The sequence below is a fragment of the Strongylocentrotus purpuratus genome, unplaced genomic scaffold (assembly GCF_000002235.5).
Source record: "Strongylocentrotus purpuratus isolate Spur 01 unplaced genomic scaffold, Spur_5.0 spur5_scaffold_19, whole genome shotgun sequence".
In the NCBI taxonomy this organism is placed as follows: domain Eukaryota; kingdom Metazoa; phylum Echinodermata; class Echinoidea; order Camarodonta; family Strongylocentrotidae; genus Strongylocentrotus; species Strongylocentrotus purpuratus.
The window spans coordinates 25788980-25851119 of record NW_022145604.1 but is presented as its reverse complement, the minus strand read 5'-3'; the positions used below and the strand labels follow the sequence as shown (position 1 = coordinate 25851119).

Below are 62140 nucleotides of genomic sequence, written 5' to 3'. Positions count from 1 at the left end.
ATTGAACTGGTGCTTCAAGAACTTGTGGAGAAGGAGAAGTGCGTTTTCTTCACGTGATTTTTACAGAAGCATACTTTTATGAATGTAGACCATTGTTGCTGTGATGATCGTTGCCCAAATATTGAGAAATTTCACCTTCCCGATCTAACACCCCCCCCCCCCCCCCCCTCCTCGTTTTATATACTTATATATACCGTATCATAGTGGTATAGATAAGTTATCTATACCACTATGAGCAAACCATGTGAAATACATTTACATGAAGAACTCATAAAATAAACCCATATACAAATCTTAACTAATTTAGATATAATGTCCAATTAAGTTAAAGAATGTTGATAATAAGTGACGAAGCTTTGCGCACAGCAGGTTAAATTCTTTCACCCTCTCCCCGCTACTCCCCAGGAATATGAAATAGTTTCTTACAATAATTATCTGCAAGCACGTTTTATCTAATCTCTATGATCTCATATAGGGCAATTTATTCCATTCTGATCGGCCATTAAAATACAGACCATCCCCAATCGCTTATGTAAAACCCATTTGTGTGATATCAACACGTTCAATACGTTTGTGCAATTAACGCGCCCGTATAAACTCACACGTGCACAAAGTACATTGAAAAACAAAATCTCGTGAGAAATTTTCGCCACCTAGCATATGTGTGTTCTGATATAGCTGTTACAATCTTTTCTAAAATAACACCATTGCTAATTTTTGTCGTCTTTCTTTCCCGGGCCATTTGTTTGAAATAGCTACCGTTATGAATAATCGAAGACCATTATATCATTAATTACATATTACTTGTTTGAACAAGAGAAAATTGCTAACTGGTGTATAGGCGAACTGGATGGAAAAAGGGGGATTAGTAATTGCATTATGCCCATTTCGCTGTGTTGGATCTATTTGGATACGTGCTAAATTGAATATGTCTATGTCCTTTTTCTTTTCCATCTTGAATTATGTCTGAATCTGAATTAAATTACCACAGATTGTTCTTTTTAATTTAATCACTATCACCCTATGCCTTCCTGTCTTTTTCGTCAAACTTTTCTTCATTATATTGTCTCTTATCGCTTCTCCTTTATATTTTCTCGTGTTTTGTCCTGCTCATCACTAGTAGTAGTAGTAGTAGTAGTAATAATCGCTCTATGCAGAGCGAATTTATTTCATTTTCCACATAATATAACCAATGACAAGATAATCACAATTTGAAACGTAATTATATAACAGAAAATTTGCATTGAAATATCTTTGACATTGTTTTGTTTAGTCCTGGGCCCCGTCTTACAAAAGGTTGCGATTGATCCAAATCAATCGCAAGTCCTCAAATCAATCGCAAGTTTGCAATCTCCTATCTCTTATGTACTTAGTTGCGACTGATATCAATCGCAAATAAGTTGCGATTGATATCAATTCTTTGTAATACGGGCCCAGAAATGCAAAATCATTCAGTTACAGGAAATGGAAAACGAACCTACTTGGAACTAATACTCGTACATGTAGGTGTGTAGGTTAGCACAAGAATAATTTAATTCACTCGCCCTTTATTCTTGATTATACAATTTTTTTTCTTCATAATCTTGTTTAATTCAATCACATAGCTTCTACTTTCTATTTTTCTATAAACTCGGTTCCATCTTCTTCTGTTTATGTGATTCCTTTTTTGAAGTAATTTATTTCTTCCTTCTTTCATTGGTTGCGCTAAATGAAAAACATTGTTTCAAATTACATTTTTTGTCTTCAATTGTTTATTTACCATAATGCGTTTTCTTTGTGGTTACAGGCAAATGAACGGAATACTTTGCTGCACAACGTTAGCTCCTAAAGTAAATGATAAGTGAGATACTCATGCACCACATTTCATGTTAAAAATACTTTTGAGAGAATTCCTTTTCGTTTCAAAACAACATTTGAGATAATTTGAACATTCTAAACTTACCCCCCCCCCCCCCCCCTTCTACCAACTTGAGAAAAGGTCGGGGGTATTATACTTTTATGAATTACATTTTCCGCTCTGTGCACTGTACACTGGACGAATCTCAACAAATGACGCGGCTTGTTGCATGGGCTGGTATTCCGCCCTCATCGACAGAGACTGTATAATGTTTGTCCTATCGGGTGATTGCTCGTCGGCTTGCGTGGATCCCGCTTGTCGTTGTCCATTTTCTGTGATCTGTTATACTCTTCTCCGGAAATTATCTTTTCTGAAATTATTTAAATCCAGTTCATGTATTCCCCCCCCCCCCTGTATCATGACAAGAAGATCCTACAAGGCTAGAAGGGGGGGGGGGGGGGCTGCAGCCCAGAGGAGCGTGAAATTACCAATATTCGAGCAGCGAAGATATCTATTCAGTTAGACCAAACGAAACCATTATTATTAATAAATTGTGATTCAAACCGAAATTTTCTTTCTCTTTCTCTCATTCTCAAAATTCTAAACATAACAATTGATAGTTGGGATAATGAATGATGAAGGATCATGATTAGTGGCGGTTACCGCATTTACTTTTGAAGGGATCGTTTAACAATGTTAAATCTGAGATACACGGCCCTACGTGTTATCAGTGTCTGTGACATGGTGTAATATTGAAGCCCTAAAAAAAATGCACTAAAAAATGATCAAGGAGTGCCTCAAAAAAGTAAAAATCTTTGAGTGACCGGTTTCACCATACTCGTTACCCCCCCCCCCCCCCCAATAGACTGTAGTTTTATGAAAACCGATAGGCAAACGCAAAATTTTGTTCCGATTTCCAATCATAAATATCTTGATAATCAGACAGGCGATCGGCTTGTAAAAGTCATGGGGTTCCTGACTGACTTAAAGGCTTAAAGAGTTATGAATATGTGATCTATATATGTCCTATCTGTGAAATTTAAACGTTAGCAGTGTCCTAATATTCAAACTATGCAAGGAAACCCGTTTACTTGCAAGACTTCACTGTCAGACACTGTTGAGTTACTGACTGTGTTTTTTCTTCTTTGGTAATGACATACTTATGAGCTGTAAAGGGTACATGAGCATTTGTCTACATCAATAACCCACTTCTTGTAATGGCCAAAATTAAACTGATTGAATCTTTGCGCAGCAAAAAACGTACGACCATTCGGTACAGTGGTCTGAAAATCAGACTATTACTTACTGGCTCTATAGCTCTTAAGTCAATTCGACAACTAAAAGTCGTTAATTTTCCACTTAAAGACATTTTCAAGCTCCCTTTATTTTAGGGAAGTTCTAAATTAGTAATTATTTTTTCAAATGCCGTTGGAATTTAACCTTTTCATTTTTATTGGCCTGCAAGTGGAACAAAGTACCTTTAAGACGATTGTAATTTGATGATGATAATGATGATGATGTTAAAAACAACACGTTTTATAAAGCGCATACACATTGCGATAACGTTCTTATTTTGCTTCCATAGTGATTGGGATATTCCCCCCCCCCCCCCCCCGTTATATATAGCTACTACCGTCGCTATCACTTTATCAGTGCAATGTATCATCGTGACCAAGCCAAGTATCTATCATGTATATTACTAAACCTGGGTTGAGAGTGGCAAATATAGCTTAAAGGCACACTGTACTACTTGTAGTTACTTGCTACCTCTATATAGAAAACTTCCCAAATCGGTGCCTGTTGGTCCCCCATGATCCTCTTTTTCTTATGTTAAATAAGAGCTGAGTTAATGAGATAGCCACCTGTCACAGTGACCTCGCTGGCTCACTGGTGGCCAATCTCTTCTGGCTGAAGTAGTAAAGCCTCCCTTTAAAAGGGAGATTGTAGTTAGTTTCAATGTGCAGTACACCACACTTGGTGGAAATACCATTAATGGGTGTTCAAGTCTCGCACACAGAAATCCGTAGTCCCATCATTAAATACCCCATAATCTCTCGGATGGTCTTCGGGTATTATGGGGCGATTGGTGGAGCATTACGTAAGGCCTATTGGTCATACAAAATGAAGGCTAATCCTGGTGATTGACTAAATTCCCCATGAGAGCCCACTTCTATGCGCCTTTAAACTTGACAAAGAGAAAACAAAACGATGTTTGACTAGTAACATGGTAATAAACATGTCTAACCTATAACAGGGATATAAAACACCTCCCTGCCTATAGTCATCGCATGAAGAGAAACATCTTTAAGATGGAGTACAGCATCCACCGCTACGAACCTCATCTCATCCCTCGATAATAATATTGAACCCGAGTGAGAGGCTAATAAATGACGCGGCCTGCCTCCTCTTACCAAATCCATAAATTCAATTTTCTCTCGACGGCTTGACTCATTCATTCATCTATCAGAATCCGACGACAGACAACAAAAAAGGGACAGAGTGAGAGACAGAATTGCTAAAAAGGTAATAAAAAGAGGTGGAACGCGCACACGTGTGGGCTATTCAATATTATGATACGCCAATCGAGCTTGGTCGAACATTTCTACAAGCCGGAGGAATTTTAATTGCGGGCTAACGGGAGAGCCTGTATAGCAACGGAAGGAATTTATAATTGATCACACATACACGGTATATTGTCAAGGTTAGGCTCGGTTTATTGACGAAAGACCAATAATTCGTATCCGATCGTAGTCATTCTACTTCGCGTTATCCGGGGAAAGCAAGGAGGGGATGCGCGGAGCTATAGATGATCATGGCGGAAGGGATGGAGAGCGATGGAGGGAAGAAAAGATGGAGATAGGGAGACGGAAAGCAAGGAGGGGATGCGTGGAGCTAGATGATCACAGCGGAAGGGATGGAGAGCGATGGAGGGAAGAAAAGATGGAGATAGGGAGACGGAAAGCAAGGAGGTGATGCGTGGAGCTATCATGGTGGAAGGGATGGAGAGCGATGGAGGAAAGAAAAGATGGAGATAGGGAGACGGAGAGCAAGGAGGGGATGCGTGGAGCTACATGATCATGGCGGAAGGGATGGAGAACGACGGAGGGAAGAATAGATGGAGATATAGGGAGACGGAAAGATAAAGAGAAAGAGAAATAGAGAGAAAGAGAGAGAGAAAGAGAGAGAGAGAGATGAAGAGAGAGGGGGTAAGAGGTGCAGTGGCAAATGAATAGGAAGAAGGAAAATGATATGCATATTAAGAATTACAATTTCTAAAAGATGAAAGAAAAGGTCCGTGTTTCAAAATGTCATCACCATAAGAATGAGAAAAAAATAAAAACATTGTACCGCAACAGAGTATAACAAGAGCAAAATGAGGAATTTATTTTTTTTAAAGTCACAATGATATGAATTATAGGAAAATAAGTTTGAAAATGGGCTTACAGGATGTGCGAAAAGAAAAGCATTCTGACAAAGTAAACTTACTGGAAAAGGTATGACGAATCCACAGTCTATAAGGGGCGGGATGTTCATTTAAAATGAACAGAATACATTATTTAAATGAAGGGTGCTGTACAGAATCGTCAAACCCATCCAAGATCAATAATTAAACGCGACCAGAGCAAATAAGGCCCTGAAGAAACAAATAAAGTAGCCCTTTTCGAGTATTTACGACGATTTATTTAAGAATATATTAAGTTAATAAAGCAGCACGCGTGTTCGCGTGCCAAAGAAAATTTATCGTACAGGGAAAATAAAGAATACGTTGGACTTTTGTTTTCATAAAAAAGGGACTTCGGAACCATAATACTTTTTGAGAAACCCCCTTTTTTATTTCAGTGCCATTATTACTATTTACGTTTAAGTCCCAGTTTACTGAACATTTAACAGGCAATCAATGTCCTGTAATTAAAGATTTTTAAAGGTTGAGGGAGAGAGAGAGACAGACAGTGGTGGGAAGAGAGGGAGAGACGATAAAGAGAAATAAAGAGAAAGCGAGAGAGGGGATGAGGGGAAAATGTTTGCATGATGAAGAGAAAAAGAGAGAAATAGAAAGTTGGAAAGCGGTGAGAGGGGAAACAAGCAAACAATGAGAGAAAGAAGGAGAAGGAAAGTAAAAAGAAATAAAGATGTAAAACACAATATAGAACGGGGATGCAGATAAATACAGATATTCAGACAACTGACAAACAGATACATAGGTAGACAGACAGGTTATGTAGACAGACATAAAGTGAATGAGAGAGAGAGAGAGAGAGAGAGAGAGAGAGAGAGAGAGAGAGAGATAGAGAGAGAGAGAGAGAGAGATGGAGAGTAAGAAAATATAGAAACAGTAAGCAGATAAAATCCTTATCAACACGTTCTGATATTGCATATACGATATCGTTATATTAATGACAATAATTCATCAACGGGCCAATAACTTCCAGGGAGATCGATCTAGGCCTATATAAACATGACCTCTGACACGTCTAATTATCTGCGTGTATTATCTCTATTCGCGTGCCGATAGATGATAAACATGATTATCATGATGATTATATATTCGACAACCAATCCTGCATAACGTTGTTGAAATATTCCCGTTTATTCTTTTCATTTCGATGTCTGTCATTGTACACACTCTATCGTTTTTTCTACATCATAAGCAAGCCTCTTTCTTTTAGGCAATTTCGCCTCCTTCTTACAATTCAAATGTATATTTCATGATATGTTTATTTTTATTGTAAGTAGGACATATAAATGTTTGAATTCAAGTTTTTTTTTTCTTCTCTGAATTATCTTATTTCTTTACTCTTTTTATTAAACGAATGTTATAGAATCCGACAAACAAATTACATGATGTTACTTTTAAACCTGTCTAATTTAAAGTCAAACTTACAGTTTATATTTCATTATGAATTAGACATCTTCATATTTTTTAAATCTTAACTAATTTCATAATACACGGGTTATAATTGAGTATTCCTTTATCAAAGGGTATACAAGAATAAACCAGTAATTATGACAGAATTTGATATTTTGCATGGAAACATAATTATTGTGTGTTTAATGACAGAGAGAAAGAGAGATATGGTGCCAATGGTAATGAATGAAAGAGAGGGGGGTTGAGCGAAGGAATGAGGGAGAGGGAGAGAAAGAAAGAGAGGACGCACACAAAATACAATTAATTTTTTTGTTTCAAATTTTCTCTACATAGAACAAAAATAAGCCCGTAATTGAAAACTGTACATCACCACGCCTAGGCATTAACAAATACCCCAAATTCTTAACCCATGCATTCCCGGTTGAAATGCCTAACAACGCTTACCAAGTACGGGAAAGTGGTAGCTCTTATACACCTGTTACTATTACTGATATGGGCTCGTGCGTCATTGAGTTGGCAGCCATATTGGGGTAAAAATTTGTTTGTCGAGGAGAAGGGAGCAGGGGGGGGGGGGGCTTGGAAAACAGGTAGAAATAGAATAGGGTTTTATATTATTGAATATGGATATAAATTGCGTGGTGGAGTGGTGATTATGAACACAGGTGCAAAAATATGACGAGAGGTGTTAGTTTTAGAAATGTAATGCAATGCGTCACGATGATGATGATGATGAAACGATTTACGATGATTGGTATGGTGGTGGTGATGATGATGAGATGATGGTGGTGATGGTGATGGTGGTGGTGGTGGTGGTGGTGGTGGTGGTGGTGGTGGTGGTGGGGTGGTAGTGGTGGTGGTGGTGGAGATGATGATGGTGGTGGTGGTGGTGGTGGTGGTGGTGGTGGTAGTGGTGGTGGTGGTGGTGGTGGTGATGATGATGAGATGATGGTGGAGATGGTGATGGTGGTGGTGGTGGTGGTGGTGGTGGTGGTGGTGGTGGTGGTGGTGGTGGTGGTGGTGGTGGTAGTGGTGGTGGTGGTGGTGGTGGTGGTGGTGGTGGTGGTGGTGGTAGTGGTGGTGGTGGTGGTGGTGGAGATGATGATGGTGATGATGGTTGTGGTGATGACGGCGATAATGATGATGACGATTATTTTGGTGATATAAATGGTAACAGATTCTAAAATTGGTGATGACGATGGTTTTGTTTTTGTTTAAGAAGAAGAAGATGATCGGGAGCGCCAGGAGGGTCAAATTTGACTGACATGAGCGCTATACAAGAACCCACTATTATTATTATTATTATTTAGAAACTTATGGAACTTATAGGTATGATCTAGTCATTGTTAATTAGTGAGTCTTGCTACGAAATGGTTTTAAAATCCTAATTTCTATAGATTAACGATAATTCCATTTCATGTCCTAATAATATGTCCAGATTCCTCAATAACAAGATGCGATAATTTAAGTGTTTATCTATTATGAATATGCAGATGCTGAACTATAGATAACCTGTTTTTTTTTTTTTTTTTTTATCTTTTTGATAATATTTTAAACAAATAAAACTTGCGTCATACTGCGGTAAAGGAAAACTGTTATGACTTATGACGATATAACCTGAATAAACAAATACTAGCTTATTTATAACCACATAAACAGAAATGATGTATTCAAGCATAAATAAGTTGAAAGTGAGATTTATTTTTCATTCATGATTCGAAAAAGTTGCTTTACAATAGAAAACGATATAATTTGGTCTTTCCACGTGAACGCGAATTGAGTTAATATATATATATATATATATATATATATATAAAAACAAATCAGGTGATGTTCATGAATAAAATCAAAGCAAAAATAACAGAAACCCGACATATATGAACAAGATATGGTCTATCTGGAATGTTTTACACGATATAATTTTAAATAAAAGTAATCGAAATAATCCTAAAGATGGTCCCTACATGGGAATTTCATCTTAGAAACACGAAATAATTGATTTCAATATCTCATTTGCAGCTTTGGAATGTATCCGAAAATAATGGAATGTCTCGAAAATCAGCAATAGAGTTATTCAGTAAAATAGAGAAATGTATGTTTACATTAAGACGTATATACATTCGTTTCGATTTCCCTTTTTTTTAGTATCTTATATCTTACAAAACAAAAAGTAATATTGCACACTTTTCCGACCAGAAACTTACGAACGAAAAGAAAAATCATTACATGCTTTACAAACGGTCAGCCTACTTTTAAATATTTGTCTTAATTTGTGAATTCTATAAGCTATTTTTGAAGCTGAATGTGTCGTGGAATTTTGATCAAGATGCTTAGATATACTTATTAGGCATTCTTAACAATTGCAATGATATTAAAACCCATATTTGTAATACCATTATAGTCCAATTAGATATCCATATTCCGTATTAAACTTTGCGTTATTCAAATTCCGCTAAGATTAATGCTTGAAAGTTAAAGAATGTAAGTTAAAAATATAATCACATAAAATGTATCCAGATTATAATTAATTTGAAAACATTGTGAGTTTGTTCTGGTATTTTCGGGCCTATACCGTATATTAGTACGCACAATTCACACATATATAGTTTCAAACAAGCAACAAAATGATATATGTATGAGTTAATCATAATTTGTTATATACAACAGTTTTCATATGTACAATACCACACTCACTCTCTAAACAAAGAAAAAATATCATGTTATACAAAGAAGGCACGACGTGAAAATAAAATAAGAATAAAAAGATTCTCATAACTTCAACGAATAAATATTGAGAAAATATTTTGAAGACATGCACATCACAATGATATGATGATGTAAGTCAATTAGTTGGTTTCGGCGAGTTGACAAGGTATCGAGTTTGTTAGTCATAAACTAACGTAACACAATAGAGTTTCTGTACGTTTCAAAATAGTTGAGTTATCAATATATTCAGAGTTGGGGTCTTAATTTGTAGAGGTCCGTTGAAATATTATTTTGCAGCGAAAGATATTGGAAACCTTCTTTCACTATGATTTTCTGATTGTAAGCATGCACATTTAGTAAAGATACCATTTCGCATTAAATAGGTTATACTCTCAAAATGTTCATGTACATGATTCAATATATCTCTAAGCAACCCACATGGTGCATAGATCAATACAAGTTTATTTTTAATGATTTTGAAGTTCAGATACAATTTATGTTTAATGAAAACAACGAGTTATTTGGTAAGATAGAGTTGTAGCCTTAAAAGTGTCATTGGGGAGATGAGTCCATGTAATTAAACTGTTATAATCTTAGAACCGATTCAGATAATGCTATTAACTATAATTTACTTTGCAATGGCGTATCCAAACACTGATCAAGGGGGGTGGACCCTCCTCGGAAGGAGGAGTAGTATTGTACTCATGCAGCTCCGCAAGGGTTATAGACCCACTAGAGATGCTGAAAGTGGTATATATTTATTGACGCACGATCAAACTTTTCCACCATTTAATGGGGGTTTGCCCCTTGATCTATTCTTTGTTGGGTACGCCTTCAAAGTGATTTCTAACCACAAATAAAAGGAACACTTCATTTGGGCTTGATATCCGTATAGATTTGGAAGACGTACGATTATCAATACCAAGCCGATGATTTAAAGTGCAATAAATTGGAGCATATTTCTACGGTGTTCTAGGAGCTTGCTTTACTGTTTGGGTCCCCTTGTAACAGCCACCCTTAATTATAATTTTGTTTTTGTCAAGGAATCCCACATTTGTACACTTCTTGTAAATGTGTTTATGATCGGAAGGAACCCCATCGAAAAGTTAAAAGAAACGAAACAAAACTGGAATATTTTATTTTGCAACCCTTATTTTAAATGGGACGAAAAATGTCACTGAGCAAATTTGTTAGGCTGTTTTGTCCATAGAGTTGCTACAAATATACTGCTTATTTTCTAATAAAAAATGCATTTCTCATGAAGTTAAAAATAGCAAAGTTGCTTGTTTAACTCAATAAATTTATTGTTTTCTTTAGAATTTTTAAAATCTGGGATCTAAAAAAGTGTATTTTCAGTGACATCTTTCTTCAAGATGGTGATGAATAGGGGTGAGTTGCTGAGCTATCGTGAGTCCCGCCAACGTCGTCACGCCTTCAAGTTCGTCATAATCGTACGAACCCGACGGCGAGAAGTGCTCGCTGCTGCTGCTTCCTGTCGACATCGGAGAGCTACTGGACGACGACTGTCGGGGATCCTCCGGCGTCCATACCTTGGCGACCATGGTACCGTTTGGGGCTGGCTGCGAGTGCTTTTCATTGCTCCATGAGAGGGAGTGGCCGGCGAGGGGCGTGACGCCGAACTCGTTATCAAGCGGTATCGGCGATCCTGAGAAGATGAAACGAAAGAAGGAGAGAAAGACTTGAAATTTAGAGATGATTGGAATCGATTCTACTTTTTGATACGACATATAAGCATAATGCATGTGCTGAAAAACAAACTGCACAGCGAAAAAGCGATGAGTTTTGCTAGGACTTGCAATTACACTTCAATTTAATGTCGCGGTTATTCTTCATTTTGTATCGAATGTTTGTTTTGTGATTTCATTATTTCATTCAGAAGAGGGTACCAGAAAAATAAACGTCGTCGTGCTTTATCAAACTTTTAACTATTCATTTAAAATGTAACTCACAAGCGCTTTTACCTTCCACTTATGTATTTAATTTTTGTCCACTTATTGAATCCTTGGGTGTTTGATGATAGTGATGCTTTAAACTTGTGACTCTCTTAACTCTCATCTACTAATTTTTATTGAAAATCAGATACAAGCATTAAAATATTACACATTTCAACTACAGCTGTATTTCATGGTATATTTTCTGTCAGTTCATGACCACCTTGATATCCTTATTCTTATTTTTTATCCTGTCGTATAGTTTGAAAGTAGAGTACATTGGCTCATTGTCAATCGGTCGGAGCTGCTGTATAGCCGTACTAGGCCATGCTTCAGCCATAGGCTTCCCAAATAAAATTCAATTCACAGCCATTTACTACATGTTTAGGTGACGGTTTATGTGCCGAATAATTATCGCCTTTCCCAGTTTGCCATTGCCCGATCGCAAGTTTAATTCCTGTCCAACACAATTCCTCTCTTTTTATGGCGGTGTAGGTTTCTATTGCCGGGGGTTCAAAGCCCCTATGTTCATTTTGGTATTAACCGCCTTTACGAGTCCCAATTTCCTTACACTTGTGTTAGAAAACCTACAGGTAATCTTCAATGGAAAGCGGATTTGCTAAGCCCTTAATCGGTGGGGGAGAGCCTTGTTATGTTACGGTACCGCTCAAGATTAGAGAGGGGGCAAATAGAACCCCCTTTGGATTGTATGGGGGTAACCGACAATACCAGTGGGGTAATCCGAAAATGACAAATGGGTTTAACGGGACCAGTGTGGAAACTTGTTATCGGTATTAGACGGTGCTTGTTGTCATGAGAAGAAAACATGGGTACCTTAATTATAATGCCACAATTCAAGCAGGGTTTCGAGGGCATTTTGTAAAGAGGATACCGAAAGTTTTGATGGACAAGAAGAGACTTATCAAAGGGTAGACTTGAGGGATGTGGACAAAAGGTGAGAATCCCTCAGAAACAGCGATAAAATTATGTTTCAAGAGGTCCGAAACACGAATGACAAACAACTTCTCATCTTCGACGTTAAGCGATGATGAAAGTAAAGTTGCGCGTCATTTAATCATTCACTTTCTTTTAATATGAGTTAACTTATCGAAAGAGGGGTAATAAATGTAAATGTTGGCTCGTCCTATCCCTACATTTGGGAGTTTCTTAATATACTGATACTAGAAGATGTAAAGTGAGAACGAGACACGCAGTCCAAGATAAGCTTGAAATAACTTTCACCTGATCATGGCTGCAACATGAGTAACCGTATACTGTCATGACAGTTATATTGTTGATTAAAAAAAATCTTTAAGCCACTCTCTCTCTCTCTCTCTCCTCTTAGCTTATTACCTTGGATAAATATAACATTAAGTTATGAATAAATAATGAATTGATAGAGTCAAGCATAGAAGAAGTTGGAAATGACGACCTCATGTCGACAAGAGTTGAATAAGTTTTGAAAAGAAAAATATACAAGAGAGGCGAAGACAATGTTTGAGTTATATAAAGTACACAAGCTACGATGTTCTCTGGTGTCTTATAATAGTTCTTTCATTTTCTTCAGTCGATTGCTCCGTCTTGTGTGTCGAACGGGTCCCTCGGCATTCCCTAGCCCATTCTTTCTATCCTCACCGTTATCGATCAGGTATTGATCTCGTCTCCATTTCAATAGCGCAAACGACAAGAGAAAACCTTGTTAATTCCACCAAGAACCATGGCTAATGCATTAATCCTTCACTTGCAGGTATACAGTTGTATTCTACACGTGAATGCTTTAGGTTGCTTAATCCACATTCCCATTATATTTTTTTTCACCGTATAGTTATAGTTCCGTTCCTTAAAATGGTGGCTTGCTTATTTTTGCCTTTTGATCTTTTCTTTTTTAATTCTGTAGCTCCAATCCTCGGCTTTTGGGGGAGGGATAACGGAGATGAAGAGAGTACGATGACGAAATAATCATACAGGGTAATATGGTGTTCTAACTCATACGCTGTTACGCATTTGTTGGTAATTTTGAAAAGCGTTTAGCCTTGTTGATGACTATTTAGAGCAATGTTTTGTAGGCAAAATACAAATTCTATGAAAACATTGCATGTTTTTCATTGTAAAATATCGGATTAATAATTGTGATATTGATTTGTCAGCAACAATATGCCATGCATGTAGATAGTTCTTGTATTTCAATGTGTCGTTATATTTCATGACCTCATGCTTGTATAAATCTTGACACGTAAATAATTTACTAATTTTACAAATATGTTACTCAATATTAGTTTGATGTTCAATTTGACGAGGGAAAAAAATGTTATTTCTGTGATAAGTTATTATAAAAATGTGTATGTTTTGATTACCTATTACATTGGTTAGATTTTATGCTACTTTAGGTATGAAATTATTAAAAGTCGAATGACACAATGATCAGTGAATGTGCCTCGAAAAAGGGGGCAAGGAAGAAGATTGGCGAAGAAAAGGATGGAGAAGAAGAAGATGAAGAAGGAGGAGAAGAAGACGAAGAAGGGGAAGAAGAAGGAGAAGAAGAAGAAGGAGGACGGGAGAAGAAGAAGGAGTAGGGAGAAGATGGTTAACGAAGAAGAGCAGGAGAAAAAGAAAAAGAAGAAGTTAAAGTGAAAGAGGAGGAAAATGAGAGAGGAGGAGAAGAAGAAAGATGACAACGATTATGAGATGTAAAAACTCACCTCGGTGGCAAATGATAACTTTCTTCTGGTTTTCTTCCGGACTTGTCGCTGGCGACTCCAGGTCAGCTCCCTCGTTCTCGATCATCTCTGCCAGAAAATTGATGTACCCTATAGCCAGCCTCAGGGTGTCCACCTTAGACAGTCTCTTCTCGTAAGGCAACGTGGGGATGTGTTCCCTAAGTCCTTCAAAGGCATCATTGATGGATGACATCCGCTTCCTCTCTCTCAGGTTAGCTGCTTGTCTCTGTCGGACCTGCTGCGTGGGGCACTTGGGTTTTCTCCTCCTCCGTGTCGCCTTACCCCCCTCATGTTGGAAGGGCCGACGCCCATAGCTCTGGTTGAGGGGTTCGAAGACATTCCTATCATAAGGGTGACTGTACTGGTGATATGCTGTCGGCTGGTGATAGAGAAGCGATTCGTGACCGTAAGGAATATTTTCCATAGTGATCTCTGAGTATATACCTGAAGTTGGTTTTGAGAAGTTATGAGTTGGTTGGGAGCGCAGGTGGATTATCAAATTGTTCTGGGTGGTTTATAAGCAGCAAGTGTGTCCGTTGAATTGGGTTGAGATGAGTTTGGTTGCCAGTGGAGCATGAAGAGATGTATCAATGTTATATTTGAAAGCGGTTGGTGTTGATCCCATTCCAACATCCAGGGCACCTTGCCTGGGATTCCTCTCCGAACCCTAGAAATTAAAATGCCGAAGAAGTTTCAAGAACGAAGTTTTATAGCGGAGTCGCCGAGATGTTCTGTCCCCATCCAAGCCCGCTATCCGAGACCGAGATCTTCGCTGGCGATATTCCGAAACCACACATGCGCAGACGACTCCGGTCGCATCCGACCAATCAGGGCGACGACACGCCCCCTCGCGCGCAGATCGCCGTCCGCTGTATTGCCAACATAAACCACGCGTGAGCGATGTCAGTGCGTGCGTATGCTTGTAGTGACGAACCAAATCGTGCTCGACGGAACAATAGGCCAATATTTGCTCAGAAATGTATCTAAATTTCACCCCAAAAGCATCGAGCTGGATCAAATTGCTATTAAAGGAGGGCAACGCCTTTCACTCGGTGCTCAGCCAGCAAGTAATTCTGACCGCACCCTTACTCAATTTTCATCAGGAAATTATTGATATGTCCTTACCAACTTTTCCCATCGCTTTGAACATTGGTCTGCGGTGTGATACAACTTCATGCACGATGTTTATTTAGTTCATTTATATGATTTTGATTTCACCAATTGAATCGTCATATGAATAATGACCTTTTCTTGAGCTGAACAATTTGCTTTTGTTAAGAGGGTGCGGAAATTTATAAAGCGGGCCAATTCTATGATCTCTTCAAATAAGAGTTTTCACGGGTAATATATCTTCGCCTTAAGTTCTTTTGCGACGCCGGCAGAGAATGGGCATTGCATTATAATTGGAACAGAATTTCAATAGGAAACGTTAACATATTTTAACGCCCTAGTTGTTGAACAAAAAGGTTGATATTTAATTGTCGTGTGTAAAATTAAACAATTCGTCCTAACTGTGTAATTATAATGTTCTTTGTTGTGCACAAGTGTTATCAAAATGGGAGATAACAAATCTATCAATAGGCATGATTTCTTCCTTTGTGAAAATATTGTAAATTGTTAATTTTTCTACACTGACAAAGAATAATCTGATTTGTGAAATCGTAATTAAATAAAAAGCATTTGAAATTAGGAGTTCAGACATTCAGGTGATCAACATCGATATAATTCATAGTCTACTCGTTTTTTTTTTGTTCAGATAAAGCAAAATGAACTAATTTTGCCAAATTTGGGCACAATTACCGTAAAATGTCAGGTCTGTAAATTGACAAACATGACACGATTTTTCTACATAAAAATTGTTGAAAAATTAATGAGCAGGATATATAACCAGTCACATTCGTTATAGGTTAGTTTTCTAAACAATATTTTTTCAAAGAGAATATAGATTGTGAAGCTGAACAAATATTGTTGTTATAAATATAATTTTTCTGCTTATATATATCATAGTTTGGTGCATATCAGTTGCTTTCATGAGGCCACCGTCACGTTCAAGCTCTAGCTTAAGATGGCGGTCTCCTGCATTTTTCAATTGTTGTAATGATTTGTCAACTATGCTTTTGTTTAAAGGCAGGGCCTATAATTATTCGATTGATTTACATTATGATATGATTAAATATATAATTCGACTTTTGTTAATAATATATATGTACGACGTTTGTATATTACTTATTATTGAGTTGAAAAAACGCAGAAATATAATCAAACAGTCAAAAACATATTGATTATTCCCATCCTAATCTTGCAGAATGATTTAAACCAATGGCCTTGTCGCTTCTCGTCGCTCAAAGGTAGCTAAGATCTCATTAAAAAAACGTTTGAATTTGTCCTAATAATTCGCTGCTCTTAGCAATTAGAAATGCGAATTTAACTTATTACGATAAGGGGCCCATGAAATTTATTTCCTTACGAGCTATAGGCCTGCCAATCCTTTGTTCATTAAGTAACTGCACTATATCTTTAGTTAGCTGTATATTGCCCCACCACCGGGCTTAGATAAAGTTATTTTTAATCGCTTATAAACAAAAGGTTTATCTCTCACTGTCTAAACAACAAACTTTGCGATTCTTGAATAAACATAGAGACCTCGTTAATACAACACAAATTGTAGTGATATATGGGGCACGCGAATAGCACGCGAGCCCTGTATTTAATCCTAAACTTACACAAGGCACTGATGTGGTGGGGGAAAAGCGCGAATTACTGACCATGATGACGTAAAAATGGCGTCATAACCTGTTGGAAAACAAACAAAATGTGTGTTTTGTTATGGAAGTCTTGAAACTGTTATCATAGAATAAACCAAGCTGTGTTGCGCAGACGCGAAATAAATAAATAGAAGTTAAGCTCGAAGTAATAATTGACTGTTTAGATTAAGTTGCACCTTTAAACTATCTGGCTGATGATGAGTTTTAAACATAAAAAGAAAAGAAAAATAATGTTAAGTGGTCAAGTTGGCTATCAAGCCCTCCTGCCCCTTTTAAAGGCCAAATGAAAATGTAACTGAACCGTGGAAATGGTCTACCTTCCTTAAAATATGTGTGGCTGACTAGAAACAAGCCTTTGGGGGAAGGTGTCGCCCCTCCCCGTTATTAAAGATCTGGAGACACCATTGACTGGTCTCTCTCCCTCCCCCTATCTATATCTCTTTCTTTTTCTCTCTGTCTCTCTGTCTCTCCGGCTCTCTGTCTCTCCCACGATCTCTCTCTTTGTTTCCCATGTTTTACAGCTGCCCCTTTTCCCTTTTACCTGTCTCTGTTAAAATTAATTCAATTCCATTTGCCTCTTCCAAATCTTCTTTCTTCTTATACATTTCTTTGATTATAAATATCATTCAGTTCTACATCTGACCTTATTCTCATATCAGAATATGTGTTCGTGTAAGTATTATGTCTTTTGGTCCTTGTTGTCCCCTATAGTGTTATTTTATATTTCATTCGTAATTCTTTTCATTTTCCATGTTTGCAGGCCTTCGTATCTTTTCGACTTTGTCTACCTTGTTGGCGCACTGATGAAAACACGTAGTAAGCTTAAAACTGAATATCATTACTCTTGTTCGGTTTATCTCTCTTTTCCTTTATCCCTTCTTTGTTCTCCTCCCCTAATTCTTCAAATCTACCATGCCTTCTTTATATTTCACTTGATTGACCTTTTTTACCTTTTGGAACATTCTCTTTCCCTTTTGATTACCCTCACTTTGGCTCTCAACTTCCTACCTTTTATCCCCGTCTAGACGTCTATTTCGTGCTTGGAGTTTGGGTGTGGCCCCAATCATAAATGTGTACTAATCTGTCCTCGATTTCGCTAACATTATGTGTTCAATCCTGGCTGTGATTGGCAAAGTAAATACTGTACTGCCGACTTCATCGTCCTTCTCTCTTACTGGTATAGAATTTTATTCTCCTTCCACATATCACTCCTTCCCCAATCCCCCTCTCTCTGTCCTTTTCTCTTTCTCTCTTTTTTTTCTCTCTCTCTCTCTTTTTTTTTCTCTCTCTCTCTCACTCACTCTGTTAAAGTTGGTTCATATTTGTCACTCTCTTCTTAGTTGTAATTTCTGTTTTTGTTTTTGTCCTTGTTTCCCCTTTAATTTATTTTTTTCTTTAATTGATTTCCTTTTCTTTAATTGATTTTCTTTTCTTTTCTTTTTCCTCTCTCTCTCTCTCTCTCTCTCTCTCTCTCTCTCTCTCCCTCTAACTCTCTCTCTCTCTCTCTATCTTTCTCTCTCTCTTTCTCTCTCTCTATCTCTCTCTCTCTCTCTCTCTCTCTCTCTCTCTCTCTCTCTCTCTCTCTCTCTCTCTCCCCCGCCCTCTCTCTCTCTCTCTTTCCCTTTATCTGATCCCCATCATGCCTCTTGATTTATATCTCCCAATGTTTCTCCCTTCTTCCCTTTTCACATCTCTTGATCAATGTCTCCATCCCACCCCTTCTTCATCTCCATCAACATCACCATGCTCATTCTGTTACCCATGTCCTCGAACCACCACCACCACCACCACCACGACCACTCCCAAGCTCCGACATCATGGACATTTAAAAAAAGAACTGTATAGGGGAGGATCCTCACCGAGCAAACAAGGGCACACTGCAGTGTGTTCCATTGACTCAGATGCATCCCACACTCGGCCCATATCAAACAACCATACAACATACTTTTCCCACACTCCTCGTTCCCATGTCCCCATCACGAACTGTCCTTATGTTGCCCGGCCACCGTTCCCAAGAATGAGATGGTGATGGAGGTGGTGGTGAAGAAGAGTAGCGGTTATAGGGGGGGGGGCAAGGGGGAGGGGGTAGAGCCCCACCCGACCTTAAGTTCAATTTAAATTGATTGTGAATGAATTTAAGCGACCCATAATGTAGAAGAAAAAAGAAATGCAAGCCCCCCCCCCCCCCCTCCACACAAGAAAATCTTTCCTAACCGCGCATTGTGGAGAGGGGCGAGGGCGTAGGCTCGCTATCGGCCTGCGACCCCCTCCTTCCCCCGATCAGCTGGTGAAATCACACCGAGGGGCGTCGCCTGGAATCTGACAAGGGGGCAAATTTGTCGACAAACATGAGCAAAGACAGTAACCATAACAACGGGACAATATTCTCTTTATTCCTCCCTTAAGTGCGGTGAACAGATGAGATGGGATGGAGAGGAGGGGGGGGGGGGGGGGTGAAGGGGGTATTTATTAATGTTAAATGCGACCACGCCCGTGTGTTTCACACCGTTAACGTTTCCTGCATAAATCCCAGTTGTACGACATAACACGTGTTTGTGAGAAAAGTAGAAGAAGACGAATAAAAGAAAGCGAACTCCCTGTGATCAACAAGAGCTATTCAAAGCTAATCATCGTTTAAACCTAGTTTAGCGTCTTGTGACATTTCCTATAATAACCTCAAAAAGAATTGCATTTTGAGATTTCTGTTCGCATTGTTGTACGGCTTTGATTCACACACTTTCACAATGATCATTGTTGAAATGTGCGTGACTGAAAAATTATCCTCGTGTTGACCATGTTAACCTTTCTCTAGTTTAAACACCAGAAGAGAATTTTCCCATCCGTATTTTGTTTGGGTTTCAATCGATGTCTGTCCTGTTGGAAAATATTCACACATCATTTTTTTTTTCTTTAGCGTAAGTAGATCGATTAATTTCAAATAAAATTAGTAAAACAAAAAATGGGGATTGGGTGAGGGGAGACATTTGCAAATCAAATACGATTGCTGGCAGAGACGAGAGATCTGGCTGTGATTTCGTCAAATTTAAAGTACACAAGTACGTTCGCATTGCCATTACTATCTAACGTAACCATGATAACCTTTGATGTACAACGAATGCTACCTTTCTGATTTGTGTGTTGCCGAGCCTCTCATTTTTAATGACTTTAATTTTAATGATATTTTTCTACCGCTAAACAAAATCTTTAAAGGCAAGCTTTACTACTTCAGCCAGAAGGGATTAGACCACCAAGCGAGCCAGCGAGGTAACTGTGACAGGTGGTTATCTCATCAACTCAGCTCTCAGTTAACATAAGAAAAAGAGGATCATGGGGGACCAATGGTCACCAATTAGGCATTGTTTGTTATAAAGAGGGCGCAAGTAGCTACAAGTATGGCAGTGGGCCTTTAAGAGGTAATATTACATTGAAGAGTATCTCTGGTTATCTATGGAAACGCCCCTATAGTATCAATTACGGGAGGGTTCGGGCATGGTTCGGGGTGTGATTCTATTATGTATATAAATATACATTGTATACAGACATCGAAAATGGTCTCATGATTCAGACCTCAATAAAATAAGGCATTGTTTCGTCAGATGTATCGCGAATTTCAGGCTTTAGTTATTGTTTGGAAATGACTGTTTGTATGAAAGTATAATTTCAAGACAAATATATTAAAGAATGATGTTTTTCAAGTAGTTTTTGGACTTTGCCATTATGGCGAATACATTATTTGTAAATTAATATTATACATATCCATGAATATTTAAATGTGTGGGGGAGGAGTGAGATTTAGTGAAGGGGAAATTTAAAGGTAAACTTGAGTTCTGGTAAAAAAAGAAAATGATTCTATTATGTATATAAATATACATTGTATACAGACATCGAAAATGGCCTCATGATTCAGACCTCAATCAAGGCATTGTTTCGTCAGATGTATTGCGAATTTCAGGCTTTAGTTATTGTTTGGAAATGACTGTTTGTATGAAAGTATAATTTCAAGACAAATATATTAAAGAATGATATTTTTCAAGTAGTTTTTGGACTTTGCCATTATGGCGAATACATTATTTGTAAATTAATATTATACATATCCATGAATATTTAAATGTGTGGGGGAGGAGTGAGATTTAGTGAAGGGGAAATTTAAAGGTAAACTTGAGTTCTGGTAAAAAAAGAAAATGAATTCTCACAGAATCAAACGAAACTTACACTGAATGTTCAAGATTACAAATAAATGACATAGGCCAAACAATTTTGGAAGAAAATGTATACTGGCTGAGTAATGAGCATAGAAAGATAAGAAAATCAGGTACTACTAGTCCCGACACCATGTGTGTAGTCCCATATACATCTTTCTGTGTACAGTGCTTGTTACTTTACCAAGACTGGGCCAATTTATTATGATTTTGATGACTCCAGAACCTTGCAGTGCACACATGCTACAAGATCAACCTTTTCTGATCCATTCCACACCTTTTCTTTCACGATGCAATCGCATTACCAGAACTAACCTTTATCTTTAATGAACCTGCTAAACATTGTGTTAGTGCATACTCAGGTATTTGTTTACCTTCATATTTTAGAATTCTGAGTTTGAAGCAACACATTTAATAGAAGTTACCGAAAGCGCTGCATAAATATAGTAGTTTTGCTTCTTAATTTATTTCCATTCATATTCATCAATTAACTCTCATTATTTATCACTCCCGTCTCGTTTTTAGTCGTTTTTTTTCTCCCTACGAATTACTTTTGTGTCTAAACAACGCTGTATTAAGAAAAGAGCCGACGTAATTATTGTATTTCATATATGAATAACTTAAAGATAAACTCCAGTACTGGTAATGCGATTGCATTGTGAAAGAAAAGATGTGGAATGGATCAGAAACAGTTGATCATGTAGCATGACAGTATTGGTGTGCACTGCAAGGTTCTGGAGTCATCAAAATCATAATAAATTTGGCCGAGTCTTGGTAAAGTAACAAGCACTGTACACAGAAAGCTATATATGGGACAACACACATGGTGTCGGGGCTAGTACTTCCTTGAACATTCAGTGTAAGTTTTGTTTGATTCTGTGAGAATAAATTTTCTTTTTTTTACCAGAACTCAAGTTTATCTTTAATTTGAAGCAACGATTTAGATTGATCGGTGTCAGTATAATACAGTCTATGAAAAAGCAAAGGGCATCCAGGGCCCCGTCTTACAAAGAGTTGATATCAATCACATCTTATTTGCGACTGATATTAATCGCAACTATGTACATAAGAGATAGGAGACTGCAAACTTGCGATTGATTGCGACTCTTTGTAAGACGGGGCCCTGAACTCTCAAAAGAATATAAACGATCAAAATCTAAGTCAGTTGTGATTCTATATTTAGATGACGTGAAATCGTCATAATGTTTTGCCTAGTCAGAACGAAAATCAACAAATGAATTTCCATACACCTAAGTTACTCTATCGTAAGATGTGATGTAATTGTTTTGTGTATACGATTTATCGATTTTCAAACAAAAATATACAGATAAAAAAGGAACTGAGTCTTCTATGGGGAGGTAATCCTCAATACCAAGTCGCTCGGAGAGGACTTAAAGCCGTCGGTCCCCTGGTTGCTTTCTTACAAGCACACAAATATGCTTGCTTAGCAGTCAGGTGAAATACAAATCGACATCAATTCTATATTGGCGAATAAAAGGTCTGCAGAAACAGACTAATCAGCATGCACAGGTGCATATGCGCAGTCATTTCAGTGCGCATCTTCAGATTTTGTGTTCTCAAACTTCGCTCATCTGCTGTTGCGCATAGCAATTCACACCGTAAACCTGCTCGCTTTCGCATGTAGCTTGACGCCCCTTGCGACCAGGGCCCTGCTTTTTTGGACCACGAAATTTGAGAAAACCGCCCTTCTCACTCTGATCATGCCCCCTTTTTGGGGTGGGAGGGAGGGAGGGGTCTGCTGCAAGAACCCACCAAAAAGGTTTACTATCTGTCCCAACATTTTATATAAACAAACAGTGAAAATATATATACCCAATAGAGATTCAATTTAAAATACATATAAATTAGCATCATCAACAACTCTGATGCATTATTTTTGTTCTTTCTTCATGCGTGGGTGAGTAACATCAAAGCATATTAACAGAAAAAGTATTGTTCATAAAATAATATTATAGGCCTACATACTGTTATATGAGTCTACAATAGAGAACGAAATACATTTTAGGTTGTTTCTGTTGTGGGCTGCGTTCAGATTTCGATTTAATCGTTTCTCTAATGCGGTGTATTGATTTTCATTTTTCAGTTTAAAGTTTATATTAAACGAATGTGTAATGTTTTGATGGTGCAATATCAGTTCATCATATAAATTATTTAACTCTTAATAGTATGAATAAGTAAAAAATCTAGTTGACCTTTTTATTTTTTAGTACAAGCTACCCTATAAGAATACTTTTATGTCATAGCTAGCAACCCCAATACATATGAATATACATTTCTATATTTTCTTTGTTCACATTCGATTATACTGTATGTTCACATTCGAGTGAAGATAATATTCATAAAATAGGATAAATGAATATGATACAAATGAATGAATAAGATAAGAAAGTAATATTCTTTAATAGGAAAGCACTATTTGATACAGATATTCAATTAGATAAAAACAGAGTTTTAGTATATCACTTTCACACATGCAACACGATTCCCCCTAGTAATAGTAACCACTTGTTAAGGCAACCTCCAGTTCCCATCAATGTCATTCAATATTTGTGTAATTTGAAATCGATATGATTTTTGCGCATCATGTGTTAGTTTCTCATGGTCCTACGTTTAAATTCTCTCTCTTTGATATGCACGGTGTAAATAACAGCGTACGGAAATATAATTTATGTTCGATAATTTGTCGCGTGCTCTCACCCCTGATGCGACGCACATGGACTAGGTCGTCTCGGGGTTTGCTTGCCACTAGACATGGGTTGCGTTTATCGACCAGATTTTTGGCTAGAATCAGGTTTCTCAAACGTCTTTCAGGCAAATTTAGAAGGTGATAAACGCAAAGCCTTTTTCAAACGTCTTTAGATATGGGCATATCTAAAGACGCAAAAAGGGGTGTTTTGAATGTGACATACAGCCAGAATCACGTTTCTGAGAGATCGATAAACGCAAAGCTGTTTTGAACCTCACATGCAAATAGGACCACCCAGGTGTTGTGTACAAGCATGTGTGTGAAGTTGACCTCCGAGAAACTGTCTACTTCCCGGGTCAAAACAGCTGGGCAGGCACAAGGCCTTTATTTTGAATCGTGAAGGGACGATAAACGCGACATCTCGCAAATCACGATCGTATAGTGGGGTTCGATAGTGGGGTAGGATATGTACATATCTAGTGGCAAGCCCATACAATAGTGAGACATACATGAGATATTCATAATTCCTGAAAAGTTCTACAGAATTTGATGTTGGCTGCAAAAGGGAAATAGTATCAGGTGTTTATACTTAGGTTAATATGAGCTGCGATTCACTCGACAAGTGGTCCCGATGTCCTGAGTCCAGATTCAGCAGAACTATTGACGAGTCGTAGGAAACCAACAAATGGATGAGTCCTGAGTCAAGTCAGAATCTCTCCTTGATTTGACTCAAATCATGAAGTGCCTCAAAAAAGTAACAATCTTGGAGTGACCGGTTTTGCCATACTCATTTGTCTCAATAGACTGTAGTGTAATAATAAAAACCGTTAGGAAAACAGTTTTTGACATTTCGATTTCCAATCATAAATATCTTGATAATCAGATAGGCGATCGGCTTGTAAAAGTCTTGGGATTCCTGACTGACCTAAAGGTTTGTAATCATGATGTAGCATGAGTTAAATCCAGGATTTTGTTTAGAATCTGAGGCAAAGATACCTAAAACCTTTAAGAGAAAAGGTAAATACATTAAGCCCTGAATTATTGATTATTTTTAGTTTGACTCCAGTCATTATACAAAACGCCAGTGACGTAATCAATGTTTTAATAGGCTACGAATATGATAAAGTCTAGTAAATCAAGCCCCGCGCTGAGTCAACAGGTGTTTAGTTGAGCAGAATCTGCCTTGATTTTACTCAAATCAAGTTATGAACCAATGTGGTCAGGTTAAAAAAGAAATCCGATTTGAGTCTGACTCGATTTAATATTTTTTTTAAACTGTCAGTGACGTAAGCAATGTTTCAATAGGCTACGAATTGTGATAAAGTCTAAATCAAGCCCCGCGCTGAGTCAACAGGTGTTGAGTTGAGCAGAATCTCGTCTTGATTTTACTCAAATCAAGTTATGAACCAAGGTAGTCAGGTTACGATTTGAGTCTGTCTCGATGTAATATTTTGTTTAAACTGTCAATGACGTAATCGGCGTTTTAATAGGACCACGAATATGATAAAGTCTAAATCAAGCCCCGCGCTGAGTCGAGGGATGTTGAGTTTAGCAGAGTTTTAGTCAACATGAGCTCAGTCGAGTCCCCGAGTCCAGTCGAGTTGTTTGTTTGTTATCGCGGGACTCAAATTGAATCGCACCGAGTTTAGAATTTTGGGGTAGGTGCGGTTGTAAACAAATAATGTGGGTGTGCTCTGAGGGCTGTGGAGGGGCCATTTATAACCAAGATTTCTATTTCTTTAGAGGGGGGTGAGGCTTGAGCCCCTAAGACCCTCCTCTTTAAAACTAGGGCCTGTATCATCCATGCACCTTTTACTCGTTAATTCAATCAGTTCTTATCTTAAATGTTATCCAGATAAAAACCGTTTCAAATTAGGGTTTTTTGTCATTTTTGTCGAAAAGTAGTAATTTATAATGCAAATAAGCCTATGATATAATCTTCATGTATACATTTCTAATCATATCAGCTGTTTCAGAAGTTCAACCAAAGTTCTTTCCATGTAATTCTATAACTCTTTCTGCCGCCCCCCCCCCCCCACTCTCTCTTACCTTTTCATTACATTTCGTATTTGAACATGAACGCACAGAAGTTTCAACTCCCAACGCACGTCCTGTGCGCCCTCGACCCCGCCCGTCTGGGCCGAAAAATGTTGGTAGGCTAACAACAGTTGATGAAAGAAAGAATGAAAGGGGAGATAGGAGCTGATAATGATGTGAGGATGTACAGAGTTATACGGTGGGAAAGTTTTTACTATCATTTCTTTTTTGTTTGAGGAATGGAGGCGAATGAGAGATCAAACAGCGGATGAGTTACAGCACACGCGGCTCGGTGTATGAGGACAAACACGTACCATAGGGATGCCACTTGAGTACCAATTAGCCGCCTAGCCTTACCCGACACAACAATACGAGTTACCGCTTACACCGTCTGGTTACGACAGCTTCAGATAGTTCTTTCTTTTTGCTCTTTCGTTCTTTATCTTTTTTTGTCACTTCAGTTCTTTCTCTTTCTCTTATTTCATCTATCTTATATACATTCTACATTGCTCAATCCCCTCCCACTTTCTCCCTTTCTCTCTATGCCACAGATTCTTTTCTATCTATCTTTCCGTAACTCTCTCTTTCTCATACAAACATCATACCTCTCTCTCTCTCGCTCTCTTTCTAACTCTCTCTCTCTCTCTCACTCTTCCTTTCTCCATCTACCTTTCTCAGTCTTATTCTATATTCTTCTATGTCCTCTGTATCATCTTCGCCATTCGTCTATATCTGCACTCCTCTGTCTCTCTCTCTGTCTCTCTTTCTTTCTCTCTCTCTCTCTCTCTCTCCCCCTCTGTCACGTTCTCTCACGTACACTTAGTCCCTCCTTCCCTTTCGTATTCATCTTCCATTGGCCCCTTTATGTTCAAAAATAGTTATTCATCTATCTCTCTAACTCTCTTTCTCTCTCTCTCTCTCTCTCTCTCTCTCTCTCTCAGTCTCAATCTCTCTCCCTTTCTTTCTCTAAAACATACCACCATTTCTGTCTCTATCGCTTTTTTTTCGATTTTATTTTAGGTATGTGGTAGAGACTCCGGTAGACGCTTACCTGCCTTATCTCAATTACCCCCCCCCCCCCCCCCCCAATTTAAGTATATGAGTCATCTACATATTTGAGTCATGGCTAATATATTCTTGCTTCCGTTTGGTATTTCAGACGAATCCTTATTTAGGAGGATTGTGAAAATAATAGATAATGGTATTTCTAAAAAAATGAAAAGAAGGTGGAAGGGTTTCGCTCTGACCACTAATCTTTAAGGAAAAGGAGTTTGTTCAACTTCGCCTCTCCCATGTTTCCCACCCCTTCCCCTCCCCTAATTGGTCCATACTTATCACCTAGGGAGATTTTATATACTATGATATTTTTCCAAACTGACCAACTAAAGAATGTGGAAGCTCACAAAGTAGTTGTTATATTTCACATGTTTCATACCAGAACCTGACCTTTTCTTTCAGTTCTATTTCAGTAGTTAGGATGCATGATATAGGATATGTGAATTCCTTGTTTCTGTCCACAATTTCCTTAAAGGTAATACAAAGTTTTGGGAAATTTTGAAAATTGGGTGGATAGTGAATCTTTAAAATTTGGATATATTTGGATGCCCCTGTGGATGTATTATAAGCACTAAAAAAAATTAACCCCTAAAACACTTCTGTTTTCGAGAAAAATTCAATATACAAATTTACCGGTGCTCCCGGTAAATTTTGATGAATTTCAAATAGCGCCTACGGCCGTACAATGGTAGCTGCGATCATGAAAATCTCAGAACATGTAGTTGTGATATATAATTTCCAAACGGAAATAGCTAATCGGTTGATTTTAGTCACGAAACATTGTTTCATAGCTAAATTAATAGCTTGACCTTCAGAGGGAGCTATACAATATAAAGAGTTTATTATTTATAATTTCATAACTTTAGACTCGATTTCAACCGGGACAACGATCAATGAATATTGTAGGAACGCATAATGCTTCCAATATATTAAATTGAACCCAATTCATGACCCAATACCAAAACTTTGTAATACCTTTAATTCTTTTTATTTTATTTTTAATTTTTTTTTAAAGCAAGTTGTACGTGGAGTTTCACCGTAGATTAAAGACATGGCCGAGATATTTTAGACGTGTATAATGAACGAAATCTCCAATCGATTGATCAGGCATCGTTTAACAAAGGAGGAAATCCCACAAGAAGCTTTGCGCTCTAATTCAAAATCCAGTTTGAACTAAAAAGAGAAGAAAATAGAGAAATAGAAGAAAAGAACGAGAAATATCCAAGTGAGGTACTACACGTTAAATACAATTGTGTAAGCCAATGACAACGGCTTATATAGCGGCGTCGAATCTTTGTATTAGACCAATGAAATCATCTTTGAAAAGTATGACTCAGATTGTATTTTTAGTATTTCATTTTATAAAGAGCAGTGACTAAGCTAGCAACAAATGTAATTAGAAAATACCAAATAAACCTTAAAAATGCACAAATGTGTTTGCTTGCTTGCGAGGTGTTCCAAACTTGGCGATCAAGGCTTTCAAGCTATAGCTTCAATCTCTGGTTCTTTGTAATATGACGTTACTTCTGTTATGAAACTATCAATGCATTTGATGCAATGTCTCCCTTTGCTTCTCTTTCCCTCAATTTTACCTGTAAATGTTCTGTTTTCTGTGCCTTCTCTTCTCATAATATGCCCAACAAACTGAAGTTTTCTTTTCCTTATGATATTAGATAATCGACACAAGCCTTATTGAGCACTTCGTCGTTTGATATTCTATCAGTCCAAGGGATCCTAAACATTTCTGCTGTCCAAAGATGTATTCAACGTCAAGCTCTCGCAGCCGTATGGAAGACGGACCATACAAAACATTCCAGTACCGGAGTTTAGAGGTCATTTTTAAGTTTCGATTTTTTTTTTTTTTTTTAATTTTTTTTTTAATTAAATATTTTTTTTAGCACATTTCTCATTTTGGGTAAATGACTCCTTTGCAAGTGCAATTCGTTTCTACACAAAAGTGTTTATGAAGTTCAAATGTTGTGAGAAAATCATAGGGCTTACACCATTACGTCCTCGATATGCTGAGTGACTTGATTTTTGAGGATCAAAAAACTTAAAGGCGTTTTTGTATCAGTATTAAAGAGAAGGTTGAATTCTGGGAAGAGGTGAAAATTAATTTGTGAGCGTTATCATTGAATCATGGAAGTGTGGAAGAACATCAGAACTCACCTTTATCTTTTCATGTTTCATGTTTGCCATTTTTTTTTCTTCTCGCCTTCGGAGGATAGCTCCGTGTTTACACGTCTTTATTAAGTCTTGAATGATTGAATACTCTCCTAATAACAAAACATCGATTTGTAATCCACTTAAAGAGCTTTACAGATGAGATCATCCTCAACAGGAGATAATCCCCCCTAATCCATCGCATCGAGAGAATAAGAAACGAGGGAAGGGACATTTCTATGGCCAAACAAGAATCCTAAGCCAGAAGATTTTAAATTTTCGAAAGAGGATGCAGATCTTACAAATCTGTATTGTTTAAGGATTGTTTGTGTGCAAGATGCTTTGCTTTCAATGTCAATGGAATGCGTTTCTTTTCTTTTTCAGTAGGTACTTGATGTACAAACATGGGGCATGATCCTTCCTAATGAACTTGTTGTTTTCTTGATTATCATTGAACTAATGTTAGGGTATTACAGCAGGAGAGGCCCATGGAGGAAAGGACGTGCCATTTTCTGTCATGGTTTGTTTTAAATAGCGGTGGAAAGGTTTCAAAAAAAGACATGGAAAAGATATAATGACTGACAAGGTCAATAACGGTTTGGATAACGATGGAGGGAGATAATTATGAGAGAGAGAGAGAGAGAGAGAGAGAGAGAGAGAGAGAGAGAGAGGGTGAGAAAGAGAAAGAGGAAGAAAAAGGGAGAAGGGGGAGGGGAGGGGATATATTGTGGAAGAAGTGAGAGAGGGAGCAAGAGAAGGCGAGAGGGTATGCAAGAGATGATGAAGAAGAGGAAGAAGGAGAAGAAGAAGATGACAATGATGATGATGATAATGATGATGATGATAATGAAGATGATGATAAAATGATGATTATGATGCCGACGACGACGACGACGATGATGATGATGATGATGATGAAGACGAATCACGGTAATGTGGAGAAGGAGGAGCAGGAAAATGTGTTTGCTACAGGACACGAAGAAGAAGGAAGAAGACGAACAAGTGAATGAGTAAAACTATAGAAGGAGAACGGGGGGGGGGGTGTTTCACAAAGATTCAAAGTCGGACTTAAAACTCTAAGTTGGACTTAAAAATTATGGAGAGCCATGTGTAGCCTTTGAATCAAATATTTCCAAAAGCAAAAATTCAAGTATTTTAGTCTTTTCATAAATTCTACATCAAGAAAATGAAATCTCCTTGATAATAGACAATATGAATGATTTGAATCAACTTTTTATGCCTATTAAAATAACTGTAACAAAATATTTTCATAGATGCTAACGGCTTTCCATAATTGTTAAGTCCAACTTAGAGATAAGTTCAACTTAGGATCTTTGTGAAACACCCCCCTGGACTACTAACATGTCATCCAAAAAATATCACAAAAAACACCCACACCTGTACTTCATGTGTTATGTATTTCCAGCGCTCGGCTCAACCACCTCTTCCAACTCGTGTACATTGTAAGTGCTCCTTGACATTTTCAAGTACAGCAGTCCGTCACCGCACCAAAGAGAAAGGCCTTGTTCAGATATGGCTGGGTTAACCGCCGCATCAACAACAACGAGCCTTGATCGCTCTGAAACACGAACCATGTATGAATGAAGCGCCGTCGTAAAGGAGTTTAACGCGGTAAAGTTGGAAAACAAGTAAAATAACTATCATGGGACATTAACCTTATGGTTTCTTCTAAACAAAAACAGGGGATAAGGAAGCCCACATTAAAAGAGTAATAGGGTGTTTTTCTGGCGGCAATGGCCATACACAGTCTTTGAAATAGACCAAGTTATACAAGTAAGTGTAGTATGTCTGCTGTTACAGGAGGTTGATGGCTCCTAGAATAGTGATATTGTAAATCATCATGTAATTAGGAATTAATAGAAAATGCATTTGTATGATGTTCTTTGATGGGTGAGCACGGCCCCCTGTCAGCGCACGGAGCGCAAGAATTGTGCCTCGGAGGAGCTCCGGCCGCGGGTAAGGCACGTGTCCGTGATGGGTCCTGCTGAGGCCGAGTCCTGAAGCTGGACAGTAGTACTGCACGGAGACAAAACCCCGTGACCGGAGTAAGGAGATGAAAGTCCCCCCCCCCCCCCCCCCCCCCCCCCCCCCCCCTCTCTCTCTCTCTCTCTCTCTCTGCCTCTCTCTCTCTCTCTGCCTCTCTCTCTCTCTCTCTCTCTCCCTCTCCCTCTCTTAATGCATTGAGCAAGGAACTTACTGTCATTGCTTGAACACCGTCAGAGTGAAGGATGGGTGGGATAGAAGGGATGGGAATGAGAGGGAAGATTGAAGAGGGAGAACGAGACAGAGAGAGACAGAGACAGAGAGGCAGAGAAGGAGACAGGTAGACAGACAGAGAACGACAGAGAGACAGAGAGAGAGAGAGAGAGAGAGAGATAGGCCTTTAAAAGAGAGAAAAGAAAAAGTCGCAAAACAAATTAGTGCAATCCGCCTATAATCCTTCTCCTCCTCCTATCTCTCTCTCTCTCTCTCTCTCTCTCTCTCTTTCTCCCTATCTTTCTCTCTCTCTCTTACTCACTCTCTGTTGAAGTTGGTTCATATTATTTTGTCACTCTCTTTTTAGCCTTTCCTTTTTCCCCTCTCTCTCTCTCTCTCTTTCTCTCTTCCTTTTCTCCCGCCTCCCTCCTCATCTTCTTCCTCTTTCTTCTTCTTCTCCAGTCTTCTTCTTGTTTCAATCTCTCTTCTCTTCTTTTTTCAGCCCCTTTTCGTCTTTTTTCCTTCTCTTTCTTCTTCTTCTCCTTCTTCTTCCTCCTCCTTCTCCTCTCCTTCTCAATTTTGTTTGTGTGTCTCTCTTTCTTCATCCTTCCATCTATCATTCCCTCTCTCCCGCTCTCTTAGCAAGCACGCATCTCAAATGTGATGTAAACTATCTTCGAATGGTCGTCGAGCGTGTTTATTTGATCCGCAGCGGAGGAAAGGGAGCGCACTGCGTGATCGTCACGGAGTCAGACAGCGAGCGCGCATCTTACTTCCAAATGTTGTCAAGGCAACGGGAAGAAAGCGTCTTGAGAGGATGGCAGTCTCGTTGACAAGGTCGCGGCGCCACGCGAAGAATGTCAACACCAGAGATGGAACACTGTGATGACGGGGAGACGAGATGAAGAGAGAGGCGAGTGTTTAGGATGCAGGCCAGGGCGATGGGGGTCTCCTGTACCCATCCCTACTGATTCTCGAACGTTTTTACATTGAAACCCAAAACAGGCGTTATAATTATTAATCGATCAACATTATAGTGAGACTCTGGGCCTTTGATTGGTCAATTCCATATTCCCATACTTACATAATTCTTGTTTTTTCCCCTTTGTTTAGTATTTTACTGTATTATCATTATACAATTCAACAAGTGGGCCGGGTCGGAGTACTCTACTCGATTTAATCATCTGGAATCGTTAATTTGTCGCCCTCAAACCACGTAAAGAGCATCGTCGTGCTCGTTGCTAGCTGCCCAGTGTGCAACTATAATTACATAGCACATTCACAAATTTGAAACTATCTATTCCGTCATCAATGACGAAGAAAATGAAAGTTTATGAAATGTCATGTACTGAGCGAGTGGGAGGGGAGCTCGCAAGATACATCACAGTGTTGCCAATTGTGGTTGATTAATCTCACCTTCAAAGAATCATACATTTCTTATTTTTAATCGAGATCTGCTCAAACTTCACTGACCTGTTCTTCTCTGTCTTTTGCTTCTATTAAAAACGATTAGATATCGGAGTGGACTTCCCCTTTAAGTAGAAACGCTGAACTTTAAACAAGGTTTTCCCAACCTACTCTAAACAGTCTATGATATTATAAAGCTAACGAACAGATCGGTCGAACTATTTCTTAAATAAAAACGACCTACACTTGTACATCAAACATGATTACCAACTTGAATACCATTTTTCCTTTATAGAATCAGCCGACCGCAATAATTCATCCACATAACCAGTCAATTATCGTAGAGCCATATAGATGCGGGCGTGCAGTCTGCATTTTATTGATATCATTTATTCATGAGATGGGGACGTTTGATAGAGATCGTTATTTCTGGTGCTTTTACCGTTTACAATTAAGTCTACGAGGGGCTGAGAGTGAGGGGTAAGAATTGAGGGTATGACAGGTGGAATTCGGGGTGCGGAGATGGGTGTGTTTGGAAGAGGAGGGGTACGGTATGAGAGGGGGGAAATGGATTGATGAAGAGAATTTGGGATGGGAAGGTAAATGGCAAGAGCGAGAAGAGTTATGACAAACAAAGATGAGAAAATATAAATCAAGAAAGATATTAATAATTCAGAAAGAGGACGGATTAGAGATAGCACGAAAGGGGAAAACATGGTAAAAGGAGGTGGATAATAATGAGGATGAGGAGGAGGATTGATGTGTTAACGAGCAGGAATGACGATTAATATGAAGATGATCATAATCGTGATGTTGGTGGTGGTAGTGATGATGCTACTACTGCTGCTACTGCACACACTAAGAAAAAAGGGTGCAAGTATGCACCTTTAGGGGTGCAAACCGATGCAACACTGGCAGCACCTTTAGGGGTGTGTGTGTGTGTATTGGGTTTTTACAGACGTGTATCAATCAGATATGATTATTTACGTCTGGGACCGACCTTTAAACGTCACCATCCGAAAGACGTGACTCAGTTTCGAACCTGCGTCCTCGGCTGAATCAGTTTGTAACTTCCACTTTTTAGCTGGATTACAGGCGCACGCCACAACGCCTAGTTAAATCCTGCACCCTTTTTAAAGGTGCAATCCTGCACCCTTTAAAAGCGTGCCAGATTGAACCTTTTAGGGGACATGTTAGTACCCTTTATGGTTCAATTCTGCACCTTTAGGGGTGCAAACCGATGCAACAATAGCAGCACCTTTATGGGCTCAATCCTGCACCCTTTAAGAGGGTCCCAGATTGCACCTTTTAGGAGACATGTTAGTACCCTTAATGGTTCAATCCTGCTCCATTATGGGTGCAAACCTGCACCCATACTCGAGGAATACTCGTGAAATTTGCTCGTACACAAATATATTACATGCAATCTGAGACCCTCTTAAACTCTCATTGTATTATGCAGGGCTTTCTGGAAAAGCAGATCCACTGGCTTCCAGTGGAACTGAATGAAACTACCCTGTTGAAAAAAAAAATCAAAAATAAATAAATAAATAAATAAAATTAAACATGCATGTTGTTTCTTGGTTAGTAATCATATACTCAATATATCTATTCCTAAAACGTGAATGTAATTGTAACATGATCAGACAAAATATTCTATTGGTTAATGATTGCCGAAGGAAAAAAAAATCCCCAAAATTGATGTGCATTGTCATAATTTGCTTAACAAATCATGATAAATGTATTTTTATGTGAACACGTGTAAAGTAGTCATGAATATGCATGCAATATGCAAACTTTTATTTTGCACCCTTTTTTGGTCGATAGGGTTCCTTTTTGTGGAAAGGGTGCAAACTCTTATTTTGCACCCTTTTTTGCACCCTTTTTTCTTAGAGTGCATGATGATGATCAATAGCATAACTATTTCACTTTAAATTGAGAACACCGAGGATAACAAAAATAGAGAACTTGCAGGTTTTATGACGTTTTGCAGAGTTTGTTTTGTAGAAACTATTTCAAACGTTGGATTGATCTAAAGTCCAGCTAAATGATAATGATCTACAAAACTATCCTTGGTCCGGAAAGCTGTGATAAATACAGCATTCATTTGATATTCCCAATTATCCGTTAAATTTAATGAAAGCAATCAAGACATATCTCAATAGAGATCTTATCTCTGTCACTATCCTAATGAGTATGAATAAAATTATCATTAAGGTAATTTTCCGCCAGGAGCGAGTGTCCATCCTGCCTCATTACTGCACGCCGTGTCTAGCCGTCCAGATAACCTCCACTCCCTGCCTGGTCAACGGAAAGCGCACGTCCAAAACCGCATACGATGCTTATATTAGGAGGCGCATAAAAGAAACCACCTTTAAAAAAACAGAGCGATGTATTAATATTTTAAACGGTTCTCTCCGTGAAAACTCGGGCTTTTGTCCTCCGTGAAAGGGGGATGCGTCGGGGGAGCGTGCGCCTTCTTTGTGCTGGAGCCCTTTAACCCGTTACTCGAGACCTGTGCGAAGGGTTCGGGACAAGCCTCCTATGGTGGCGACGAAGAAAAGACCAATCCAGCCGGGCCGAAAGAAAGCGAGTATCCCAAATTACACAATAAGGGAGTAAGCAATGGAAAGAGAGAGAGAGAGAGAGAGAGAGAGAGAGAGAGAGTGAGTTGAGGGAAAGAGAGAGGTAGAAATATACTAAAGAGAGAGAAAGTGAGAAATAAATAGAAAAGATACCAAAATGGGAGTAGAGAGAGAAAGAGAAGGATAGAAAGAGAGAGAGAGAGAGAGAGAGAGAGAGAGAGAAAGAAAGAATATTTGTTATTAAAGGTGTGGAAGGAAGAAGAGATAACAGAGAGAAAACAATATGGAGAGATACAAAGTGACGAAAAGTGGTTGCAAAGAGAAATAGATGAAGATAGAAAGAAAAAGAGAGATAGACAGAGTAATGGGGAGAGAACCAAAATATTTTAACAAAAGACTTAAAGGAATGGGAGAAAGAGATCTGAAGTAGAAAAAGAAATAAAAACAGACAAAGAAAGAGAAAGAAATATAAACTCGAAAAGAAAAGGGATAAATAAAAAGCGAAAGATATAAAGATCCATTGGAAGATGAAGAAAAACGAAGGGATAGAGATAGATAGAGCTTGAGAGAGAGAGAGAGAGAGAGAGAGAGAGAGAGAGAGAGAGAGAGAGAGAATATGGAGGTGGGGAGAGGGAGCATGAGGGGTAAAAGGGAGGCGAAAAAGTAGACTTGAACTTGTCCTGTTCGTGAAAAAAAAGGAAGTGGCTGTGTGAGAAACTCTGAACATTTCTTTCCCAGCGCCTAGGTCGAGAAAAAGATCGACCTACTACAAGGTCTATAGCTGCTGAGGTGTTATGGTTTGTTTTATATTCTCCCACTCTCTTATTCATCCCCTATTATTTTAGGAGATGAATTGGTTGACTCAGGTTAAACAAGCGAACAATCTTTGGGCGCGTGGCTCCCGTGTTCGGTATTCCCACACCACCGCGCACTCCACCCAGCTAGACCCCCTTCATCCACGTGGTCTCATCCACGTGGTGCGATTGTTTATACCCCCTCCGAAAAAGAAAAGAAAAATCGGACCCTGATAATAACCCTCTGATATCCATTCCCACAGAAAGAAAATATAAACAAGGCCTGGTATGAAGGCCTAACATTTATGAAATGAAAACTATTTTCATTTGTTCATTCCCAAGTAGAGAAAATAAAAACAAAGTTCGGATAAACCCAGTCAATATCTAAACAGCATATCTAAACGGCATTTATAAATCCTTGAACGATAAAAAGAAACCAAAAATAATCAACGAACTCAGACATCAAAATAATTTAAACATTTATTGCTTTCTCCAATTTTTCTTCATAAACAAAATATATATAAACTTTACGATACGTTGTCACACACATATAGACATTATAGATATTTATTCTTGGAATTTTATCACTGTTTATGTACTAGAGAATAACTTGGGAAATAAATTACAAGAAACCGCATACAAAGTATAATTCCGTTTATTTATACTAGTGTATGAAACGATCATAAGTAATACTACGAAGATACATGTATAGGCTATATAAAGTGGTTTCCCTAAAAAAATAATCTCCTATTTCTCTTAAATGTAAACCTATTAAATTTATGTATACCGCTGTTTTATTCCCTATGACAGCCATGTTGATTACAGGTTTGTGTTGTTCTTTGGGGATATTAGGTTAAAACATGCGAGTTGATCATCAGTTATCATGCACATGATAATAATTGGCCTGAAACGCAAACACCTGAAACTTGAGCTCGGTTTTAATGGATTTCAGCCTGATATTTTAAAGGAATTAACTTAATTAACTTATTTATCATTAGGTTGTCAAAAGAAACAGCTCAAAAGAATAATATGGTAAATGTGAGAAAAGTCTGAAATTATAGATACATATCAATGGTTGGTGACAATGGCATTATTATGAAATTAAACATCTTTCATCCTATAATAAATGATGATGTTTCACAGATATTCGTGTCACGGTACGAATAAAATGATTATCTTTCTCATCAAATATCAACGTTCATATTTACGGACTATACGTTCAACATTTTTAACTAACTTAGCACAAATTCAACTTTTCACGATTTCGTAGACAACTTAACAATTCACTCTATTTCCCGACCACGTCAAAGTGTTTAAGAACCTTTAAATGCTTAAAGGTAATACAAAGTTTGGGTATGGGGTCATGAATTTGGTTCAAATGAACATATTGGAAGCATATGCGATCCTACAATATTCAGTGATCGTTGTCGCGGTTGAAATTGAGTCTAAAGTCATGAAATTGTAAATAATAATCTCTTTATGTTGTATAGCTCCCTCTCAAGATCAAGATATTAATTAAGCCAAAAAACAATGTTTCCTGACTAAAATCGACCAATTGGCTATTTCCGTTTGGAAATTATGTATCACAACTATATATCATAAGATTGTCATGATCGCAGCTGAAATAGTATGGCCGCAAGCGCTATTTGAAATTTATCAAAATTTACCGGGAGGACCGGTAAATTTCTATATTCAATTTAACTCGAAAGCAGAAGTGTTTTGGGGGCTACATTTTTTAGTGCTTATAATACATCCACAGGGGCATCATAATATATCAAAATTGTAAGGAATCACTATCCAGCCAATTTTTCAAAATTTTCCAAAAACTTTGTATTACCTTTAATGAGTATTTATAATGAAATAAGATCTCAATTTAATAACGTATTTTAGTTTTACCGCGTCTCTCATCACGTTGGCTCCCAGTGCGTTTCAGCGTCTTCCAAGTTCAGTAAATAATACCTAAGAATCATTAATTCAGACATCTTTATCCAACTTAAACCATGCACATCACTGGAATAAAAGTTTACAACCCATTTTAATTAATGACCATATTCAAGCTCTCCCGCTCCAGCTCATAAATGTTAACATCTTAATACCACCGCATCTTGGCTGTATCACCATGGAAACGTGTACCTCTGCACTTTGCTACCGTTTCAAGAACTCCCTCTCGCGAACTGGATACTGGGTAATGCATACACCACGTACACTGTGACTTCATAATAATCTGTCATTGCCTCACTAATGTATAGATTAATATTTGTTGTGAAGGATGATGTGTTAAAGGCAGTGTTTATTATTTGCATAAATCTTCTACTGTAATATAAGAACCCTGACAAAGCGAGTATCCAAAAAACTCAAAGAAGAAAAAAGGTGAATAAAAAGGAGAATTGAAGGCAGATAAAAGAAACGCACGGAGATACAGAGCAAAGACCACGTATACAGCAATGTGAAATTGATTTATTTACCAATAAAGGATATCTAAGCGTTATTTATGTGGACAGGCTGATATTCCATACTTTAACAGAATGGTGCAGTTGCTTTGATTGTGTTCATTCATTCGTGGGGGTACAAAGGTTTTTATTGTTCGTTACATGTCTTTAAGTAATATAAAAGCCCTTTGAAATGATTCTGGTCTTTTTTTCTTTTTTTCCTCTTCCAGACCTGTATATGGTAGACCAACAACTGTCGATCAATGTAGGGTCTATGAACCCGGCTTTGAACTTTGTGTTCCTCAGCGCTGTCTGTCGTGAGCGCTGAAGAGTATAATGTTTCATTATCCGCAATATCATTCGCGAGAAGAAAACAGAGGACAACATCAACCAACTTTTATTATGCATTCTGTTGTAATTTAGGCTGATGATGGGGTCAGATTAACCCCTCCCCTTTCGCTGAAAGAAAAAAGCAGCAAACGTTTCCATCATATACATGTTCGGTTATATACACATTAACAAAAAAAGTTAAAGATTAAACTTTTAAACACATATACATGATCGAATCTCGGTTTATTTGACTCTCGATTCGACCTCTTTCTCCCTCATTCTACTTATCTCATTTCCCTTTTCTAGAGCTTTTGCAATCATTCATTTTCCATGTTTTTTGTATTTTTCTTTCTTTTTGCCTTCTACTATTTTCCTCTTTTTTTAAATTTTAAATTCCGCCCCCCAAATTTAAAATTTCTTAGCTACATATTTGTCTATTTATTTATTGATTGATAAGCATACTTTGTTCATGTTTATTGTAAAACAGCATCTAAGGAACTAACACTTCAACACGCTCTGCTTCAAGTTAGTTCCTGTTTTCTCGTGCTTTTACCAATATATTTGTCGTTTCATTGCATATTTATTGTGATATAATTATTCTTGTATTATGTTTTGCATGAGAAATAAAATCATTTGAAATCATTTATATGTTTTCCTGTCATTCTGTTGTTTGTGGTTATGATTCACTGAGACTACCTCTTGCTCCACCAAGTCTCAAAAGTCAAAACATCTTACAAAACTCCTCCACCCAGACGTATTTTCTTTCTACATTTTCGAATGATAATGATTTTTTATTCATAGGCCTATACTTCTTTTTCTTATAATCTTATGAGTGTATTCACTAATACTGATGACCGACTAGCTATACAACATGGCTTTAAAAGAAAATAAAGAGTTGAATTATATAAGAAATAGACACAACAACAACGATGTACTGGGAACAATTAGGTTTGCGTCGCCAGCCTTTCATACGATATAAAACGGAAGTAAACACGACATGCGCTCAATGAGATACTCTTTCCAGACTCGTAGTTTTAATGAATTATAAACATTGTAATGCGATCGGCCAAACGCATCATTTTTTTGTATCCAAAAATAGAGTAAAAATGAGGAGGGAAAGAGTGCACAGGGGCGTAAAATGACTCCAAGAAGTGAAATAACCAAGTCAAATGTCACTCAAGACCCCATAGTGATCATACTGATAGCTACCCACTCCGATCCGCCATTAGACAGTCAAACGGCGTGCTGGAAACACGCTAGCTAATTAATTACGAACGCGATTTTAATTAAAAAGTCGCGAAGTTATATCCACCGTCAGCAAGCATGGTAGGGTCCTACCCGGTTAAAAAAAAAAAAACCCTCGTGCCTTTGACAACAACCGGCTTTTGTTCCGTTGATTTTTAGTGCGATAGTATTTTAATTTCTGCTCAAATGGTTTTGGGTCTGGTTATTGATTTTGGGGATGGAAAGTAGGATAGGAGACACATCTTTCTTGGTGATGGTTGCTATGGTAATGGTTACAGCCAGCGTCGATGACTTACCGGCGAAAGGGGGGGGGGGGCAGAGGTCATGTTAGGAAGGGTTGTATTTCAAACAGGTTGAAAACTGAGGGGGATAATGAGAGAGAAAAAGAAGAAGATTTTAATGGATTTTATGTTTAAAGCTCTCTCAATCATTCATGATCATTCTCCATTTTATTCTAAGATGCTTAAAGGTAAAGACCAGTATTGGAAACGCCCCAATTTCAAAAAATGAAATGGAAGCTCTCATTACCAATCATGTGAAAGAATATGTTTTGACTAATACATGATGATAACAAATTTGCCGGGAAACTGCCTACTAATTCATATATTTGGTAAATTTGTTTCTCTCATGGTCTGTGAGAGATATAGGGTAGTCCCATATACATCTTTCTGTGTATAGTGCTTGTAACTTTACGAAAAATGGGCCAAATTTCTTATCATTTTGATGATTCCAGAACCTTGCAGATGCTAGATGCTAGATGATCAACCTTTTCTGATCGATTCCACAACGTTTCTTTCACAATGCAATTGCATGACCATAACTGGTCTTTACCTTTAACCTAATAATGAGATGAAAAGGAGAAGAAGGAGGATGTGGCTGTAAAATGAGACTGCAATTATAAAAAGTCAGAAGGAGGAGGAGAAGGAGAAGAAGCTGGAGGAACTGAAAGGGAGGAAAAGGAGGAGGAGGAGGAGGGGGAGGAGGAGGAGGAGGAGGAGAGGTAGGAGGAGGAGGGAAGGAGGGAAGGAGGAGGAGGAGGAGGAGGGGGAGGAGGAGGAGGAGGGAAGGAGGAGGAGGAGGAGGGGGAGGAGGAGAAGGAGAAGAAGCTGGAGGAACTGGAAGGGAGGAAAAGGAGGAGGAGGGGGAGGAGGAGGAGGAGTAGGAGGAGAAGGAGGAGGGGGAGGAGGAGGAGGAGGGGGAGGAGGAGGAGGAGGAGGGGAAGAAAGGAGGAGGAGGGGGAGGAGGAGAAGGAGAAGAAGCTGGAGGAACTGAAAGGGAGGAAAAGGAGGAGGAGGAGGAGGAGGGGAGGAGGAGGAGGAGGGGGAGGAGGAGGAGGGGGAGGAGGAGGAGAGGTAGGAGGAGGAGGAGAGGTAGGAGGAGGAGGAGAGGTAGGAGGAGGAGGGAAGGAGGGAAGGAGGAGGAGGAGGGGGAGGAGGAGAAGGAGAAGAAGCTGGAGGAACTGGAAGGGAGAAAAAGGAGGAGGAGGAGGGGGAGGAGGAGGAGGAGGGAAGGAGGAGGAGGAGGAGGGGAGGAGGAGAAGGAGAAGAAGCTGGAGGAACTGGAAGGGAGGAAAAGGAGGAGGAGGAGGAGGGGGAGGAGGAGGAGGAGGGAAGGAGGAGGAGGAGGGGAGGAGGAGGGGGAGGAGGAGGAGGAGGAGGGGGAGGAGGAGGGGAGGAAGAGGGGGAGAAGGAGAAGGAGAAGAAGAGGAAGATTTGAAGGAGAAGAAGAAATAAAAAGAAGGAAAAGCTGATGATGATGATGATGATGATGATGATGATAATGCAAATCATAATTATGATGAGGAAGATAATAATACTAAGAGCATGATAAAGAAAGGCTGTTCAGATGCAGAAAGATCTGAAACATCCTTTACCCTCTTTTGTTAATCATTTAATTATTCGTCCATAATTATCCATTCATTATCCAAATAACCACCAGTTTTATAATCGGAAATTTTTATGGCACCGATCGCCATCATAAATCGCCAGCGTTCGTTTAGCTTAATGCGTTTCTCGCTTTGTAGGAAAAGCCTTCATCCGAACACTGTCTCCAAAGAAGACCTTCTTAGCCGGGATGATGAGGGGAGAAAGCGAGAGCAAGGAAATAATTACAGACAAGTTGATTGTGTCAATCAATTAGAGCCTTGTATATTTCTCCTTACAAGTGTTATTGTATTTTGATCTTAGCTGAATGACTTTGTGCACGTGTGGCGCTGGCGATGTCTGGATATGCATCGCCTGCCTGACATGACCGGCTACCCCAACCCTAAGACAAATACAGGGAAGTGGGGATGGTTAAGAATATTGCAACAGCGCTCGTCCTTATTATCGATTGAGTGTACAAGGAGTGTCGAGACGGCCTGATCGAGGCGCGGACCGAGCAGGGCTGGCTGTCCGACTCCTCCACCACTGGTGTATCGCTGGACAGGCCAGTAGGGAAGTAATTTGCGCACGTGTGGCGTGTAAAGTTCTCCTTTTCTTCCACTTGTCGATAAAGGGTCATTTCTATTGATGAGGATGGATGGGTGGTTAGAAACGGAGGTTGATTTTGAGAGGAGGGCTGTCTTCCAGCTTGGACTCCAGCCCGCACCACTAGGGGGTTGTATCTCGTACACCCCCTCTAGCTTCTGCACCCCTCCTTTCATCATCGCTCTTATGCTTATCTTCCTTGACATCTTATCTCGATCTTTAATCTTGATGATCTAAATCTCTAATCGGTAACTTATCTAGGCCTATCTCTGAGTCCATCTTCATCTCAAATGCTTCACTTTAGCTATCTATCGCTTACATCTGCTATGACCAATTGCCGTTGTATGATTTTTTAATCTTTTATCTCCTAACTTTTATTGTCCAGGGGGGTGTTTCACAAAGACTAAAATTGACTTAAGTTGGACTTGAACTATGGCAGGCCGCTCATGCCGCTGGTGGCTTTCACCATTCCTAGCATTGGTCTCGGACATTGGTCTCAAAAAAAAGATTATCTAAAGATCATTATTTCTTTGGCATTTATACTCTAATTTTACATTTGGTACAAGACATTTTGAGGGGCTTAAATATAAGTCCAATTGTTAAGTAGAACTCAAATTTAAGCAAATTTCTTCTTCAACTAAAAAGACACAAGAAGTAAATTCTCTAGATTTATGATCACGATCTGCACGTCACTTGAGAGGTCAACGGTGAGAGCAACCAATGACATGAAGGGACTGTCATAGGCCAACTTAAGTTGATCTCAGTCTTTGTTAGAAAAAAAACAAACATAATCAGTATCCTATCCAATCCAATCCAATCCAAATTTAGATATAGCGCCTTTCCTTGTAGCACACGCTCCACAATGTTTGGGCCACTTAAAAACAAAAGTTAGACACTTCTCAGAGATCAGTAAAGTATGTAGGTTGGTAATAAAGTAATTTCTAGCAGAATAGATGTGACTTGAGTAGTTTCTTGAACTGGTCAACAGATGAAGCCGTCTGCACAGCAGTAGTATGTGTTACTATATTACATTTACATTTAATTCTTTCTATAAAATCGCTTTAGAATTTTAGATTTTTTAGATTCTTTATGATAAAAGGATATGTAGATATTTGGGAATGAAATAATATTTTGTACAAGTGCTACCTCCAAAGTTGCATATTCTTGTGAATAGGCAGGTCTAAGTTGGATACAATAGACCAGGGGAGAGTTTCACAAAAACTAAGATCGACTTTAAGTTGGACTTAACTATGGCAGGCCATCTTGCCACTGGTTGCTCTCACCATTGGTGACTTTCTCAATTATTATCTGTAGATAATATTTTGTCCTTTTTTGTCCATTAATGAACTATCAAAAAATATATAAGTGTATGAGAAAGGCATAAAGCAAGAATAATGTACAGTTTGTCAGCACGACATGGGCATCGACATTTTCTTGATAATGTACGTACTATACGAATTGTTATCAAGTAATTCTTATCAAATTGATGGATGCTTCTAGCTTCCCATGTGTGTGTGGTAATAGTATGTCATTCACCTGCTATTATTCTTTGTACTACAATTGCATAAATAAGTTAGTGCTCTTCTGAGGAGGAGGTTTCTCATAAATGAAATAGATTTTTAGTAGTTTTAAATAAAAGAGTTACAATTAATTGTTCCCCTGTTATATTATTTTTAGCTTCTCAGCTATGCTTTTCCCTCATTGAAAACATAAGGTTTTGTTATAGAATTTAAAATTAATTCCAACTAAAGCTTAGTGCATGATACATGTACACGTCACCTAGCTGGTAGATCACATTTTAAAGAAAATGGCTGCGCCCATGTTAGGCTAAAAGGCATTACATCACACCAAGAATATCTTCACTTAATATATAGGCCTATTTCTAGTTTGACTTTCGTAAGGAATATTTTACATCAAAGGCACATAATTCTTTTCATTTGTCAGACTACCTACACTCCACTTATTCTTTGGAGTGAGGTTTGTTTTCAGAGATTGACGAGTGTATAACATGGGCATGATGAGGATAAAAACTTCAGCCTGAGAACTACCTCACAGGCATCGATAGAGGGGGTATGTCACAAGCATCAGCAGGGAAATTTGTGAAGATGGTGGGGTTATGATGATGGTACCACTAATGGGTTAAAGAGGAGCGGGGGGGGGGGGGGTGGTGAGGATGCTGCTAAATATGATAGCAATTATGATGATGATGATGGTGATGATGATGAGGACGATTGAAAGAAACCATCAATAAAAAGAAGTTGAATTTATTTATTTTGTCAAGCTAATTAATATCTGAGAAAATTTCATTTCATCCTTTAACTATCGAGTATTAAATATAAAACAAGCTATATGCACGAAATGGCATTTTACTCTTCCCCCTCATCGGCCACATTACATAGAGGTATGCTGGCATGGGATCGGTTGACCACGTAAAACGCGTTATTATTCCCGAAAAGGCTACGAATACAAAAATGTTTAATGATATTTCTAAGACTAATTTGTTTCTCAAAGTGCTTTATTTGCCCTTGCTTTTAAGTTATTTGATATACGTGTACAAACGATAACTATAATTATGTCTACTCTTATTATACACTTCCCTCTCATCGGGCACATGTAGAGGTAGGCGGGTACATCTTCAGGGAGGAGATAGTTGACCACGTAAAACACCTTATTATTGAAAGAAACCATCAATCAAAAGAATTTAAATTGAATTCTTTTTTTAAATACCATTTTGTAATCTTAAAAAGCTTTACTTGCCCTTGCTTTTATGGTATTCAATATACAAACGCTAACTATTAAAGTGTCTGATTATACTTCCCTCTCACTGGGCACATGAACAATAGAACGACATTGTGTATGTTTGGCGCACAAGAGGGCGCTTGACCAATATTGTGACTCACAGCCATTGACTGTATATCTGTATTTTCGTCATGATGTAGCCAAAACTCAAGACCAACTTTTGATAAAATGAAAAGGGTTATGATTTTGGAAGCCAATGTAAGATCATAACTTATGTTTGGATAAGGCACCAAAGGGTGGACCTAATCTGACATGTGAACTATTATCAGAGATCCAGTTAAACGAATAAGCTGTTTTACATTTGATACTTTTTTTTAATGTTTCGATAGAAAAGAAGGAGCTCGGTTCGTTCTGCATTAAGAAGATCTGAAAAATAATGTGTGAATTAGAAATGAGCAAAGCTGCAGCGGTTCCATCAAATCGTCAAAACTACTCATAAGCTAAACTGAGAATAAAGATGCATGTTTGAAATACACATGTATCGTCATTTTGAGATGCTTGCACTTTAGCGACTGCGGGAAATCAATAGCTTGAAATCGACATCTTGTTATGGTGCCATCTACGGTCATACCGTGCAGAGCGAACGGTGATATGGTGATATGGTTGATGATCCTTTTTGTTCGTGTGATAAAACACTAATATTATTTATTGCATTGCTAATACAAGAAAGAAAAAAAAATCGGGAGAAGCTGTAGCTAAGGTCATTGCCTATATGAAAATGCATTAATAATGAGATGCGTGTTTCTAATAATTCGACCTTGACCGAAGTTGGAAGAAAAAAAGGGGGACAAAATCATGGTAAGAAGCCTAATACATGTATTTCCAAGGAAAGATAGTGCATGTACATGTAGTTCTCCAAGAAGCATGATCAATAGCGTTATTCACATAAAAAAGTATTAAAAACATCGAACGTGGTAAGTTTGATGACGTTTTGGTGTATATCAAACGCATCGGAAAGGGACTGATTTATCTCAACTCGGGGTAGAGAGGGAGGGAAACGTTGATTATTATCTTGACAGATTGTTCATAAATCTCGACACTCTAAACAGACATCGGCATTACATGGGGTGTTGTCCTTTGTTGCAGAGAGCTGACGAACCGACCCACTCCCCTTCTGCTTTTTCTAATCACTTCTATGTTTCAGAGTATTATAGCACATGGTGGAGAAGGGGGGCGTGTCACATTGGGCTAGAGTGCTACATGATTATCGATCGTAATCAAACTCTCCACTTGGAATTTAAAGTAAATTCCTAATTTTGTTTACGGGGAACACTTCCAGCCACTGCACCCCTCAATTGCCGTCTGACCGGGGTAGACGTCCCTTTTACCATGCTTTTACACACTTGTATTATTTCTAGTTAATGTTCTCAAGCACTTTCATGTTTCATTTTAGACGTTTTCACATCTGAAAACTCGCCCCCTTTCTATCTCTCTGCAACCACCACGTGAATTAATCCCTTCATATTTATTCTAGTGGTACCGCCCCCTTCTTTTTTCTTCTCTCTGTCTCTCTCTCTTTCTCTCTCTCCCTCACTCTCCCTCCCTGCCTCCCCCTCTTTCTCTCTCTTGCTTCTTCCCCCTTCTCTCTCTCTCCTTCTTTTTCTCTCCCTAAAAGGGGGGTAAAAGACAAACAAGTTACTTGCCACGTTTGCATCACCACAAGTCTCCTTTTTAGCAAAGTCACGCATGCACCGTTCTACGAAACACTACTTTGAAATCAATCGTTACACGAGTACATAGTTATAAACAGTTAAAGAAAAGTTTGAGTTCAGTGGAGAGGTGAAAAATAAATTGTGCGCGTTATCATTGTTATTATGCAAGTGTGGAAGAACATCAGAGAAAAAAAGGTTTCCTGAAAAGCATGGCTCTTCAAATGCCTTCATATTCTAAATATGACAAGTAACAGCTTAAAAATAAGGCTTGATTTTTATGCCACATGTTCGTGTAGTCCTATATACATCTTTCTGTGTACAGTGCTTGTAACTTCACCAAGACTGGGCCAAATTTCTTATAATTTTGATGATTCCAGAATCTTGCATTACACACTAATACTTGTATGCTATACTATAGATGAACAACTTTTTCTGATCGATTCCACAACGTTTCTTTCACAAAGCAACCGCATAACCAGAACTCAACTTTATCTTTAAGCACAAAAATAAACCTTTCACTCTTATATCTTGGTTTGGAGTCTTTGGACTGTCTTTTTAATATAACAATGATCATCATCAATATGTCCAATAAAATATGACAGAGCGAGTCACACTCGAAACAAATAAAACATGTCATATGAACAATCTACATGTATATAATGCAGCATGCTATTTTATTTAACATTATTTCTTGCTTTTTTTTTCCTTCTTCATAATTTTTTTTTTGCCATCTTGTTTCCTTCAACAATATGTTCTATTTAGTTGTTATTTAGATATAAATTATAATACTCTACATAAATCAAAGTAGATATCGTTGTCATTTGCATGATTTGAAATTGTCCTCCCACTTCTCTCCTTCTCTCCATCTCTAGCTCTCTCCTCTCCTTCTCTCCCTTTCCCTTATCCCTATACCACCTTTCTCTCTCTCTCTCTCTCTCTCTCTTTGCGTTAGAACATAGACCAATGCAAAGTAATAATAATAATACAAAATCAATTCTCATGGGAGACTTTTGGAGTACACTTATAGGAAGGCAGAAATTTCAACAGTGTGCAACATTAATTGAATGTTCATGTTGTCTGAAAGTTAGAAGACTGCATTTTCTTCGAATTTGTTATGTGATTTCATCCTAAATCAAAGTCATGAGAGATTTCCAATATATTATTATTGAAGCAAGGCCATTTTGTTCCTGCCTTTTATTTTCTTCAATTTCATTGTCTGGAGAGAGGTGGTAACCACATACTACAATATCGTGACGAGAAAATGTTAAAAATAATGACGTACGACTCCTCTTACACTTGGGTTTTTTTTACCACGGAGGAGGGGCGTTGTGACACCCCAAAAATGGCACAGACAAAAATGCTTGCTTGCATGGGTTTGATCATACCATATACGTTGTAAGTGAGCAAACAATGATATTTTGAACGATTGTGAGGGGCTTCTTTTAAACCCACGGGCCTCATTAGCCCGCTCTCCCCTATAATAAACACATAGAAGATAAATCATGACTATGACACGCCCAACATAATTCCGTAGCTTAATAGTTCAAGGTAGGTATTTCGCATACATGTAGATCTCCTGAGTTTCATGTATTCATTTTTTAACTAAAATCACAAACACACAATCAGATACTGTATGTAGCATCAACGTTATACAGCAATATACGGACATTGTACGCATGAGAATTATGACTTGCTCATTGCGGGGGTAACCAAGTCGTGGTCGTAAGTTTGGTATGCTCTTAAAATATCATCGCTCTGACAATTCATACGATGTTTCTCTACATCAAGTACAAACCAACAATACTGACGACATTTATTCATTTATGAACAAGAAAATAATTCGTATCCAGATAGGAGATTCTTGCCTGTATGTGGGAAAGGGACAGACAATATGGCAGTCAGGTATACGCATAGAGTCAAAATGGACCGAACTGTCATAATGGAGTTGTACATGCGGACATGCACGTATTATCATTTGTTGTGCTTTCAAACGCCCGATGCGAATACTCTACATACGTACATGTATACGCATTATACTATAACATCGTTTGTACATGTTTTTGACAGAACGTTTTTTAAAACGGCATGCTTACATTGTGTCCAGGAATGTTTAAAACATGGTTTTTGAGGAAAAGGAAAGGAAATCCGCACATTGCACAAGAAAGATATTAAACAAAATGACTCGATGTGATGATGAACTTGCATTTACACATTTGCTTGAACGTGCATACATGTACATTTTCGGTTCAATTCACACAAATTCTACGAGTTTTGAAAAGACCAGATATGCAGTTTGCACGCATGCAGCGGCACTTCACCAGAGTAACATTAATCGAAAATACATGTATTTTTTAAAATCAAGGCAGGAGAGAATTGACTTCAATGCCCCAAAAGATAGCTCCGTGTGCAATAAAGCGCGAGAAAGTATGGTTTCCCAAGGAGGTAGTTGTGAAGCACTAAGTTTTAGTTTTAGTTTTAGTTTTAGTTAAAGTTAAAGTTTTGAGTTAAAGTTTAAGGTTATTGGTTTCCCATTTCACATGCAGATTCAATACAGATAACAAAATATACATAAAAGACATATTGTTTCAAAATAAAAAAATAAATGATTATAGTAATTGACAAACTAATCAGACTACACAATTATATACCACCAAATTTGTTTCACTACTATTACCATGTTAAAGGAAACCCAGACAAGAAAAGTACAAAACTGTGAAATGTTAAAGTGACTTTGTAACATTGTTCAGATGAGAGAAAATGGTGCTAAGGTAATTAAAGGTAGTGACTTCAATGCTAGATGTACAATTAAAGATAATCTGAAAGTTTGAGTGAAAACGGACCATTATTAACGATACAAATTGGGGAAAAATGATCTGATCGATTCATTAATTCTCCCAACTATATTATTACAATTTAATTACATTTTAGGGAACGTAAATCGTCACAAAGCAATGATTTGGCCCTATATACCATTCCAGATATTTAAGTGTTGACAGATTTTGTATAGCCTGTTTTATGACTTACTTTCAAGGAAAAACGGTTCGAAAAATTCAACAATGGTTGGGAGAATTTACTGTTAATCACTGTTAGACGGTGTCGACCAGTGACACCTTCATAGAAAACCTACCTGTTAGAGGGCTAGTAGAGTATAGGAATATAATAAGTAACATTTCATACAAAAATTACACAATTTTTCAATCAACCTTCAACAATGTTACCGAGTCACTTTAAGCAGGAAAATGTAGAAAAGCATTGTTTGTAAAGAATAGGTTCCTGGGAGACGTGGAAAAATGACCGAGACAGAATATGTTTACTTTTTAAGAGAGACGTACATGTAATCAAATGTAAGAGGGCAGTAATTTGACAAATAATTGTTAACCAGTTCAATACAATTTGGGGCAAATACAGAAAGAAAATGGTTATGATATACATGTACATTGTATCTAGTTAGCTATATGTACAGTCTACCAAACCATATAACAACTAGTCAACTATAACAACTTGTACTTTATAGCTGAAGTAGGAGGGAGTAGGAGGGGATTTACAGTCAACAACTGAATTATTCATTTCCCCTTGTGAATTTGATGTTTTTAGTGTTATCGTAACTCAAGAATGAAAGATGGACTGGTTGAATTACTTACAAAAAAGTCTTACATGTAGGACCTGTGTTGAATACTTTTAGATGTAAGCTCAAAACAAAAATTATGTCACATTCTCAAGAAACATAAATCGGGGCAAATCAATTTTTCGCATACATAAAAAAAAAATCACATAACTTGGTGAGGGTATGAATACTTAGTTAATAACTGTAGTTGGAGTGGGAGGGGAGTAGGACGGGAGTTAGGACGTACGCCATGTTTGCATGATATTTCTAAAGATAAAAAACCCAAGGGTAGATTACTGATTATGAGCTGACCGGTCACCGACTGATATTGTGGTGAAGAAAATGATATTGTCATGATTCGATTAAAGGTACAACTCAAAAATGAAACAAAAGTATAAAGAAATTAAAATTAATAAAAACGTTACAATTTTTCAGCATTTTGTTCGCCAATATTTCTTGTAGGAAGGCATGTTTTTGGCGATCCCACACAATTTACTTGTAGAAAAACTGGTACATGTACATTAAATTGGAATCAGCGAATCTTGAAATGGTTTCCAATATCATTTCCTCCCTATTAATTTAGAGATAACACTACACTTAGCGGTGAGTGTTAACGATTCTAATTCCAATTAACATTAAATTAACACAAGGTGCGAGGCATATTTTTCCTCGCTGTTTCATTCTCTTATCCAAGGTGGACCTCATTCAGTCTATAATCTAATCGCCCGTTTCTTGCTGTTGGTTTGTCTAACATAAAAAATGCCCCCATAGTTATTGTGTTATAAATTTTAAATGCATTTGTTTTTCAATGTGTCAATATTTTAATTAACTTGGTTTTGTATTTATTTTGGCATATACATGTACACAATTCCATACATAGTTGCTTATCACAATACGAGTACGGTAAACCCTTTCTCTCTCATATTGGGTCTTCTAAAAAGCTATCTGAGGAATCGACAGTGATACCAAAGGCCCAAGAGGCCAAGAGGATTTACAGCCCCCGACACAGATTATGTTGGAATAATTCGCCTTCTTCACAACTTTCCTACAGTTTTTCACTAATCCAATATTATCAATCTTGTGGACTACTGTACGTCGGTCTACTGGGATGTTCCTGTTTAAAAATCTTGAAACCTAGCCTTGTTGAATCATGCACATGCCGTAGTTCAGGCAACATACATGACATATACGGCATGTCAGCCCTGTTTGCCAGTACACTGACGGGGTAAACTTTTACACATGATTTAAACAAAAACTATTTTCTTAAAGGGCAAGTCCACCCTAATATTACGTTGAATTTAATAGAAACAGAGTAGTGAGAGGAACAGGTCAGTGAAATTTTAAGCAAAATCTGATTAAAAAAAAGAAAGTTGTGATTTTTTGAAGTAGTGATCAATCAAACCCAAATTGGCAACTCTGTGACGTTTCCGGCGAGGTCCCCTCTTATTTGCCCTGTACTGAAATTTAAAAAATCCGAAATTATTTTCAATCATACATTGATCATAAATATGATTATTGCAAATGTTTTCTTTTTTATACAACTCCAGTGCGAAACAAATCTAAACCGTCATCAATAACTAAGATAATGAAATTTCCTGTATAGTGAGCCAATAGGGACTTTTAGATTTGCACAACGACAACGTGGACTGCTACGATCGACGTCCTTTTAATGCACTGCCTTGAATGGACGTCACACGTATCAGTCCACGCAAATCTAAAAGTCCTTATTAAGAGAGGACCTCGTGACAGAGTTGCCAAATTTGGGTTTCACTGATGATGCCAACTTTTAAAAGGTCACAACTTTCCCATCTTTAATTGGATTTTGCTCAAACTTTCACTTCTTTGTTTCTCTCGTTTTTCTGCTTTTCATACCAGATTATTATCATGCAGGGTCGCCTGATGCAATGTTGAAGTAATAATTTTGCCATAATAAAGGGGTTGTTTTTAATTATTTTGCTCGCTCGCTTCACTCACTCGTGGATTTTTAACATGATCGTTGATTTTCAGCAATCGAGCCTTAGCCCCCCCCCCCCCCATGAAAATGTGCCATTGATTTCAGTGCACCCAAATGCAAATTTTCATATGGAACAATACATGTATATCTTTTCATGATTGTGGTAGAAAAGTGTGAAATCCAATTTTTACGTCTGTTTGGCATTATTTATGTACATTTGCAAAACCTCAAGATGTAGTTCACAACCCTTTTTACACGTTATGAAAACTCAACGTTAAACTTTTGAGCTAAATAAAGGTTTCAAAAAAGTACTCACTCAGGCCCATCAAATAATGAACAAACTGAGTATTGTTCATTTTGAAAAGATATACACAATGTACTGTTAAGGGTAAAATGCATAGGAAATCGCGGTGTTTTTTTTTTAGGATTAAAAAATGCCAAAAATATACCCTAAGTTTATTGTTTGCGCCGAGCGCCATAATACTTAGTTATGCCACAGTCGAGTGAGAATTTTGAGAGAATTACCACAGTGAAAACATGTTTCTGTTAAAAAGAAAACGTTTTAAACATGTTTCTGTTAAAAAGAAAACGTTTTAAATATGTTTCTGTTAAAAAGAAAACGTTTTAAACAATAAAAACGTTTAAAACATTTGAAAAAAGGTTTTGAAATAAAAGCAAAAGCATGGTCCCTGTTGTTGTTTTAATAAAAAAACATTTATTATCACAACCCTTCTCAAATGTAATGTTTTGGACATCATTATATAACGTCACAAAAACGTCATTTACATCGACCAATAGTTCGGGGCTACACCTCTTCATGATCTTCCCATTATTACAGAAGTTCCAGCAGAAAAGATATCACAAAAAAATCGACAACCGGTACAAACACGCTTTGTACCGATAGAATTATTTGTTTTTTAAAAAAAATCTGATGCAGTGCACATCAACATTATATAATTTTTCTAAATTATCCATAATTTGTTAGCGTAATAAATGGATCAAATTTGTAAAATACTGATAGGTGGGCGATTTTAAGGAGTATCATTGGCACAGAAACATATTTTTTTGGCATTGGAAAAATCACGTCCCTACATTGATAAGTATACGGCATATCCCAAATAAAGTGCATAACATCGTGACATGTGGACTAGGACATCAATCCGAATTCGTCAATTTAGTGAATTTACATTAAGTAAAATAGAATAAAATAATTCTGTGACATGGAACAGTCATATAAAGGAAATGTTTGAAAGAAAGAAATTAACAAACAAACGAATAAACCGTTCTCCAGGAATGATATGTTGGTCACAATGTTTTCCGTCCACTCCCAAATATTCTGTAGGAATTCGCTAAAAAATAAAGGCGGTGTGAATATTCGTAAAATGTATCTTTGTTAGCATTGAAGTACTACATGTACCAGCTTGTGCACTTAATTTTAACAGATTTAACAGAATTTCCTTTATGGTCGATAAGCCCATTCAGAAGCACGTGGTGTTTTGGTTATTTAGTCTTCACTATCAAAAATGAATATACAAAATTTACATGTGTATAACAAAATTTAAAAAATAATACTAAAAGGTAACAGACCTAACCTGTACATGCACTTATACTAAATCAAAAGTTTATGACAGTAAAAGAAAATTTCAAGGAGTATAGCCTAAACTAAATGATTGTCCAATATAACTTGCAAGCATTGAAAACAACTGCATTTTGTGACATACTTTGGGGTTTGTAATATTGCATAAAACCAATGTCCACTTTAACGGAAAACCTCAATCACTTAGCAATTTAGTTTGAATGTTGCTAGAATTGAAATTGTGACTGTCACAATTAATGATGACCCTTTCGGCCCCCTTTCTCAGAAACAGCTATATAATGTAAACTGTGTTCTTTTAGAACTGTCCATCCGTCTCAATCGTAAATATTTGAACTTCTACATGTGTTTCTTTCCACATATTTCTAGAAATATTGAAAACCTCATATTTTCATAATAACAGAGACTAAAGAAGCTCACATTGTTTTCCATATGCAATCCATATAATTCTAACTGTTTACATCATAATCAATTACAGCTATAACGCTTTGCAAACAAATTTCGATTTACAATTTTTTTTTCCCAAAACATATTTTTCAAGAAATTTTGGTAGACCAGTCGCCAATTATTATTTGGTTTCTCAAGCATGGAATCAAAGAAATGGCATTTAAAAAATAACGAGTTTCATTTCATAAACTCTCTTTGGTAAACTTTTGGCATAAATTCATATATAAAACAAATATATATGGCCTACTACTCAATGTGTAAGCGCAACACTAAGTTACGATTTAAATGGTCTCATGTTACTGTCACAATATTAACATTATCAAGACACACAATAATGCCCGACATTTAATTTATATAAAATAGAAATGGCAGTCAGTATGTAAAAGGATTTCATGAAAATCTTCTCCAACAAAATCCCCCCACAAATTAATACATTGTTGGTGTAATATTATCATTCATCTTGCAGTAATAACACCGTGTTGTAGAACTTTATGCCGGTTTGGTTTGGGTAGAGGCGAACCACCGATTTTCCACCTCCAAACAGGGTGGCATTTGGGAGGGTGGACGCCCCTCGGAACAGCCATGCTACAAGCCGGCTTCAAGTCCCCATCCCTTACAACCAACGAAGGCGGTAATAATAGAAACTCTGACATCTTAAAAGTGGCAGTCTTAGGGTCGTCCAGTCCCCTGTTGTTGGATCGCTTTATCCTCGACCCGCCATGGGTTTTTTTAGGTTTTAATCGCCGGGTCTTTTTGTGTTTGCTATGTGCACCCTTTCCGATGGATTTTTTAGCCTTGCCTTTTTGAAGGCGTGCCAACTCGCTGGAAATTGCTTCGAGTTTTCGCTTCAATTCCGCCACTTTCTTCGGATCCCCTTGCTCTCCGTGTCGTTTCCTCTTCTGACAGATTTCTGACTTGGTTTCTGAATTCAAACACGCATCTGTGCCTTTCATTATTGTCGTAACATTCCCATTCACATCACAAGTTTCCAAACTCTTCCCGTCAAATTTACATTTCTCCTTCTTGCTCTTTTTCTTTTTCTTGTGTTTTTTTTTGTTTGTACGTGTTTTAATATCTTCCAATTCTTCTTTCTTTTTGCCAGATTTTCTTTTCTCTCCAAGCTTGATGGCGCCATTTAAGGTCTCCTCTCCCTCTTTTTGTGGCGAGACAAGCCAGGATTTTTCGCGCTTTTTCAACACCAGAGCGGCCGCACCTGCAACGCTATCTTGGTGTTCCCCCTGCCCAGCCACGACAACCTCCGGAGAGTTGCGGCTGTACGAAAGCTCCCTGCTCTGCTCGCTTTCATGATTTCCACGGACTCCCCGCTGAATGTTTCTTTGGCAATTTCTATTATATTCCTGCACTGTTGAGCATTTTTTATCCTTTAGTCGCAAAGAGTTGTTTATTTTCTTGACGTACATAGCAGAGTGCTGCGACCATAAGTTATTGGAGTTACACTGCGAGGTATCTGAACTTAGCTGACCACAGTTGTTTGCTATGCATGGTTTGTTATTACGACATGGCTTCGCTCCGTGAATGAACCTTGCCGGACTACACAAGCTTGTCGTGCATTCCGACTCGCCGTCTGAATTTGACCCGACCCTGGCCCGCCATCGAACCCTGGCGAGCTCCCCTACGCTCGTGTCTGTGCTCGAGACCGAATCCAAGGACTCACTGGACACAGAAAGCTCCGATAAATCAGACAGATTCGAGTTGATTTCCAGGTTAGACAACTCACTTTCTTGGTCGCTGTCACTCTCCAAATCCATACAGCCCACGCGTATCTGCTGAGCTGCGTCCGCAAATTGAAATCCATTCACAAAACGTACCTCTCCACCATTACTCTCCTCGGTATTCTCCAATATGGCGGCACCATCTTGGTCGGGGACATTTCCAAACGACTGCCAAGAATTATCCTCCTTCTCCTGTCCAGTAAATCCGAAATATTCCTTTCCTTTCAAAGTGGTAATATTTGTTTCACTGTGCATATCACATTCGTGGCTCACGTTGCTAACTGTGGCAATAGGATTGCATGTGTCTGTAGTATCATTATCGTCCATGTTTGTCCCTTCCTTTTCGCCGCAATCAAAATCGACTTCTCCGCGCATATTATTTGCTCGTCCAGCGCCAATTAAAGGTCTGTCTGCTGTAGAAAATGCTGTAGAATGAATGTCAAATGTCACAGTTTTCCTCTCACAAGCCTGGAAGCCAATACAAGGCTCAGAAAACGAAAATTCCACCGATTTAGTCGTCGAGTTGCTACAGACATGCTCAGCGCCGCTGCTGTCCCCTATTTGTTTACATGTAGTTCCCTTGCAATCTGTATTGCCAATGCTACGCACATGTTGTGTACAGAAGTCACTGTCCGCCGATCTACTGCGAGCAAAAAATATGTCGGATTTTGAAGCATTTGGAATCTCTGCGTTGCACAGGTTCTGACACTCAATAATTCTATCTGAGCGCCCTGAATGCCCCAACTCAAATTTAGTTGCATCTGTACATTCTCTTTTTATCTTCTTTTCACGTTTCTTAACATTTTTCGTGTGTTTCTTGTGCTTAGTTTTGAGGTTGATTTTGACACCATTTTCGTTTGCCAAGCCCTCTGTTTTTACACCACATGAGCGGCATAGCTTCAGCAAATCGTCATGGGAAATTAGACAGCATTTGCTGGTACGATGTGGTACAGCTTTTAGCCATTTCAAGCGATGAATCTGTCTCAATTTACACGGTTTTCTGTCGATATGCAGCTTCTTCAAGCGTTTATGAAACGTGGTTCGGGGAACAGAATTCCTTCCATTTTGAAAGGCTTGGAATACTTGAGTTAGGGCGTACATCTTGATATTTTTGCCTCCATTCCCTGCTCGCATTTGCAAGATAGCGAGTCGAATTCCGTTGAGCTCGGCAAATTCGTTTCTCATTTCCATTTTCGTTTTGGCGCTCAAATTAATTTTCATAACTCTGGCTTGTTGTGGCGGTAAGATTACGAAGCATTTTTGGACAGATCTGAGAAAAAAAGAGAAGAATTATAAGGGTGATATTTTACAGATAGCAAACCTGTGCATCACGCTCCAGTTTCGAAAGCATAACGATGGGAAAATGACTTCGTAGAGAGCATGGCTACATTGTAGAGAAACCACAAAACCATACATTGAAACTAATATCCATACAATATTAATTTCGAATAAACTCAAAATTGACTTTCTCCGCTCCTATCGAAACATTTTAACATAAATACAACTTGATTAAATTAAAATTAGTAAATCACAATCGGCTCTCTATCATCAATACTTCATGCAAACTACAATTCTTCAAGATTAATTAATAATTAATTAGTACTTCAGTATCATTTCTGCATGTTAGTCTCAAGAACAATAAAAACAAAAATATAAACTTTTTGTGGGAAAAGAAAATGCTTACTGGCTTCTCGGTCAGAAGCCCATGCGTACCAGCTCTGAAATTCCTCAGCGTCACAAAAATGGAAGAAAATCTTCTATTTTATTTTCTATCTCCTTTTACCAGCTCACGAGTAATTGCACCGTTATATCAAATAGTTAAACAAATAAATGGTTGTCAGGGCTTCAAACTGATTTTCCCTGTGATAAAATCCAGACCATCAAATGCAATATTCCTTGATCTAGAAATGCAATGTACGTTCCCGCTCTCCAAAATAATGTAAAGAAAAAAAGAAAAACGTCGCGAAGGAAAATGTGCCCGCGCTTCGTATTTATCGCACTGACTTATATCGTGGATATGAATGCTTATATTCATGCGTGCATTATCAATGCAGTACGCAATGGGTCCCTGCGTGGAGTACAGATAACATGCATGCATTTGCAATGTGTTCAGGCAGAGATGTGCACCATGCTTTGTTTGAAAATATTTCCGATGAATTTATAGCACTCCTTTTGCCGTAGACACACCCCTTTTCTCCAAGAGACGAGGGGAAATATGATTATGTACTCGATTATTTTATCGTCTTATATTTTAGGTTTTACAAAACTGATACGAGTTATGTATAATCAGTATACAATGAGATAGGAATATGAAAATTCCACGACTTTTTTATGAAATTTTATACGATTTCCGAAATTGGGAATTACAGTAATATTACACAAATTGTCATGCATTTTATAATGGCAAGGTTTGAAACATGAAATACAGTATATTCATCTAATACCTATAATCAGTTTTGTTTTAAACCAATGCTAACACAAACAATAATAAGCAGGAAACTCACTATGCCTGTTATTATTTTTTTTATTATGAAAACTATTTGTAATAATATTTTGCTATTAAAGTGCGGGTGGATGTAGGTCCTATTAAAGACCGTCAATACTACTGGACCAGAAGGGATTAGACCACACAGCGGGGTCACTGACAGGTGGCTATCTCATTAACTCAGCTCTCAACTAACATAAGAAAAAGAGGATCATGGGGGACCAACCGGCACCAATTGGGGAAGTTTTCTATATAGAGGGAGCAAGTAGCTACAAGTAGGACAGTGGTGCTTTTTATTAAAAGTGTTAAATTGCGTTTGCAAAAGACGAAACTTCAGAATTTCACTTAGGGAATAAAAAAATATGTTAAACCGTCAGTCTACATTTTAATGTAAACACACCCCCAACAAGTGAAACAAATGTCCAGTGAAGGGCAAAGGGGACAATGTTGACCATGGGCTATAAAAAAGGGCCAGTGGTAGAAATAACAGGTGGTGTAAGTTTAATAGATTGATTGATGAAATGATGGATTCATTGATTGATTTGTTTAGTTTGATGGTTTGGTTTTACCAGATTAAAGATAAACTTTAGTACTGGTAATGCGATTGCATTGTGAAAGAAAAGGTGTGGAAAGGATCAGAAACAGTTGATCATGTAGCATGTAAGTATTGGTGTGCACTGCAAGGTTCTGGAGTCATCAAAATTGTAATAAATTTGACCGAGTCTTGGTAAAGTAACAAGCCCTGTACACAGAAAGCTATATATGGGACAACACACATGGTGTCGGGGCTAGTACACTGCAAAAACCAGGGTGTTAAATATTCAACACCAGCATGGAATAGAAAAATATCAACACCCTTGGTGTTCATTTCATGTCCGATTGGCGAAAAATAACACCAACGGTGTGAAAATATTCAATTACAGGCTGATGGTGTCATATTTGGTGTTATAAAATCGCACATGCGCATAAGCTAGAGAATTCGACGAAAATCATTGGACGAAAGTTGTCATATGATCCGATATGCGCCTCTGCAGCTGCGCGCGCACAGCTAGACGAGAGCATGTGGCTAGAGAATTTCACTGGCACTGACTTGAAGTCTTGATTCTGGAGTAGTAATTCTTCAAATTAGGCCTAGATTCTAGATGTGAAGTGATCGAAGTGCATGCAACCATGCCATTAAGCGTCAGGGTCTGTTCAGCGGATCGAAGTATTAGAAAATACCTGCCTATAGATCCAGAAGACACAGTAGGATTCTTTGAACTCAGTAAGTGTACATGGTTCTTGTTTGTTATAAACTTTTATAGATCTAGCCTATAGTATTACGTGTTCGTCAGCTGGCGCTAGCCGCGCCTGTCGTTGGGTAGCCCAGGCCTAGAGGTCTAGGCCTACTATGCCTTGGCTGTCCGGCCGGGTTGGGTATCCGGTCAGCATGATGCCATTTAATATTTTATGGATTTCTGAAAAATTATCATTGATAAATACTCCAAAGGGCAAACATTCATGATAGATCTAGGTCTATATATTGTTATTTAATACATATTTGTTTCAAAATGTAAAGGAAAAATCATTGGCTTAGCAGCATGCGTACGATATGCATACGCTTGCATATCGCGCGATACAGCTGTTTGGCTAAATTTAGCAAAACAACATCACTCTGCGTGGACGTCTTTTTCGTCGATTTTGACCAAAATGATATGAATATACCAGCGTGTTGGAGGGGCTGTAACTTTTGATAGAAACATCGGTGAGACTTGAAATTTGAAATGTATTATTCTGATAACATTTTTTATTCAAATATCAAACAAAAATGGTGAAAAACGATCCCAAATTGAAAATTGAAAAATCGTTCAGACACCCTACTGTCAGTAGATCTAGACCTAGTCTAGGGCCTAATCCTGGGTTTTTGCAAAAATATCAGGTCTAGGCTAGATCTAGATCTAGATCTAGAAGTCTAGACTAGATCTAGACTCTAGATTTCTAGGCCTAACAGTTAGATCTAGAGTTCTAACGTTAGATCTGCATTGACATTAGGCCTAGATATCTAGATCTAGATCTAACGTTAGATCTAGACTAGATCTAGACCTACCCCATTCATGTAATAAAAAAAATGCAAAAATAATAAACATGGAAATTCAATCTCTAGATCTAGATCTAGATCTAGACTATTTGTAGCGCACACAACAGTCCAAACTCCACCCCCGGTTGAGCTTGATGTCCCATTTAACAGTTTTAGGGTGTAGGCCTATTATAAAATGGCTCTAGATCTAGCCTAGTATTTTAAGCATCGTGATTGGTCAATACGCGTCACATGGCATTGACAAATTTTTGATGCAAGCACGATTTTGCAGAAATGAGTGCAGAAAAAGCGCAGTAAAAAGTTATATTGCACGGTGCGTACGCGTGACCATGGGGATCCAGTGCGCGCGCGTACGCGTAGTACTAGTACGCTCCCTCGAGTGCATTGTAGGCTATAGGCTACGCGTAGCTAATATTGTACGCTCCAAGATCCACCATGATCCCCAGCGCAGCGTACGCGTTAGCTCTAGCTAGAGCGGGGTATTATTAGAAAGCAAATTTTTGTTTTACTTTTGCCTTGGATTTAGACCCGTTTTGACTTTTGGATTTTATAATGAAGCCAGGAATTTCAGCTGTCTGATGTAGACTCGTCTCTAGACACCCTATGCATTTTATTTTTAATCAAACAATGAATCCTGTAGACTTTTTGGTAAGCCTGCAAGGTCTTAGACCCTCATTTTATTTCTAGAACCAACATAACTCTAGATCTAGATCGAACTCTCGTATACTTAAGATCTAAACTTTTGTTTGTTGCTGTTTGTGTCGCTATTTTATAAAACAAATAACGCACTTGACCCTGTTGTGCGAAACGTAAATGCAGTGTTCGCTCGGTTTCTTCAGATGGTTCGCACTGTCAACTCGCCGCAAGCGGCTTGTTGCACAGAGCGGCACCAATATAAAGAAACCTCGCGCGTACTGCATTCACCGCTATTGCACTCTGGGACGTGCGTTATTTGTATACTATAGCACAGTTGGGCTTGTAGCAGCAGTTTTTGCAGCATTCGTTTATTATGACTGAGCCATCAATCTGTAAGAAACTGAAAAGTGCACTGTGATATTTATTCTCATTTATTTAATCTCTCCTACAGTCAGAAGAAAATTCCACATAAGGGATGGGGAAGATCTCGTACTTGTGGATGAACAAGAAGGGTTTGGTATAGACGATGACGTACTAGGAGATGTGGTGACCAGCAATCCCACAGTCAGCCTCATGGTGCTAAAAGAAGATGAAGAATGGTCTGGTAAGTTTTGGATAAAGTGCATTATAATACAAAATTGCAAATCCCTGCTAAATGTGATATCATCAGTAGCGGATTCA

General features: G+C 38.1%; 3 protein-coding genes across 3 annotated transcripts in view; 1 reads left to right on the top strand and 2 right to left on the bottom strand.

Annotated features, from left to right (window-relative positions):
* Positions 1–8382: 8382 nt before the first annotated feature.
* Positions 8383–14847, bottom strand: LOC115926162 (pancreas transcription factor 1 subunit alpha-like). Its single transcript, XM_030990698.1, has 2 exons — positions 14059–14847; positions 8383–11073 (listed from the first exon to the last, which is right to left on the bottom strand). Exons 1-2 carry the CDS (start codon positions 14498–14500, stop codon positions 10760–10762), a joined length of 756 nt encoding a protein of 251 aa, XP_030846558.1. The 5' UTR covers positions 14501–14847; the 3' UTR covers positions 8383–10759.
* A 40136-nt stretch (positions 14848–54983) lies between these two features.
* On the bottom strand, positions 54984–58266 carry LOC105440533. The gene is made up of 3 exons (XM_030989872.1): positions 57946–58266; positions 55742–57531; positions 54984–55450 (listed from the first exon to the last, which is right to left on the bottom strand). Exons 2-3 carry the CDS (start codon positions 57480–57482, stop codon positions 54984–54986), a joined length of 2208 nt encoding a protein of 735 aa, XP_030845732.1. The 5' UTR covers positions 57483–57531; positions 57946–58266.
* Positions 58267–59541: 1275 nt separating this feature from the next.
* Positions 59542–62140, top strand: part of LOC115926161 — a 12355-nt gene continuing 9756 nt past the window's right edge. The window contains exons 1-2 of the mRNA XM_030990696.1: positions 59542–60010; positions 61911–62063. Of these exons, the coding sequence (XP_030846556.1) occupies positions 59917–60010; positions 61911–62063 (247 nt within the window). The 5' untranslated portion in view covers positions 59542–59916. The remainder of the gene's footprint in view (positions 60011–61910; positions 62064–62140) is intronic.

What these genes read in the sequence shown, in the direction of transcription:
- LOC115926162 (XM_030990698.1), bottom strand. Translation starts at nt 14,500, where the DNA reads ATGGAAAATATTCCTTACGGTCACGAATCGCTTCTCTATCACCAGCCG. An exon ending in AGTTATCATTTGCCACCGAG is followed by an intron (nt 11,074 to 14,058) that starts GTGAGTTTTTAC and finishes TCATCTTCTCAG; the next exon opens with GATCGCCGATACCGCTTGAT.
- LOC105440533 (XM_030989872.1), bottom strand. Translation starts at nt 57,482, where the DNA reads ATGAAAATTAATTTGAGCGCCAAAACGAAAATGGAAATGAGAAACGAA. An exon ending in ACACCAAGATAGCGTTGCAG is followed by an intron (nt 55,451 to 55,741) that starts GTGCGGCCGCTC and finishes GTTTGAATTCAG; the next exon opens with AAACCAAGTCAGAAATCTGT.